The sequence below is a fragment of the Vigna umbellata genome, chromosome 2 (genome assembly GCF_029865625.1).
Source record: "Vigna umbellata cultivar VRB3 chromosome 2, Vumbellata_1.0, whole genome shotgun sequence".
In the NCBI taxonomy this organism is placed as follows: domain Eukaryota; kingdom Viridiplantae; phylum Streptophyta; class Magnoliopsida; order Fabales; family Fabaceae; genus Vigna; species Vigna umbellata.
In genome coordinates, this window is record NC_142166.1 from 20,822,514 (window position 1) to 20,894,602 (window position 72,089).

Genomic DNA, 72,089 nt, shown 5'->3' on the forward strand with positions numbered 1-72,089 from the left:
GTACATCGGAGTATGATTGTGATAAAGATGTATCATTTTTCACTTATTCGACATTTTAAATTTTCTGTCTAAACATTCTCTATAAATCTGTCCCGATTTGAATCAATAGTTTATTAGGGGAGGGTAGTGCTTCTTGAAAAAAATTGCAATTTACATAAATAAAAAAGGAGACACGTCTCCTATATTTTAGGTTGAGAACATTTTAATTCTTAGATGTTGATAGCAACAACCAAACCTTTTCCCACTGGCAGGAATTGGTTATATAGACCAAACAATGTCAGATCAATATTTTACCATTTTTTCCTATGAACATAAAATATTTGAGCTAAGTATTTGGTAACTGAAATTGTTGTATAAACTAATCTTAAAATTAATAGATTCTATTGCAGTTCCAATTCCAACTACAAGCTTTTAATTTGATGCTCTATGAATTGTTCAGTGAAAATAATTGGTATGTGAACTGGTGGTGATCAGTTTGGAAGTAAAATGAGTGATTGATAACAAGCGATGGAAATTTTTCATGCTTCATATTTTGAAAAACCATTCTTAATTCCAGTTTCATGGATTTCTTTTTCCCCTTCTTATATTGATGAATGGATTGTCTAATTTGTTTGCTTTTTTATTCCTTCAGTTTGTGAATTTCACAAAAATCATGTCCGAGAATATTGAAGCATCAAAGAAGGAAGCAGCATTTGCACTAGCTGCCCTTATGGAAATTCCATTTCAGTACCGGGCAGCCCAAAATATACAACTTACTGAGTAAGCCATGAACTCAAAGTATAATAATTCTATGTTATAGTCTAGGATCTCTGACTTTTAATTTCGTCTGATCCAGTGGAGAATCAGTTCTTCGTCAGCATAGAAGGCCTCTCCCTCCACCTAATGAAGTAATAGATCATGATAATGCACGCATGGCTATTCCTCACATGGCAAATTTGGAATCAGTTGAACCATCGGCTCCAGCTGGTATTGAACCAGTATGTTCCTTGCTCTTCCGTCATTAACTTTGTATTGCATAGATTAATGTTGAGAATACTATAAGCTTACGAGATTAATTAATTTTCCTTTTTTCAAGGTATGCCCCATTTGTCTTAACAACCCGAAGGACATGGCTTTTGGATGTGGTCACACAGTAAGTCTTTTTAATAAACCTATTTTGTTTAATGCCAATTTCAACGTGCCCTAGAGTTTTTTTTATCTGTATGTAAAGTGGCGAATTAAATTTATTTGCCCTCTATTTATGATGTAGACTTGCAAGGAGTGTGGTTCAACATTATCTTCATGCCCGATGTGCCGGAAGCAAATTACAACTCGCCTGAGATTGTACACTTGAGTCAAGAAGCTTATACCGTATGTATATTACCCCATGGATGATACATTAAAATATGATAACCCTTCCTTTCTTACTATTTGAAGTCAAGATTGAGATGTACAGAGATTTTGGGTATAAAATTCCTTAACAAAATTCTCATTAAATGTATGAAACAAAAAAAAATGGATCAAAAGTTAAGTTTCAAATTTTGAAACTCTTTCCTTCTAGTTTGAAATCATGTAAATGTTGTAAATTTTCACCATATGTAGTTTATTGAAACTTTCTCCAGTTATTGGAGTACATGTTGACAAATACATATTACATTTATTTATTTAGAACTGAAATCACATGTATTTTAGAAGGTTTGAAAACAATTTAGAAATCTTTTCGTATTAGTGCTAGATGCTGGTTGCATAGGTTAGACAATCTACATAGTGTTGAATACTTAAGGATTTTCAAAAAGTGTTTAGAAACCCAGTAAAAAGATATCAGAGAAAACTTGTTTTTATACTAGCTCATTCTGATTGAGTTATATCTAGTTCTCCTTTAAGTACTATTAGAAGGTTCTATTATTTTTAAAAAGATAAAAACAGAGTATTATTTTTGGTTTACTATGAGTATAACCATTCATGGTATAAATTAGTCCAATTGACTATTATGTCTAACTTTCTCTAAGTTAAATAATCAAGTGCTTTAAATCATTTTTTATTATCAAAAACTAAAAGCGTTTTTTAAAATAGGTACAAATGGATAAGCTCTCTTAGAGAGGATTTAAAACATACAAAGTTAATCTAAATCCTTGTTATAAAAAGCTTTCTTTTTCAAAGAGTTAAACGGCATAAGAGGATGATAGCGTAAGAGTATATGTAAATTAGTTGTTATGATTCTTGTATTCTTCTTAGGCGTACAAATTGTCCCACCCTTCGTAGAAATAGTTGTTGTAGCATTTGTAGTCAATAACAAATGCAATGGTTGTGATGGTCACTATAACTTCCTTTCTAAGCACCTTGGAGGTCAGACAGTCATTGTTGTGCAACTCGACATTTGTCTATAATTTCCTTATAAGTTTTGAAAGGACTAGAGTATCTTACTCAAAGTACTCGGTTAGGCCGCACAGTGGATGTCGATGGGGTGAGAACATTAAAGCCATAACTGTGAAGCTCTTTCAGGTCAACCTAATGTTCCAAGAAAAGCTTTATTGGCTTATCTAGGGTATCATTGATCACATGTCTCCTCTTAGCCTAAGAGTAGACTTCTTTGAGAAAGATGGTGACTTGTTCTTCGAAAGACATGGTTGTAGAGAGGTTTAGGGTTTCTTGTTTGCCGAGATAGAGGTTTCGGTTTGGAAGATGAGAAGTTTTTGCGCGGAGGAAGTTACTAAGAGCAAGTGAAGTTTGCACAAGAAGTAACAATTATTTGTAGGAAAAAGTAATCTGTCTTGGGAAAAGAGAACGAGTAGGTGAAGCAAAAACATCAATTCTCATTTAACGCTTACCATATTGTTTTTGGCTCAATGCTAATTAGACGTAATGTAATGCATGACGACATATCCTTTAGACGATAAGTATTTAGACGATACATCTTAGCATGACGTCTCTAGACGATATGTCTTAGATGCTTAATCCTAAAGGCTATACGATATATGTGATAAATATGTTGATTTAAATCATTCATTTATGAGTTCATACCCAAAAGCGTCCTTAGACGTATCAGTCTTTCTTTCACAAGGGGTTATGTAAATATATTAGCAAATTGATGATTTATGTTTATATATTGTAAATCAATAGAATGATGTTTGATTTCATATAAAATGATGTTTGATTTCAATATGTTTAACAAAAGAATGCAAAATAGGATTTTTTTTTTATAAACAATAACATCATTATCACAGAATATAGAGATTTTACTCTCGTAGATGTCGTAGTCTTCCAGCTGATTCTAAGGAAATCTTGATGCGGTAGTTTAGTATTATGAGTGGTGCAAATACTCAAGGAAATTTAGGTGTGGTAGTTTAGTACCGAGAGTGGTGGGAATACTCAAAGAAAATCTAGGTGTGATAGTCTATTACCAAGAATGATGCGAATACTCAAACCAGGAGTGGTGAGAATATTTAATTTTAATCGTGTGAAGATTATAGTGGAACTCTCTCAGGACGAGACTAGACGTAGCTTAGTTGGAATGAACCAATATAAAATAATTGTGCATTTATCTCTTCTCTTACTTAAATGTTTCTTTTATAAAAACCTGCAGTTGTGTTTTCATCTTTAAACACACGAAATCTCCAAGCTAAACAATTACTCTTCAGCTAAGGAAGCTCTTACAAAACTCTACAGTGCGCATTCTAAGTAGCACGACAAAAGTAACTATTTTTTACTAGTTATAAGCTTTTATAAGATACTTGACCACGTGCTATATCAGAACGGTTGTGAAAAAAAAAATTTCCATTATCACTATTCAATCCCCCTTCCCCCTCTCTTCTAGTGTTTTTCAAGTACTTCAATTGGTATCAAAGCTAACTTCGCGGGGTTAGTTCTTAACAGGACTAAAGGAAACGATCCTGGAGATGAAAAACGAAGGATACACCATCAATCATCCTCCCCTATTCAAGGGTGAAAAGTTCCACTACTAGAAGCAAAGAATGATAGCATTCTTTGAATAATTTCACATTGACATGTTGGATGATCGGTGTCGCACCCGAGTCAAATTTAATGTGCAATAAGAATGCATTATAGACTAGGAAGTGACTCCTAGGTCGTCTCTCAAGGACCAAATGTGGTTCGAGAATTAGGTTAAACACGTCTCTCTTTAGAACATAAATGTAAGAGACAAGATACACATCATATTTACAAAAACAAAACAAGAAGAGGAACCAACTAGCCAATTCATAAGAATCCCCAAGAAGACCACACTTGCTTCCAAAACACTTCCAAAGCTCCAAAATTCCCTAAGGTTAAGGTAAACATGGTTTTTAACTTAGGGCTAGTGTATGAGCTTCAAAACAAAGAAATGAGGAAAGTATAGGCTCAAAAGGGTTATCAAAGGATCAAAACAAGGTAGGCTTATTTGGCTAGAGAGGCTCAAGAACAAAACTGCCTTTATCACATCCAAACATGCATATAAATGAAGAATTATCAAAAAATTCAAGCCAAGGATGTGTGCAAGCAATCAAGAGACATATCACACAAGAAAGAACATAAAGTGGCTCAAATCTCGCACAGGGTAATTCTCACAATCAAATCAACCTCTCAAACATCATAATCATCTTTCTAAGCAAAGAAAAACAAGGATTTCAAGCCAAGTATCAATCACGTGAAGGAAAGGACAAATCTACAACTTAAACAAAATCCAGAAAGGAAGAGAAACATGCAAAAATGTACACATACACAACAAAAACAACCTAGAAAAGAAAAATTTTAACAACGAAAACAAAAACAAACAAAGAAAAATTAGAATCTCCCCCAATAGACTACACTTAAACTACACAATGTCCTCAGTGTGTCATAGACAATAAGATCAGAAATCAGAACAGTGAACAAATCATGGACAAGTGTGATGAACAAATATTTGATCCTTAGCAACGATGCCAAAAACTTGTTAAACCCTCGGCAAGTGTAACCGAATCGTATCAAGTAATCAACCTGGTAAGACCAAGTATCGTTCTCCCAAAGGACTCACAGCCTAAACAATTGTGTGGTTTGTTTATTAGCTAAGACTTGTAAAATCGATTGATTAAGATTTAGATGCAAATACTCAAAAGTATATATGTATGCATGAATTGATCAATGGTAAGAAGAAACAAAACGTGAATTGAAATATATGGATGATTATGTTGTTGAGGTTTATCAATTTTATCCTTATCTACTCTCATGTATTCAAGAATTCATCTTTCTTCATTAATTATTAATGCCACTTTCTAAATTACCTTAAACCCGATGTGTCGGCGAAGAAAACCTAATCATAATCACTAGTTTACAATGTCTTGTCTCCCTAGAAATTAATCATGCATTATAGTGAACAGAAGCTTAAAAGCAACCAACCATCATACTCCTATGTCTAGGTTTATACTACTATTGGGAGAGATTCCCCAGATCTAGATTTTCTCGTATGTGTCCATATCAACAAAATCAATGATCATGACATCGAATGAGTTAAACAATGCATGCTTTGAGCAAAGAGGAAAAATCCTAACAATTAATGAAAGAAAGCATGTATCTTAAAGAAGATTTTGAAGAACAAATTCCATACATGAGAGTTTCAAAAGGATTACATTGATTCCCCAACAACAATAAAGGTTTAGTTCACCATATTCATGGTGAAACTAGATGAAATACAATGAAAGAGTGAAAAGATAGAACCCTAGAAAGTGAGAAAGGAGCCTTAGCATCCAAAATCCTCGTCCAAGGGGTGAAAGAGTGTGTTTCTGCTTCGTCCCAGCCAAAGATACTTGACCTAGGTTAACTAAACCTTATAAAATATTCTAAAATTTACAGAAAAGTGAGCCCAAGCCCATCAGAATGCCGCTCAGCGATAAGTGCGTGATTTCTATTATGCCCCTCAGCTGCAGTTTTGCCCCTCAACGGTGACTGCGGGTCTTCAAAGTGCCGCTCAGCGGTAAATGACGTTGAGTGGTACTTGTAACTTCTTCCTTTTTTGCACTTTTTCTTCCTTTTTTGAATCCAACTCTTAGCTCCTTCACTTCTTTCACTCAATTCATCTCAAAAACTTGCAAAAACAAGGAAATCAAGCATAAAACTTGTCCAACTCTCTTATTTCCAAAAACATAAGCAAAAGCATGATTCCAAGCTAGTTTCTAAGTCATAAAGGTTGTTTTTTATATCAATTTTAAATATAAAAATAACAGTTTTTCAACTGTTATCACAACCCCAAACTTAGAACTTTGTTTGTCCTCAAGCAAACAAGATGTAACTCAATCTTCTACCAATCCATACAATGGTTCACCATATTCAAAATTCCTTCTTCCAAGACAAGTAAATACTCAAATTAGTTCTTCACAAAGACTTCAATCAAGATGTGCACATGTTGTAGTGTTCACACAATTGCATAATATCCAACAAATGCTATTTTCATGAATGATCAATCAACTAAGCATAGATGTTCTTATGTGTTCATGGAATATTTTCTCACTAGATAAAGTGTTTCACTCAAACACAAAAGTGTATAAGAGGTATTCACTCATCCACTCTACTATCACAATGTCACATGAATTAACTTTCCTTTCATTTAACCACAATAAAAAATACTCACAAGCAAGCATCGTCACAAGGACTTTTCTATGGATTATAATGTGGCTGGCTAACAAGAAAATTGGTTTTTCTGAGTCACAAAACCCTTGAGTTAAGAGAATCATCTAAACACAATCATTCTAAATTATTCCCAACTTTCTTTTTCATTAAGCTTTTCTTTTCCTTTTTCTTTTTCTTTTCACATGCTTAACTTTTAGCTCAATGCTTTTTATTTTTCCTTTCTAAACTTCCCAACAACCCCAAACTTGAACATTTATCAATACCGCAAAATGTCTTCAACTTAACTCAAGGTAAAGCTTTTCAAGGAGGGTTTTCTATCTTGTTCAAGGTTACGGGTTCAAAGGATAGAACATACAATGTTCTCTTTTAGTTGGGTTAAATTCATGCATTTGGCTAACAAAAAGGATTACCAACAAATGGCCTTGATCATATGATGCAAACAAGCAAATAATTCAATCATAGAAAACCTAGGCAAAGTCATTCATGCTTTCAGAGTAATAGCATTCAATCACAACAACTCTGGAGTTCAAAACCTCACATATAAGCTCATTCACATTCCACATACACATCCTGCTTAGCATCATAATCACAATCACAACATCATGCATTTGTTCACAAAGCTTGTGAACCACTTGTATATCAACATATAATGTGCACATTCTCAACATCAATCAAGATCAAAGCATCATCAAGCATTACTTATCGCACAAAAGTCACAAGATAACCATCATAACATATAAAGATTCAAATTGAGTACATCAACCATATTCTACTTAACAAAAGCAAATAAGTTCAACAATACAAAACAAAAGATAGAAAAGATCCTGCTCTAGTGCTGATAACATCCATCAGTAAATGCTATCTCAGCTCCTCATCAGCCTGTGCTGTCATCTGTATCTTCCTCCTCTTCATCATCTTCAACATCCTCAAATGCGTCATCATCATCATCATCATCTTCATCTTCCTCCATAGCTGAAGCTTGAGCTGCTCCAGCTTTACTACCCTGTGCATTCTCCTTTGGTCATGCCACCACATTATGAACTCGTCCATAGTCCACCTGTGTACTTGGGGTGTTGCATACATCCCAATGATCATCTCAGTAGTGGCCACCTGCCCTCTGTGGATGGACTACATCTGGGCATCTATAAGAGACATATACATGTCCCTCATCTGAAATGGCTCTGCCTCATGAGTCTCTGTAGATGCTTGACTCTGCGCTGGTCCTCTCCTTCTATGAGAACGGCGTGGTGGAACTGGCTGAGCTGCCTCCTCACCTCCAAAGTACTGCCTATAATAGGCCTTATCAATGTCTTTCCTCGGCCTCTCAAATGGTGGAGCAAAGATGTTCACTCCAGCTATCTCACACAGGTGCGTAATCAAGGAGGGATGCCCTAAAGGTGCCTTGTTGTTCATAGTGTCGGCACACACCTGTATCTCATTGGCTATCACCTGGCCAATGTTAATGCTCATATTTCTGAGCATACGATAGAGAAGAAGTGCCCTGTTGACAGTGATGTCTGAAACATGGGAGCACGACTGAATGTTGGCATGAGAGAATAACATCCAATACTTTGCCAGAGGAGTTAAATCAGTCCTCCTAATGTTCACCACTGCACCATTTTTGTTCCTCTGGAAGTGTCCTGCAGGTACACATAAAACACTCTCCACATCATCAAAATCAGTTCCTTCCTCCATATAGAGAGCGAACTGACACTGCTCACCAGCCCATTCAGTACCTAAAAATATGCTAATCGAGTCAGGATCATACCGAATGGCGTGGCCTTTAACATAGCTTAGGTAATCATCAGCAGGATGATCACCCAACCTCCTGGCATTGGTGTAAAATTCTTTCACCACTACTATGTTAGTTGGTGTAGGGTATGTGGCTAATGTCCTCCAATTTCTGCTCATCAGTTGCTCACCAAACTGTGGAGCAAAGTTAGGAATCAGTCCAACTTTCCTTTCCATCAGGAGTCTCCTATCTTGGACAATCTTAAAATACTTCTTATGCTTGTGAGAAAGGAACCTGCTAGAATGGATGTGTTATGGTTCCTTATCCTTTCTCTTGGAAGTTATAGTCTTGAATCTTTTGCTTGAAGAAGAGGCCATCCCTACATCAAACACAAATCACAAAACCACAAAACATGTTGTTAACCATTAGTAAACCATAAACATCGTCCCAAAACCATGCCAAACCACTGCTTAGGGCAAACAGAACCCCTCAGCGCAACCTGCAAGCAAACCAGCAAGCAAAAGAGCCTTAAAAGCACCTCTGCAAGAATTCGTGCTCAGCGGAAATTTCCATGAGCGGCGATTCTTCAGATTTTTCAAAACTCAATTTTAACCCTTCCTAACTCCACCCACATGCAATCTTTCTAGTTCCAGACCCAAATCAAACATTTTAATCGGTTCAAACAACAATTAACTCATCAAATTATGCATAAAAATCAAAATCCCTAAAGAATCATGCTTAAACTACAATGTTCAAATCAATTCATGCATTCAAGAACCCTAGAATTAAAATTGCTTGAACTTACTTGGGTGGAGATGCTAGATAAATGGAAAATGCTTTAGGAATTTGAAGAAAACAGTCCCCCAATTGCAGTGCTCTCACTAAACCCCAAACTTGGATGGAACCCTAGTGAGAAAGTGAGTGAAATTGAGGTTTTTGTAAAGGGGAAAGAGGAAAAATGGAGAGAACACTTAGAAAATTTCTTGAGAGTGTGTGAGAAGAGTGAGATCTGAAAATAGAACCAAAACCGCACCCTAGGGTATAAAAATACCTAAACGGGCCTAATCCCACTAAGGGCAAATAGTCCAACCCAAGTCTGCAGTGATACTGCTCAGCGGAAATTTTCGCTGAGCGGCACTTGCGTGACTTGCTTTCCTTCTTCCTAGCTTGCCCTAGGTGCCTTATACTCATGCCCCTCACTCACTCCATGTAATTAATTTCTCACTTCACTCAAACATTCAATCCTATCAGGCAACTAAAGCAGAATCAAAACAAATAACAAAGATATAATGAATCAACTGGGTTGCCTCCCAGGTAGCGCTTGTTTAACGTCACGAGCCTGACCCAAAATTCACCAACACCCATCAGTAGGTGCAAATCTTTCTTACCAACACCCATCAGTAGGTGTAACCAACCTATTTAATAAACCTGGTATCCTTCAGTAGATGCTTAACCACCTAGCATCCATCAATAAATGTTATACCCAAAAATTTTAACATAAAAATAATATCCAGAGTTTATAAAATTACATCATCAAAATCAACAATAAAATAAGAATTAATGTTTTGAAACCACTGGGGTGCCTCCTAGAAAGCGCTCTTTTAACGTCATTAGCTTGACCCAATAAAGTTCAAGTTTCATCTTCCATGTTGGTGTTCATCTTTTTATCATCACACCAACTCATCAACTGCTTTCGATCCACCTCTTTGACTCTTCTCGAATGTGGAGATTCTATCTCTATCACTCCATTCTCTTCATAGTCTTTCACAACCCACAACTTGTTCTTGAATCTTACATGTTTACCAAGTTTGGGTTGTGCTTGCATCAAGTCATCATGAATCGTCCTTCCTTTGCCATCTTTTTCTTCTTCCCTAACCTGAAACAAGAAACAATTTTTACCTTTAAAGTCCGGCTTTGCATCTTTAGGACTAGTCATGGGTACATCTTGACATGTAGCTTTATGACTAGCCTCTTTCTTTGTCATCTGCTGCTCTTCTTTGAAGACATCAACAACCACCCTTTCTTCTTAGTCTTGAAGTACCACTATTCCTTCATCTACGTCAATGATGACCTTAGCCATTTTCATAAACGGTCTTTCAAGAATAATGGGTCTCCTTTCATCCTCCATCTTTATCACCACAAAGTCCACCAAGAATTGTAGTTTGCCTACACAAACCATAACATCTTCTGCTATACCATAAGGATTCATTGAAGATCCATCCGCTATTAGCAAAGTCATGTTTGTTGGCTTGATGTCAAATTCATCAATTTGCTCAAGTAAAGATAAAGGCATTAGATTGACACTTGACCCTAAATCAAGTAGGGCTTTCCTTACCTTTTTCCTCCCTATGACGCAAGGAATGGTGAAACTTCCTGTATCTTTCACTTTTGAAGGGAATGATCTCTTCTTAGCAACTTTGCACTCATTAATCTCCTCCTCTATATATCTTTTTCTTTTGGAGATTTGATTCATATGATTTACCTGAGCTGAAAATTGTTGCCATGCTTCATTCACAAGTAGATCAACATCCATTTGATTAAAGATATCTGTACAAAGCCCTTTCTTGTCTCTTTTTCTTTATTCTCTCATAATCTGTTGGAAAAGGAAGAATATTTTCAATTTTTTTTCTTTTCTTTCTTCTTTTCTTTTCCCCTTTTCTCTTTTATCTCATCCTTTCCTTTTCTCTCTAATCTCTCTCTCTCTTTTCTTCTCCTATCTCTAACTCAACTTTTTCAACATTCACACTCACTAAAACTTTACACTCTTCCTTAGGGTTAACTTCAGTATTAGCCCCAAAACCCTTATCAGGCATATCTTCCAACTTCTTAGATATTTGGCTAACTTGTATCTCCAAGTTTCTAATAGCCGCTTCAATACTCTTTTGAGTGGAAATAGTTACCTGCATAAATTGTTGAAGAGTTTCTTCCAACTTTGTATGTCTTTCATTGAGTGTAGACACTTGTTGCCATAATGTTGGTTGTTGTTGTGGCCTATTAAATTGTCCTGATTTCCCAGCTTGTCCAGATTGTCCTTGACCTTGACCCATGCTTGGGTGAGGTTTTCACCCTTGGTTGAAATTACCTTGGCGGTATGGAAATTGATTAGCCATGAAATTTACATCTTCTAGGGCCTCCACTGGAAAAGCGCATTGACTATTGATATGGTCACCACCACATAGTTCACACATCTGTTGTTGAATTTGTGCAACAGTCTTTAATTTCTTTGGCAATTGAGCAAGTGTCTTTGTTAAATTCTCCAACTGTTGAGTTATGATCTTATTCTGAGCGAGCAAGGCATCATTTGATTGCAATTGTAGAACCCCCTTTTTGTTGAATAGGAGTTCCTCTTTCACTATGCAACTCATTGTCATTAGTAGCCATATTCTCTATCAACTCGGTTGCTTGCTCTAGAGTCTTCCATTTAATATTACCTCTTGTTGAGGCATCTAGCATCAACTTGGTTTGTGAACCAAGACCTCCAAGGAAAAGTAAGACAACTGCTGCTTCATCAAAGCCATGTGTGGGAGCTTTTCTCAACAAACTTTTATAACGATTCCATGCTTGACCTAATGTCTCTTCCATGCCTTGTCTGAAAGAAGATATATCTTGCTTCCCTTTATTGACTTTAGACTGTGGGAAGTATTTGTTTAAAAACTTTGCAACCACAACTTCCCACTCTCTAAAGCTTCCTTCTAGAAAAGAGTTTAACCATAACTTAGCATTGCCTCCCAATGAGAAAGGAAACAAGCTAAGCTTGACTGCTTCATCCAACACCCCATTTATCTTCACGGTGTTACAAATTTCATTAAAGGTAGTGAGATGCTCATATGGACTTTCATGTGATAGCCCATTGAATTCATTATTCTTTACCAGTTGTATCAAAGCTGGTTTCACCTCCATGTTTGCAGCATTGAGCCTTGGGCTTGTTATACTGTTAAAATGTTGAGGGCCAACCATAGTGGTGTAATCTACAAGAGTTCGTCTACCATTATTCTCCTCAGCCATATTTTCAATGCTTTGGTTAGACCTTTGTGGTGAAGGTTGTAAGAGTGTTTTTGGAGGAGGGAATAGTTCTCTAGATGTACAGATTCTTCTCCTCCGCCTACTCTCGTCCAAGCCTTCAAGAAGAGGTTCTGAATTTTTCTTGCTTATAGTGCGAATTGCTTCCTGCATACACAAGAAAACAAAACCTTAGACAAAATTGTTAGCACAAAAAGACAGAGAAGAAAAATAAAAAAAAATAGAAAGATAAAACAAATAGAATTAGAAATACAAAAGGATAAAAACAAAAATAAAAAAGATAAACTTAAAGATACAAAAATAAAAAGATAAATCAAAAATATACAAATCAAGTCAAAGTTAATCAAAAACTCACACAAATAGACTAGTTAAACTACGAATCCCCGGTAACGGCGTCAAAAACTTGATGAACAAATTTTTGATCCTCTGCAACGACGCCAAAAACTTGTTAAACCCTCGGCAGGTGTAGCCGAATCGTATCAAGTAATAAACCTGGTAAGTCCAAGTATCGTTCTCTCAAAGGACTCACGACCTAGACAGTTGTGTGGTTTGTTTATTAGCTAAGACTTGTAAAACCGATTGATTAAGATTTAGATGCAAATACTCAAAAGTAAATATGTATGCATGAATTTATCAATGTAAGAAGAAACAAAACACGTGAACTGAAATATATGGATGATTATGTTGTTGGGATTTATCAATTTCATCCTTATTTACTCTCATGTATTCATGAATTCATCTTTCTTCATTAATTGTTAATGTCACTTTCTAAATTACCTTCAACCCGATGTCTCGGCAAAGAAAGCCTAATCATAATCATTAGTTTACAATGTCTTGTCTCCCTAGAAATTAATCATGGATTATAGTGAACAAAAGCTTAAAGGCAACCAACCATCATACTCCTATGTCGAGGTTTATACTACTATTGGGAGAGATTCCCCAGACCTAGATTTCCCCGTATGTATCCATATCAATAAAATCAATGATCATGACATCGAATGAGTTAAACAATGCATGCTTTGAGCAAAGAGGAAAAAACCCTAACAATTAATGAAAGAAAGCATGTATCTTTAAAAGATCTTGAAGAACAAATTCAATACATGAGAGTTTCAAAGGATTACATTGATTCCCCAACAACAATAAAGGTTTAGTTCTCCATCGACATGGAAAACTAGATGAACAATGGAATGAAATAATGAAAGAGATAGAAAAACCCGAGAAGGAGAAGAGGAGAGCCGTCACCATCCCCAAATCTACCCCCAAGGAGTGAAAAGTGTGTTTTTTTGCTTAAGCCATCAAAAGATACTTGACCTAGGTTAACTAAAACCTTATATAATATTCTAAAATTTACAGAAAAGTGAGCCCAAGCCCATCAGAATGTCGCTCAGCGGTAAGTGCGTGACTTCGATTCTGCCCCTCAACTACAGTTTTGCCCCTCAACGGTGACTATGGGTCTTCAAAGTGCCGCTCAGCGGTAAATGGCGCTAAGCGGTACTTGCGGCTTCTTCCTTTTTTGCACTTTTTCTTCCTTTTCTAAATCCAACTCTTAGCTCCTTCACTTCTTTCACTCAATTCATCTCAAAAACCTGTAAAAACAAGGAAATCAAGCATAAAACTTATCCAACTCTCTTATTCCCAAAACTTCAACAAAAACATGATTCCAAGCTAGTTTCTAAGTCATAAAGGTTGTCTTTAAGGTCAAATTTAAGTATAAAAATAACAGTTTTTCAATTGTTATCAGCCACATAAAGCCTGACTATCCAGACTTGAAGAATAGGCAGAAAGCAACCACCAAGTACCCTCAAGATAAGAAAAGTAAGCAAAGGAAAGCCTATATAGCCTAGGAAAATAGTTATGGTAATTCTTCAAGTGATGATGATTGCAGTGTTGAAGAGGAGTCAAATTTATGTTTCATGAAAGGCTCTGCACACTCTGATGATTATAGTGATAGTGATTTCGAGAATGAACCGATCAAAGTCAAGTACAACTTGCTACTGGATGCATTTCAAGAAATACATACAAAGGCCATGTGACTCCAATACAAGGTGAATCGATTATCTTCTAAGAGGAAAGATTATGAATCTAGAATTGATAACCTTGTAAAGGATAGTGAAAAGTTAGAAAATGAATTAGAAGCTGCATTACAATCTGCTAAAGCAAATGTTAAAACTGAAATACAGATTGTGGAAAAGAAATTTGATAATTGTCCAATACACTTAGAAAAGATAGATTACTTGACAAGCACACTAGCTAAATTTACTCAAGGAAAAGAAAATCTAAATATTGTGTTAAGATCATCTGGCAGAGAAATTAATAAGCAAGGCATTGGCTACAAAGCAAAGAGTAATAGGATTAATTCTAAGAAGTTTATTGATCTGAGTAAACCTATCTCAAATGCTTGTTTCTACTACAATACTATTGGCCATAATGTCAAAAATTGCTACTACAGAAAGGTTGGGGTTCCTAAAGGAAAATATAAGTGGATTCCTAAGGAACAACCCCCTACAACTAACCAAAAAGGACCCAAGTTAATCTGGGTACCTACTACAAAAGCATTAAATTGTTTTGCAGGTAAATAAGTTGAAGCTGAAGCAGAAACAATGCTCAAGGATGAACTACAATTGAACAAATCACAAGTTCTTGATTATCTAAATGTGGTAACTAGAACAAATTATTTCTCATACACTCATGCATCATAAGTGTTAATATGAATGATTGTTATATGCATGATTGATGAGTGTATATGTGATTGATTTGTTTGTATGAAAATCTGATTGCATGACTTTTAATCGATTGTGCTATGTATAGAGTCGATTATGTTCTGTGTATCTGTTTCTCTATTTTTTTGGTAATACACTGTCATACACATAAGTCGACTATGATTTTAATAAAATCGATTATTTCTCTGTTATGGGCTTTCATGTTCTAAAAAGTTGAATGGGCTAATACTAAAATTTTGCTTCGCGCCCTTACAAATATTTGATTGGAAAATAGCTTGTGTATTGTTGTGTCTCATTGTTTGCTATAAGCAAAACCCTAAAAACCTGTGTAAGACTTTTTCTATTGAATCCTTTGAACATGGCATCATTCTCTCATTAAAACGCGTCAGAAGGGTCCCTCCATCTAAAAGAAATGTAAGTCCTTCAAGATGGATCTTTGACAGTTCTACTAGAGAAAGATTTATGAGATGGAAAAGAGTCGAAGAAGTTGTTCCGCACAAATCACTCGAGTTATCTCTGTTCAGAAGTGAAGGATTTATATTTCCAAAAAAACTCGCTCATCAAGGTTTATCTACTTTTGTTCAGATGAAGGGTGACTACTATCTGGAATTAGTTGGTGTGTTCTATAACAATCTGAAAGTTTTCAACGGTGATATCCATTCACATGTAAAAGATGGACTACAAAGAGACAAATGTATAAGGATTGCATGAGGTATCCTGGAAGATACAAGAAAGAAAAAGGATTTCTACACAGGGGATTGGATAAGGAAGTAAAAATGATTACATACATCATTGATTGGATACTGTTACCGGGAAGATTTCACTATGACAAGTTATCATCTGAAGATCTGTATTTGTTGAATGCAATACAGTTCAGAATACCAACAAACTGGGTAGTAGTATTCAAGAAACATATTGTTGATACAGGTGTAAATGACTGGATAAACCTACCCTATAGGGTGTTCATTAGTAAAATTTTGGCACTCAGCCAAGTAGTTCTTATTGGTGAGACTAAGGTCATATGTAACATAACAAATGAAATTGGAAAGGCAATACTAACATGTATTGGTTTGAAGAAAATGTCCTTAGGATGGGTATTCAGTGACGAACAAACTCAAATCAAGGACAAAGATGAAGTGTCTGATTCTGATATTGAACCGGTTTCCTTCTCTCCCAAATCTGAGTTTGAGAGCTTTATGGTAAACAAATTTAAGAAAACTTCTAAGAGGGTTAGCAAGATGAAGAAATCTATTATGCGTATGGAGAAGAAAATGGAAGAAATTATCAAGAATTATGTGGATAGCTCTACATCAACAGAGGAGTCAACGGATGAGGATGATATATCCAGTGAAGAGGATTCCATGGACATGTCTAACTTAGAATAGGGTGTTGATGTCTTTTTATGGAGTCTTTGTTTTATCTTAATAGGTGTCTGTGATTTTCTTATTTTTTTTTTGCTTGTAATGATTGGCATTAAATGTCATAGCTCTTTTGGGTCATATCTGATTGTAATAGTTGTTTGATCATGAATAACATCAGATTTCAATTTAAATCAACCTGTGTTTGGATTATCATATCTGTGGTTGAGTGTGTGAAACCGATTAACGAAATCGATTAACCCATGTGTACGTATGCAATTTGACAGATTTTACTGAAACATTCACATCATTGCATATTCATACATTAATTGTGATTGATTACTATACTGCATTGTTACTAAATTGCTTGATCTAGTTGAACCTGAAAGGTTATGCAGGAACAATACTTGTTGACTGAGCTTGAATGGAAAATCTACAATACTCTACAGCAAAGAAATCAATTATGATAAAACTCTAATCGATTGGTCTTCGTAACTGGGTTTGAAGATTCCAAACTTTTGATATCTGATATCTTATAACCTTGACTTACTGACTGTTATATGTTTATGCATCTTATATCTCTGTGTTTATCCGCTGTGAATATGTTTTGAGATATTAAATGTTTTAAAATGTTTTGGTGATTCAAAATGTATCAATTATGCTCTGACATTACTGCTATAATCTTGCTCTGATGCATTACTTGAATATGTTCTTACATGCAATGATACAAACTCTGATATTACTGCATTGTGCATTTGTGATTTAAAGTTGAAACATGCATAATGACAGGGGGAGCATTGCATATTGCTAAGTTGTTCACATGTTTCCATTAAGGGGAAGAAAATATTAAGTTCATGTGAATATCAATTATAGGGGGAGCATCAAATTAATTCTTTTATCTTAACTGATGCATTTCTATTTGGTTGATTATCTGTGTTTCAATTACGATATACTTTGTATGTCTTTTTTTGATAATGCCCAAAGGGGGAGAATTTGATGTAATTGGAGAATCGTAATTGTGGATAATCTTTGATTGTGATTGTACAACATGGTTTTATTAATCATGGTTGTGCATCATCAAAAAAGGGGGAAATTGTTGAGATTGTTGATAGGGGGAGCATTAGTTTAGTTGAACCCACAATCTCAATGATAATTGTGTTTTTGATGATGACAACACATAATTAATAATAACACATGTGTGTACTGTGTTATACATGTTATATGCTTATGTTGACTTTGTTATATCTGTAAAAGCATATATGTGAACTTTATTGTGTTGATTATAGCATACCATTGTGATTGGTATGTGATTTTATTTGTGTATGCATAGCATGTTTTCGGAAATGAAAATACCACAAGCACTATTGTTGAACTTTAAAGTGTGACAAAACAACAGTTTTAAGTCGATTACATTATTGTTTAAATCAATTAAAACTCGTGGGTTTGCACAAATTTTTTTCAAGTGTGCTGTGATGAATTTTGTGAAGAAAAGTTTTTAAAAATGAGCTAAGTGTTTCTACTTAATCAATTGCATGCAACTTGTATTTGACTAAGTTTGCTGTTGATTTGAAAACTGTTTAAATGCTTGACATAACTGTCACAACGGTCATATTTTTAAATATGTTGACCAAACATTTATGACAAATCAATTATATTAATTATGCATTCAATTAATGCATTTGACTGCTATTATTCTATTACAACTGTCAAATGTATTCGACTACATTAATAGCTGAATCGATTAAAACGCGTCTGTTTTGTGACATACTATATATTGACGCATGATTTGATTTTCTGAAAGAAGAAACAAGAAGAGAATTGTGTTTTTACATTTTCATATCTTTCAGTGTACTATGTGTGATATTACAAAAAAGTGAGAAAAGCTACAAGAACCAAGAACGACCGTGGTGATCGAAGTCTTGAAGGTTTCTTGTGTAGTAAGATTGATATGCTTTGGAAACATCTGATCTTTCTGCACTCAAAGGTGTTTTGTACGTGATCAGGAAAGCATTGGCAAACGCTTAGAATTGCTGGAGTTCCATGTGGTGTATACAGGAAGAAGAACTGTGTTCTTGACTTTGAGAATGTCTCAAAAGGTTTGACAGCAGAAGAGGGTGTTATTGTTGCGTGTCTTGTTGTTGTACGACCTATATTTAGATTATTGGGTTAAAGAAGTGTTTTACATTTTAACGTGAGGTCGCTGTAAAAGCCTAGATCTTTATAGTGCACTGGCTTCCAACTCAGGTTGATTGGAAGGACACTAGATGTAGGCTTGGCCGAACCAGTATAAAAAGCAGCGTTTGATTTCTCTGATCCCTATCTCTACATATAATCAATTAATCTGTCATTGCACTCAATTAAGCTTAATGTTGCATTACATACAAACTTACTTGCATTTCAAGAAAAGTTCAAAGACATCCTTCTTTGCGAAAAAGATTTTGAAAGCAAACGTTTTTACGCATCATCAATTCACCCCTCCCCCTCCCGCTCTTGGTATGAGAAGTTAAGCACTTCTTTTTTAACATAATGTAATGCCAATATAATGAAAAGGCAGGAGCAAAGGCAAGAGACAAAAGCTCATTAAATTCATGAAAAAGAATATGAATTTTATCCATATAATCAGTCATAAGTTTTTTATGCCAAAGAACAACATGATTGAAGCATGATAAACACCATAAATACGTTGAGTATCATTGCTGTATTAGAGAATTGGTATATGTTATAATATTTTATATATTAGCTAGTATTATTCGAAGCCAGAAATCTGCATATTAACATCAATATGATTTTCTATCTCATTTGTGGAATATATAATAATAAGTTCATCATTTGTATTGTAGATGGAAATGAATCGAGAAATATTCATAATGTACTTCATATTGGAAATTGGAAACCATTGTCCGAGTTAAAATTTTGCGGTAAGATTGATGTATTTCAACTATTATGATCGAAAAATATGTCAGATATGTAAAACAAAATAAAACCTTATTTGAAGTACTCATGATTTACATTCACCATAGCTACAGCAATACAAAACAAAATCGCGCTTATTGACAGCAACAATATCGATCAGTTCATAACAATTGACAGTGGTCGTGGAACTTCTTCGTAGTTAGTAATCATTATTAAAAATAACAAATTTAGTTAATTGTTTTAATTGCATTTGTTATGTGCAATCAGTTACGACTTTAACAATGTCATTGTAGATGGAACTGAACATATACACCTTCAAAATGAAATCTTATATTGGAAATACGACAACGTTATCTAAATTAAGAATTGGTGGGCACTTTTTGGTTATTTAATTTTTACTGTTATGAAAGTTATTTTTTTCAGAAGGGACCATTTAATTTCTTCACAATTAAAAATGATTGCGAAAGTGCCAGAAGAAAAAGGAAATTCATTTAGTCAAAATCTGGCCAATATTACCATGTGAGGTAAAAGTTTAGTTTCTACAATACCAGGAGAAAATACTCTTATTAGTAATGGCCACATTATTTAGTTTTTGATATATTATTTACTTTTTCAATAGGTCAAAGTTCTAAAGTTGTCACAACATGAAATTAAAAACAACAAAATCAAATGAAAGTGGACAACTGTAAAAAAATTTGCTTATTAGATTCTAAAATTTAAAAATAAATACATGAATTTGAATAAAAATGTAGACAATATTAAAATACCACAAGAACTTCTCTCATTCAACACATTCACCATTACATTCTTTGATGAAGTTTGTTTATCCTTATTTCTTGCATGATGAATATTAGTTTTTTTATGATGGGATTAACTTTTTCTTACAACAAAGTCTATAAAAAGTTAATGACTTCATTCTATCATTTATTTATGATAAAGAAGATTACTCATTTTAGATTAAATAAAAATGTAACCATTTATGGTAAAAATGATCAACTGTAAATGTACTTTACGAAAAAATATTTGAAAATGTTTAAAAGGTATACAGATCAACTTTAATCATAATTCATTCAGTTCACATTTATGTATATATTAGATATCAATTGTGAAATTATAACATTTAACTACAGATTTATGAAGTTCAGGATAAATCTCATTATCTTTAAGTCATTTTAGTGAAGATCATCAAATGCTCTAACATTATTGTAACATATAATTTAATTACTTTTAATTGTAGTAATGAAAATTAATCCCGTTTGCACGGTAAAAACACTACAACATATACAAAATAAAACTCACTGACTTATCAGAGCACGCATCAGTTACTGTTTGTACAGCCCACTCAAATGATCGTTTTAGAACGGCCACCACACCACCATACCACCATCTTTCTAGCTAAAACATCCATAATCTCTTCTCATTGGCATCTCCTCATAATATATAGTAAACACTAATTTCAATATTCCTAGAATTAAAAATATTAAAAATATGAATATCAAAATAGCCCAGCAATTACTGCATAATCAGGTTGATGTCATCCGATATCTAAGCTTATCATCATTTCAGTATTCATTTGTGGGCTTACTCTCACAATAATGTCAGGATTGTGGGGAACACCAACAGGTTTTGTCGATTGACCTTCGGGACCCACAAGGTCAAATTCTGTACATGAAACAAATTTCTGCAAGAAATTAGACTCTTTGCTACATGTCCTTCCAGTAATACAAACACAATCCGAGAGCCTAGCATATCATCTCCAGAGGTTTAATGACTCTTACTTTAGTATTAAAATGGTTAACAAATAAAAAAGAATGACAGTTTATTTTCTATATAATACAATTTTATAACCAAGATTTTGTAGAACTAACTTCAATCTCAACATACCAAAAAAGTCACGTTGTTGCATTCAGAAAAAATTAAAAAACTAGATTGAACTATTTTACTCCTACGTATCAATAAATATGTACAGATTGATCCCTGAACTTTTTTACTTCTACGTATCAAATTGATCTTTTAAAAAATACTAGTTTTTGCAAATAGTAAATCAAACACGAATTATTTACTAAATAAATTTTATCACAGCAATGAACGTCATTCAAGAACTTAAAAATGATCATTATAATAAAATTCGTTATAATAAAGATTTACTTTTGTTAATTGTAATTATCATCACAAAAAAAATTATAATGCATACTTTTGATAAATTCTATTACTAAGAAGTTTCATTCTTTCATATTTCATCCAAAAATAGGTAACAACCGTACATTTAATTAATGAATATGTATTATTGGCATTTAAATGAAAACAATTACTACACAGAGATACTCATGCCTCTTATAGTTTTAAAATAGAAATATACTTCTTTATTTTTTAATAAAATAATTTACAGTTTTTTTTTTCATTTTTAAATACACACTCATTTTGTCCATGTTCTAAGTAAATGACATTTATGTCCTTATATATGCTAATAAGATGAAACTTTTCTCCCTTGTTTATTTTGTTTAAAACAACATATTGATTAAAATTTAATAAAGTAACGTTTTATTAAAAAAATAAATGGTTTAATTATCATATATTTAAAATATCATAAAAATTATATTGTCAGTAAGTTTTTAAAATACCTTATAAAAATGTAAGTTATATTTAGAAAAAATATTTTAATAGAAAATTAATAGATATAAAAAATACAAGATTAATAGAAAATTAATAGATATAAACTAATGTTATTTTATTCATAATAAGATGATGAATTCTTTTCAACATTAGATTGACACAATTTGTTTTTTTCTAACAACCTAATGGATACTAAACTTATGTAAATATTGCAATTGTCACTAGTTTTTGCAAATAGTAAATCAACCACGGATAATTTACTAAATGAAATGTTATCACGGCAATGAAAGTCATTCAAGAACTTAAAAAGGATAAATTCTCTATAACTAAATAATTGAATTTGTTATATATATATATATATATATATATATATATATATATATAACCTTTAATTTTTAATTTTTATAACTTTTTATTTTGTTGAAAGGGGAGCAAACATTGGTAACAATGTGTTTTTTATGATGTCCATTATGCATTTATTCCGAAAGGTTCATATTAATCTATTACCGCATTTACATAATCTGTTAATATACTGAAATGAATTTTAAATTGACATATAAGAGAAAAGACATGGCTAAAAGTGGATAGATGTTGGTCCCTGTTGATTCTACTGTGATATTTACACTTGAGGTGTACTCTGATCCTTGTGTTTACTGTAAATCTGATTCCTACTGTGTGTGCTTGTTGTGTAGGCAAGTGATAAGGGTGATTGTGTGTAGCAATCACTTGTTTAGACTCTTTTTTTGATTGTTAGAGTTTTGGTTTATTTAGGTGAACTTGTAAAAATCTGAAAACTCTACATCGTTACTGTGAAAATCCTTATAAACTCGAATTGTTTGGAAAAAGACTAGAGATAGCTCAATTGAGTCAAACAAATATAAATTCTTGTGTGCTTCTTGTCTCTGTATCTTTACCTAATCGATTATTCAAACACTTACTCAGCTGGATCATAAATAAATTTGAAAAACAAAAGAAACCAGGTAATAGCTGGTACCTATGTTATATCCTCTATGCATAACATACCTTTTGCATTCAATGCTCATTACTTACTTGCATTTAATACACCAACAAGCATTTATGCACCTAATCCATATTATTCAACAAACACTCACACACTCATTGCTTGCATCCTCACACACGAAATCCAAATTTCTCCTCTCAAACCACTATCAATGACGTCTTCATCTTCCAAGTCCAAGAGGTTCAAAAGCATGGCCAGAAAAACCAGGCCAACAAACATTGATGGTTGGATAATGTTGGGAAACTAAGTGAGTCTAAGTCTCACACTGAGTAGAAAAAAGAAAGTGGAGCACCATATAAAGGTGAAGACCCTTTAACATATTGTCTTAAGGATTTGGGTAAAGAGTGGTATCAATCCCTTATGTGGTTAAGCTCAAATCTCGTTGATGTTTGTCTCTCTAGTGAAACTCTTCCTCGATAAAAACCCAACAATGGTATTAGAGTTAAGGTTCGTCTTAGTGATCAGCTCAGCAAATACAATGGTCCTTGTATCGAAAGTCTTCCTGAAAAAGGTTTCAGGTAAGCGTGTTCCGTTAAGATGGGTACGAAAAGGGGTACCCATGGTTGGAAATACTTTCACTAGAGGGAGAGTGAACTAATGTGGGAGGGACTCACCCTTGAGAAGGAGATTGATGGGAATCCAAGTGTGAGTCTAAGTCTCACATTGGGTAGAGATGAGAAAGTGAAGCACCATATAAAGGTGAAGACCCATTCACACATTGCCTTAAGGTTTTGGATAGAAAATGGTGTCAATCCCTTATGTGGTTGGTTTCAGATCTCATTAGTGTCTCTCCTGTGAAACTCTTCGATAAAATCCAACAAATAACTTATGAGGAAGCTCAAACAAACTTTATCTGCTACTAGCACATTTGGAACATTGTAACCCACAAGTATCTAGACATTCAATATTTCTGTACTGAAGGGTTCCTGTTTCAAAACTGGTTATCACAAATGACAGATACGTGGTATCCTAATATTGTGAAACTATTCTATGCAAATATGAAGGTTGCGGATGGTATTATCTCTTCACGGGTAAAAGGGGTTGATGTAACTCTTGATGAAGAAATATGGACTTCTATTGTTGTCTAGATGAAGAAATATGGACTTCTATTGTTGTCTTTAGACTTGGTGGGGTAAAGTCTCATCACGACTTCCTTGGACTAAACAAGTTGGCCTTGTACCAAGCCTGCCTTCAATATCCTGATGAACCTAAGGACTACACCCTGTTCCAATCAGGGGGGATGAAACAAGATAATCGTTTGTATGTTTTTGTTCTTACGTGGGTTATTCTTCCCCGGGGGAGCAATCACACATAGCTAAACTCATAGGACATTTACCTTATCCATGCCCTAAAGGGCCAGATTCAGACTGATTAGGCCACTGTCAGTAGTGACAATATGATCAAAGCCACCAAACTCCCTATGGCAAGTCTACCATATGCTACATTCCTTTCCAAGGTGTTTAAGTTCTTCAAAGTTGACATTGAAGATGAGGTCTCAAGGGGTATCACCCACACAAACAAAATTGTATAAACTACCCTTCACCACATGGGCCACTGAGGAAGAATGATGATGGGTGGGAATTCAAAGATGAACCTCAAACATGTCTAGGAGAAGATGTTGATCGTGTCAATGTGGATCTGTCGAATGGTGCCCCAACTGTTCATCCCAATAATCACTTTGAGAAGTGTGTACTGAAGCAGCTCAAGACCCTGGTGTCCAACCATTCTACATACTTATCCAGATTTGATGATATAGGCAAGGAGATTGCTGCTATCCAACAACAGCTCCAGGAACAGAACATGGAAAATGAACAATCTGAGAAAAAGGATGAGGATAATGAAGATGTAGATACTGACTGATTTCATCCTGCACTAAGCACTTCACTATATAACCCTTAACAAAAAACTCTACACTGGATACTTCTTACATCTGGCCATGTGTTTGGTTGTTTAGAACTTATGCTCTCTATCTTTCATTAACCTTTTGTCTAAACACTTTAAACTGTCATGCTTGCTCTGCTTGGTAAACTTCTGTTCTACTTGCTATTTGTCAACCATGTTTAAATATACTATGCTTGTTATGTTCAATTGTGTTCTTTATCCTGTGAGATGATCTTTTCTTTTTGTTAATGCCCAAAAGGGAAGAAAGTTAAGTTAATAAATGCAGGCGTATAGGATGGCCATCAAAAAAGGGAACGATTGTTGAAAGGAGAAGCAAACATAACAATGTGTTTTTTATGATGTCCTTTTTGCATTTCTGAAAGGTTCATATTAATCGATTACCACATTTACTAATATACTGAAATGAATTTTAAATTGAGTAGATAAATATGTGTTTTTTCCTTCATCTCTAAAGTGAAAAATGTAATAAAACAAGAAGTCAATTGTTAAAAGAAAGAAAGGCAATCAACATTCTTGGAGAGCACACTACGGGGCTTAGAAATCAACCAAAAAGCTTCCAAGAAGAGAAAAGACATAGCTAAACGTGGAAAGTTGTTGGTCCATGTTGGTTCTACTGTGATATTCACACTTGAGGTGTACTCTAGTCCTTGTGTTTACTGTAAATCTGATTCCTACTCTGTGTTTGTTGTGTAGGCAAGTGATTATGTGTATCACTTGTTTAGACTCAATTTTTTATTGTTAAAGAGTTTAGGTTTATTTAGGTGAACTTGTAAATCTGAAAACTTTACTTCACACTGAAAATCCTTTCAAATTTAGGTTGTTTGGAAGAAGACTAGATGTAAACTCACTTGAATCAAACTAGTATAAATTCTTGTGTGATTCTTATCTCTTTTTCTTTGCTTAATTTTTATATCTTCGAAAGATTGCAAAGGTTTATTGAAATAGCTATCATACACCATAATTTTTGAAAAGAAATGTCAAAAACTTTTTAAACCAATTCACCCCTTTTGATTGAGATCTATTGGCACTAACAAAAAATAACATATTTAAGTTTAAATAAATATGCTATTTTCAAATAAAATAAGAGAAATAAGTGTTGCTTTATTTTAAAAAAATAATGAAGTATAATTTATTAAAGCCAAATGAATGTCATTTAACATTGAAGTAAATGCAATCTTATCTATTAAAAATATTGTTTTGGTATAAATGTTGATGATAAGAATTTTTTAAATACAATTTTTCTATTAAAAAGAAATTTAGTATTAAAATTTAATTTGAGATTTTTAAAATATGAAATTTCGTTCAGTTTTTTTAATTATAAATACTAAACTTTTGAGATCATGATAAATACAACTTTTCATTATGATGTTACTTTTTACCTTTAAAAAAAATAAAGATATTACAAGGTATATATAAAAATTTTCATTCTCTTCTAAAAGTAGAGCCATAATGTCAATAATTTTTTTCTTCATACTAATACTTAATTTCTATATTATTATTGACAATACATGGAACTATTGTTATTGCTCATCTTAAAATATTAAGAATTAGAATTCAATGTAAATAATTTCTATCAAAAAATAAATGGAATGAAATCGTCGTTTTATGTTTAAAAAGTAAAATATTATGATAATCATAGAATTTTGTTGAATACTCTTGGGCCCGATTCCCACCTAATAATCTCTAAATAATCCCTAGACACGAGCACGTGCATATACATACCCAAAACTGCAGAATCTGAGGAGAAAGTTCAAATGTTACACAAAATACAATTTAGTTTTGATGACTAAATGTTAGAGTGATTTCAATTGCAATAGTTGGATTTGGATTAATGAATGGATGAAATTCATTGTCTAAAAGAGTGTGAAGACAAAAGACTGGGGATGGAAGAAAATTGAAAAAAAAAAACTGACCTTGACCAAACTTAAAAGCTCCACCGGTCCAATTGTGATTGTGCTTCAGACATTTCTTTCTGTGCCTTCTTTCGTCGATAAAAGATTGGACAATCCCGACTACACCAAATTAGTACACGATATGTCAATGGTAACAGTCTAACAATGAGAAACCAAACCACAAACGAAATTACTAGTTCTTTTACAAAAACCATAAAAGATAGATGGAAAAACACGAGTAAGAAACCAAGAAATCACAATAATTTGACACTTTTTATGCCTGGGCATTGAACAAGCCGGAGACTAGGGGGGTAAAAAACACCCTAACTCCAGGATGTTGATTAATTAATACGGTGATGCGGTGCCTCTTAAAACCAAAAATTTGAGAACCCTAGCCATCCAAGCAATTTCACTAAATGGACATACCTTGTGCAGAGAATATCTTGATGAAGTGAACCTTGGCACTCCTGACACTGTGTCCACAACTTCCCAAAATGCATCTCCAGCTCAGACACTACAACCACAATACCAATTGTTGTGACTTTTGTCCTTTAAAAAATAACTGTAACCATCCTGTACACAAAACCAAAACCATTTCAAATTGTAGAGATGCAACGGATGCCCTACCTCGAGATACCGTTTTACAATATAGCTCAGCTTCCCTTCCTTTGCAATGTGAACAGACGGTGTGATGATCCTTCCTGAACCAAATGCAACAAAACTTTATTACACCTTCAGTATATTGGCATACCCTCGTGCATTATTATATAATACATACAAATAATTTTCAACATTAGATGTCTTAAAAGACAAGGCACAAGTATTATCAGGTATTTTAATAGCGGAAATACAACTTGAAGCCTATAGGTGTAAACTGCAGAGGTTTTCATCTCCATCCCACGACAACAGTTAGTCCCTTATTCTTATGATTCGTACAACATCTGAACAATCTTGCTTTCCGGTCAACACTACGGGAAACCAAATCAAAATTTCAGTTTCTAACGTAGACCAATACCACCTACGCAAAATGTCATTTCACAGGTAGTATCTACAGAAACATTATCGAGATATAGGGAATAAGTTACTGTGCTCATTAACATAATGTGCTATTTTTTGGAAGGGTCTTGTGTTCATTTCCATAAAGCACGTATATCTTCATAAAGTTGGTAACATGAACGGGTTCATAACAATTCCATAATATATTGCTGGACTATATAATACATTTAAAATCTATAGAAAATCTCTCAAATATACAGCTTAAATATTGAAAATGTTAGTATGTACATAAATGTTAATTCTTTGTAGTTCCTATGTTTTTTCTTTACAAAAATATAATGAAGCAAACACAAAAAAGGGGGAATATATGAAATTAAAATCAACCAGGAAAAATCTTAGAACTTTAAGACAACACAACGAAAAGATGGGTGAGATAGATACCCTAATACAGCTTTACAGCCAATGCAGGTAAGCTCTTTCTTAGCAAATTTCCATAAGCCACTATTTGACGGAGTAGAAATAGAAATAGATCTTGTATGACTTCCATGGAGAAGTTCTCTGCTAGCATTCTTCAGAATTGGCTCAAAAATTCTGAGGATCGGCTGCAATACAATGAAACTAATAAGAACAGCAATTTGTAGAAATCCAAAACATCTAAGGAAGTGATAAACTAACCTTGCTAATTTGATTCTCAAGATAGTATTGAGCATCTATTGGTATGTTGTTCTCTAGAACATAAATAGGGTCCTCTGATTTCTCATATGCCTGATTTTCTTAAACATGTTAGTCTAGAGAAAATCTAAACAAATGTTTAAAAAACTAAGAAAATGAGAGGGGAACATGTGGTATTACCTTCGCACCTTTTGCACCTTTGATAATTACATAAGGTACTCTGTCTCCAACATTTGGAGCAGTGGCAGCATCTCGCTGTCAATTATAAAATCAAATAAAATACACTTATGACCCACAAAACTGACATGACAAGCTCAATAAGCCTAAAAACAAACCTAAACCCAGTAACAATACTGTATAGTTCCACCAATAAGTTAACAAACATTGAAACTTCAATGTACAGGACCCAAGAGGTAACCATAGAATCCAACATCCAAATTAAAAATAATTCATGGTAATTGTTGTAAATAGTTGTTTATTAAGATAAGAATATCTCCAGCATACGAACTTGATTAGGAGATAATATGCTTAAAGTATTCTTATTTATATTAGCATTTTTTTTTTAATTTTAAAGAGATTGTTTGTTACAAATAGAATTAAGAGTGTATTTGGTGTGATTGTTATGAATAAATTATTTCTTATTTCCCTTCATAGTTCAAGTGCACTTAAAGATTTCATGTTTTGGCACATATAGTGCAAATGATCATGTACTATAACACTGGCTTCTTTTTTCTTTGCCACAAGAATCTAATTTTTCAAAAAACAAACGAGTGAAGACAGAACCATCAATATATTTGATTATATCTAGCCAACCTTGCGCATCCTTTCAGCAAGTTCAACATGAGCTGCCTTTACTTCATAATCATCTCCTGTCTTTGTTAAACCCTGTTAAAGCAAGCATGTTAGCTCCAAGTTCAAAGGAATTATTTTGGTAATGCACTCCCATCAAATATCTGAATGCTCCACTAAAAGCAAACAGCAAAGAAACACCATTGTATGGTCTGTAGATTCAAAAGACCTCCCACCTTTGTAATAACCAACAGTGATAAATCCATACGATTCCTGAGTAGATCTGAAATTGCGTTCTTGACATACTGGACAGCCCCTGGAATGTCCCTGTCAATCAGTATTTTGTGAAGACAATCATTCACCAGGTTTTTGACCAACAAACAATTGTCTCTTCGAACTGTTTCAATACCTGTTCAATGCAAATTTAGTTTAATAGGCACTTCAGCAAATCAAGAGGACGGGAAAGAATAATGTTTACCTTTAGTGTCCATTTTGTCGAACTTGTCTGGTTTTGTCCAAAACAAACCAGCATATCTCTTCTTGCTAATCAAGAGATATGGATAATAAACCTTCTCAAATTCTAGCTTGATGGGCTTCACAATCAAAACAACAACAAATAAGTAAGGACAAATCAATATAGCAAATAAAATAATAAGTTTTATAGAATTAATACTAGAGATACTGAATCAGAAGCTTAAACAATCTGCAGACGAAAACCTCTAGACTAGCTGCAAATTTTATGAAGTTGTAATTAACGTGAATATAAATTCAGAAATAACATTATAATTGCTGAATCTAGACTATTTGAGAAACCATATAAATTTTTGTTCCATATTTGAAGAATCGGGAATTATTGGAATAATCAAATTGAGCATATGTTGTTTTGTAGTACATTTAGGGGCTCATTTTTAAGGGAATCTTGTGCAAATAAAAAACAAAGTGATGTTAGAATCAATTGTTACTTCGTTGTTTGGAGAAAATAAAAACATTTTTCCTTATTATGAAAATAAGTGATGCATGAAAATCAATTATCTATCAAGAAAAACACAACAGTTTTGAAGTCTAGAAATCCATCACTTTCGCAGGCTATCATAAAAGAATAAAATAAAATGCAAAAATAAACTGTTACTTTTGTGAAAGTTCCACTTATATATTCGGCAGCTTCTCGCCCCAAGTTCATGGCCTGTTCTACTGCAGAAACACCAAATTGTACCATGACTGAATCCGTGTCTCCATATATTACCTAGTAGCAAGAATAACATTACTTTGCAAGATATTTTCCATTAAGGTGGTAAAGCACGTTAAAAAAAGATATGACTACATTAAATTTAAGAAAACGAATGCATAACTGGAAGAGTAAAATTTATTGGCAAGGATCGAAAGTTTATATTGTTGGTTCAATGTTAAATTCCCCAGACTAAAATGCAATAACAAGGACTGTTAAAATATAAGAGAAAGTGGCATAGGATGAATCCCTAATGTGTGTTGCGCACATAGTGTTATGCATTTATAAATAGAAAAATACAAAGAGATGAACCTAAGCTCGCTACATTTAAAACTAACACATAGTATTATAACTAACAATATCTAATAATATCTTAACCATATCTAAAAAGGATCAATAAAAACACCCAAGATAGCTTCAACTTCTAACCCATGAAACACCATTGAGAATGACAGGTATCAAAACAATACATTTTCTAAATATTATACCTCAGCATTGTGTTCATAGCCATTAAGTGTCGTGAATTTATCTTCCACAAGTTTTTTTGTGTGCTCAATCATTTGTCGACCTTTACAGGCATCCAATGAAACATAATCAGAACTCAATGAAGATGTTATTTAAATTCAACAAAAAGATAATTTAAAAGCACACCAAACAAACTAAGAGATGAAAGCAATACCATAGCTTGTTACACTCGATGATATCTCTAAACATGGTAACTGACCAATGGTAGCCCCAGTAAACCCATAGACGGAATTTGCACTAATCTGACCAAAAGGAAACAGAAATGGAGTTTAAAATGTTACCAATACCAAGAATTATTAATTAGCAGTTATTAGTACAAACTATGCAGTAGAGAGAAATGAACAAATGTCTAAAGAAAAAAGGACAAGGAAAAAAGACACAAAACATTAAGAGTGGCTTACTTTCAGGGCCAGCTGCCTACCATCTAGCACTGCCCTCTCCAGGGGATCCTTTGCCTCCTGAAGTAGATATTTGACAAAAATCATGTACAGGAAGAGATGATATACAGAATTCAATTAGTGGATTTGCATTAACCAAAACACTACAGCTGACAGCAAAAACAATCTAAACCCATAGTCAACTTTCACATGTACAGAAAGGATACCTTTAAATCTGCTTTTGCCCTTTTACGGGCTGTTAATAGCTCTTCAAGTATTTCAGGCAGTATTCCCTAAATTTATTCATAACATCAGTGCCTCAACTTCGTATAAGCATTATTAACCTCTAAAATGAAATCAGCAGAGAGCCTTAAAGAAAAAGGCAACGTATTAATTTTTTTCAAACAGCATACCTTCTGCAGATTTGATTTAACAAATGTTTCACCAGATGGAGTTCTGTTCAAGGACTCTGAAGGGATGTTGAGCTTGCGAGCATCTTCAGAAGTCACCTTAAAGAACAGTTAAAATGAAGAAGAAAAAAACTACCAATTGTTACTCTATACAAACTGAACAAATCCAGTGAAATATCCATAATTTTTTCTAATGAAACAAAACTCAGATGCTTTAGCAAAACTAACAAAACAATCAAATATTTACCAGAGTGCAATAACATAAATTATAGGCCATCATAATAGATGGATACAGGGATGCAAAATCTAACGTAGCGATTGGTTTTTCATAAAATCCAGCTCTTGCCTCCAACACCTGCAAGTTGTAAAGTTAAAAAATCATGCACCAAAAGGCAACAGCTTGACGATACTCGAAATTTGAGCATGCTTTCAATATTTTCTTGCGTTAACAGAACAATAGGGAAAAATAACAAGTATCCATGAACAACTGCAAATCTAGAATGTATTAAATCTTTGTTTATAGGCATTCTAACAATAAAAATTCCAATTCATAGCTAAGAACCAAATTGATTTGAGGAAACGTTTAGAGTTTTTCTGTTTTCACAAATAATTAAAGAAATATCATTTTGTTTACTTTTTTTCAAATCTTATACCAGAAATAGTGAATCCTTAAAAACAGGATATAAAAACAGAAAAAACATTTTCTCAAACCAAAACAGTTATAACATTCATTAGTTACAACAGTTACAACATTCATTAGTTGGACAGAATAGACGAATAGGTGTGGGCATTCAGTTTGTATCTATTGAGGACCGAGCTTTAGATTTGATGTGGCAAATATGGGAAACCCTTGTGAAGGGGATACCCTAGGAGATATTTATCATGGTTCAAAATTTATTTTTCAATCAAGAAATTGAATCAGAATAAAATCTCACTGTATAATCGTTCATTATTCAGATTGGATAAAGTAATTTTCTTACCTACTTCCCCTAAACCAAAAAGGCAATGATATATAGCAGAATTGTCTTTCTTTGTTCCAACTGTAAAGTGAAAATACAATATCCACATTTCTACCTAACCAAAAAACTTAAACTTTTACAAAGGTGATTTGTCTATTCCGTATAAGGTAATATATTTTGTTTGGATACATGATAGGTATCTTTAATACTATTTTAGGTAAGGTCTTGAGTTTGTAGAACCTTAACGAGTTACCACAGACTCATATTTGACAACCTTGATGCAATGCAATCTTAAAGTAAAAAGATAATGATGCTATGAGCCTTTAAATTTCCAATTCATTCATCAGTCAATTCGGTATATAATCTAATTTGAAGTGACAATATAAATAAAATTCTCAGAAAACACAAGGCATCAAATAGTTATATGAATGGGTAGCTAATACAATGTATTTCATTTCATATTAGTAGATGCATACAAACAAACATCCATGTAGGGATGGCAAAAATACCCGTACCCGCAAGTATATGCAGATAAAATCCACAAGTAATTAATACCTACAGGTAGCAAGTAGCGGATATTTAAATACCAGTTTACAGACGGGTCTGGTGCAGATTTTTATACTACTCATACCTACACGTATCCATTACCCGCAAAAAGTTAAAATTAAAATTTAAAATTTAATTTATATTTTATTAAGTTAAATTTAATTAAAATTAAATTTTACTTTATATTTAATTTAATTTATATTACATTTTATATTTTTTTTGTAATTTTATTTCAAAAAATTATAAAATATAATTTTTTAAATATCTGCAGGTTTTAAAATACAAGCAGATATTTTTTAAACAAGTATGAAACGGGCACCGGACGGATAGCAAGTAGGCATTATCTGTGCCAACCTGACCTGTTGCCATATGTATGTATAGACATGAAATTGGAAAGAATCTATGAGTAAGACCCATAGATTGCATAGACAGTTAAAATAATGAATATGAAAAAGAAACGAATGAACTTACAGTGGCACCTTCAAATGTTCCTTGTTCAGACCCAACCTGCTTGACATTAGGAATGACCAGATTCTTCTGTCTTGCTTTCCTAAGAAGTTGAGAAAGTACCTGGAAAGGAAGAAAAGAAAACAAATAATTATTGATACAAATTTAACGAGTCAATCATTTTAGTGATTCTAAGCATTGTTAATTAAAAAGGAATTTTGATGCTTACCTTAATGCTTTGGCCTCTGGAAAGTAGAAAAGAAATTGGAACACCTGTTACTCGAGCCATCTCCACATAGTTGTAAATGAACATCAGTTTATCCAAAAGCCGCTGAGGAAGATATGCATCCTGCACATTGACGAGCAGAGTATGAATTTTGAATGGTCGATTTCTCACATTTAGAATACCCATAATGGATTCACCATATCTATTACACAACACTTTAATAGGTTAAAGAACCACAAACAATTCACCCAAAAAAAAAAACCACGCACAATAAAACTTTTCAAAGCTAAATTAGTAAGCATAATAGGATAAAAATATTATTGAAAATTTTACAGTATATTACTGCCATTGTAATATGCCAGATTTCAAATAACATCTGTCATCAGTTGGTTAGAATTAGTTACAGATAGCTTAAGTAACAACTTGGCCAATAAAATTAAGTGGTAAAAAACCTTATTTGCTACACATCAAAAGGATAGATGAAACAGAGCCTTCTTTACAAGTTTCCCAACAGAAAGCCCAGGGCCACCAAATAACATGGAAAATCCTTTCCATTCCATAAAACTAAAAAAAATGCAAACTAAAACTGTGGCTCGAGCAGTCAGATCATAATTTTCATCATCAACTGAGTTACAAAGTAATTATCGCCAACTTCTATGTTTATATCTGTAAAGTTTACTGAACAGTGAGAACTAGATAGGAAAAAAAAAAAAAGAAAAACTAGACAATAATCATTTAAATAAAAAGTGCCAATAAAGCATCCTACCACAGGAACAAGAAAACAAACCTTCAAACAATACACAGCAAGGCGCCTCCTAGTTTCTGCAGTTCCATTCTGAAGATCAGATATAATAGAATGATGGACATCCTCTTTCTGCACTATATGAACATGCAGTTACTAAGCTAATAAATTGACAAGCACTATAACATATTAACATCAAAGAACAAAGACGAGATTCCAGCTAAAAGAAGCTGTTTAGATAATGATAGGCATATAAATAGGTCAAAATGCAGAAAAAGAGCACAGACACAAATGCAAACATACAAACAGCAAATAAAAGAACTAATTGAAATGTATCTGTAAATTTTTGAACTCAATTGCAATCCAATTGAAATGACCAATGCTCATATCAAATCATGAGTTTATGCATGTAAATGGGCAACAACATCTTTGGTTATACATAGACAGGTACTGTGTTTACATATAAATATAAAGATGTATGGATTGTATTTTTCAAACACGATCCAAATCCTATACGGAAAAAAGAAACAATAAAAGGGGGACCCAGTGAACAGGGCTGCCACCTAATGGAACCAAGGAGGGTAGATGTATGCAACCTTATACCCCAAGAAGAGAGGCATTCCAGATTTGAACTTATCATCTCCAGGTCAGAAGGCAATAGCTTTACCATTGTGCCAATACACAATAAAGGGGGGAAATAATTGTTGAAATGTCAAAAAAATGACTTTACCTGCTCAGAAAGGAAGTGTGCTGAGACAGAATTTAGTGAATAAGAACTTAATTTGTAGTCTCTTTGCATAACCTGCAAATGAAAACATAACAAATAAACCTGTTGAGAAATAAACTCGGTGTCCATCACAAGGCAATTAAAACAAAACAATATTGACATAACCTGGAGTAAGTCAAACTGAACTCTCCCTTCTACTGTAACTTCTTTACTTTCCCTGGTCCCATACTGCCTACAAAACCATCAAGTATCAATAAGGTAGATAGTCAAATGACTTAGAATCAGAAAATAAAAGGAGAAACTAATTCCAAAACTCACTAAGATCATAAAATGCAAGATTTGATTTAGAAATCAAGTTTCTATATTCATTAAAGTTGATGAAACTTGTTGGAAGTCCCACATCAACTAGAGATAAAACCAATTTAAAGCATATAAATGGGTGCAAACCTCACCTTACAAACCAGTTTTGCAGAATTGCGTTGAGCTTAAAGTTCACTTCTTAACAAAACTAACAAACCCTATCAACCCACCAGAATATGACTATTATCAAATAATGACAGGAAACATGTTAATGACAGAAGACTAAATCTCTTTACCTTGATGAAAAAGTTGTATCCTTTACCCGAACTCTACTGTTCCTAATACGGCCAAGAATTGGAAATTCTGCTATCTTCAGGTTTGCAGCTCTCTAAAAACCAAGAAAATAACAAATAAATTAAAAAAGTAAGCACAACAACATGCACGAAACCTTTATTTTAAATGAAAAAAACCGTGCAGTTATCAATTCTAAAAGCGTACTGATTAAAAGTCAAGTCAGCACCTCAATGAGATATGGCAGGTCAAATTTGCAGATATTATATCCAATAATAATATCAGGGTCCACTTCCCGAAGAAAATCCTGCAAGAAAAAAGAACGCCTCCATCAGAATATAAGAGTGTAATAGAGAAAAAGATATCAAATTGATTCATGATATACAAGTTTAAGGAACAAGATATTTAATAGCATTGACAGTTGATGAAGTTATAAGAACTACAAAACATCATCCTATGAAACAAAACATGCAAGATATCAATTATTTAATTAGCATATCCCAAAAACAGTTTAGTCAGGGAGAGTAGTGAACTAAAAAAGCGGGGGGGGGGGGGGGGGGGGGGGATGAGTTCTGAAATTCTTTTGCTTGATAAGTATATTACCCTCCAAGCAAGTAGGACTTCTCTTTCCGTATCAAATGACATCACATCAACACCAACAATAGGAGAACATGATTTAAGGGTCATCACATTGCGAATAAGTGGCTGGTCTTCTCCTTGTAAAGTAACCAAATTAGCAATCTGAAAGAAATGACAATTTTCAGATCAAAAGCAATAACACAGTGCACTAATTTGCAGGTGATAAAAGAGAAGGCAAGGGACCTGGATAACAGGATCATGGCTAGGCTCGGGAAAGTGACCTTTACGACCAGCACACTCAATGTCAAAACTCAATATGCGAAATGGAGCCATCTTTGAATACTCCCCTTCTGGAGCATGACTAATCAAATCAGAATACCTATAATATTGTTAAGGGGAGAACAGAAAAAATCTAAAGATTTTGGTATTCTCATAACCCTTAAACCCAGTTATTAACACATGAAAGAGGATACAGGCAATCAAACTCCAACTGGCAATAAGACAAGCTTTTCACTATCTTTTTATATTTTCCTGCCAGAATTTCAATCCAATTTCCACCAACTATGTTGCAATCAATCATGAACCGTAGAGCAAAAAGTACATTGCTTTCATAAGTCAAGAAGCTCTTCATTCCCAGACCATCAAGCTGAATACCCCTATCAAGAATACCTAAAAGTTTTGAAATATTGTTAAGAAACATTGATCCACAAGTGAAGTAATGTCGACAAAAACAACTGTCAAAAAAATGTTGACACACTAGTGTCAAAATGCATGAAGCTAAGATTTAATATTTAGCCCAAAGTGTGTCATACGGCCATCAGAACCAGTAATGCAGCTTAAACATAAATATATTGGAAAATAAAATGTCCATTAAAAATATAGAAGTTTACCACGGCAGCTGGCAACCATTGTTGGGAGTGCAACTACTATTTTGAGAAAGGGCTGAGAATCAGATTGCTGATAGTACATAATACTTCTCCTCTGCACCATTTCAATGCGGCGAACGAATTTTCCTACATTACTATTTCTATTGGCTTCTCTCATCCTTCCCTGAAATTTGCAATTAAAGCAATTTGCAAGTTAAATAAATGAACCCTATTCCCTTTCTAGATTGAAAACCAGAAAAAAAAAATGTATTTTCAGGTACCTCAAGTGCTTGGTGAAAATGAGAGATATCATCTGGACCCATTCCAGGAGGGCAAGAGATGTAGAAATATGGTTCAAAGCCGTGAACATTGCAGCAAACACTGTGTCCTAACAAACAAACAAAATACAAGTTAATTATATAATTTCTACAAGGCATTGCATGGCTGGCTTCCCATAATCATAAGTACAATGATAGGTCGTATATAATTTTTATTTTTAAAACAACTTTTTCAAACAAACACTTGACTAGTTCTCTCAAAAACATACTATTTCTAGGCACATAAAGTCATTGTTTGATGATTGTAATAATTGGAAAATCCAGACATGAATTATGCAAGGTAACTGATCATGCAAGAAAGCAAAATCCAAACATGATGTTGGGCTATACAAAATAAGCACAAGTTTGTCGAAATCCTCAACTTTCCCTTTTCTGAAACATTCATTACTTCATATCTAGAATCAAACAAACTATTTGTGCACTAGGTTGATAAATCTTAATTTGGCAACCAAAAGATCTAACAAACTCAAATAAGTTTGGTTTCCTAAGCATACATATAGTTTGTTCAAGCTTTCAGCTATGGAACCAGACTAAAATTGTGTATCTATGCATATATTGCCCAACATTAATATATTCATAGATTAGATTTCTACTTATCATGAAACTTTTTACATTAATGGGTTATTTATATCTATTGATTATGCTTTTAATAAGACTTAAAGGCAATTTGTTGATAAGTGGATCGTGTAAAAAAAGTGAAGTCAATTTAGTGTTTATATAAGAAAAACTGGTTGACCTAAAACTGACTTGGCAGAACTGAAACAAAACAATTGAGAGGATTTGCTTTAATCCATTTCTCCACTTACAAGAACGTACTGGTTCAGTGCCAATAATTTTTCCCTAAAAACTGGACCACCCGAAACTCCAAACACTTCTAATATAAACCACCCTTGACTTAGTGATAGAAAACCAACAGAAACGCTCAAACGCATCATCAACTACTATTTTTCTCTTTTTGTTGTTTCAAATTTCTAAAACTGGCGACAGTTCGTTGGGTGGGTCATTCAGGTTTTCTTTCTTCCCTACAAGCTCGCGCAACACTATAAACAAACAAATCAGTAATGTTTATCTCCGATTGTCTAAGAAACCAAATTTTGCGACATAAAGACAGCATAAACACGAGCATACCTTCTTTCGTAACACCAAAAATTCTGATAATAGCAGCAGGTCCAGACAAGTTCGGCAGCAACTCCCTGTGACTCTCCCCGATCACATAATCAATCTCCAACTGCTGAAAAACTAAAAGCCAGAAACAGAAACTCAGAGCACAAACCAATAAAACTCCGCCAATGATAGGGGGAAAACAAAACCCTAGACGAGGGGAAAACAATTTACGGAAAATACGCACCGACGCCTCGAGATTGTGCGACGTAATCATCGGAGAGAGGAGGACGCGTCCACTTGGATAGCCGCGCGGCGAGGGCCTGGCGCTGCTCGATGTCGCGGAGAATGAGGGACTCTTCATCTTCTGAAACAAGGGTTTGGTCGATGAACACGTCTTCGTCCATGAAGTCCTCTTCCTGAGTCATTAAGACTTGCTTTGGCGGCGGAGGTTGTGGCGCCACCGCCGACGCCGCGCGCTTTCGTGAAGCGTTGCTCATTGGAACCGGAAGAGAGAGCCGGTAGAGAAGTGGGAGAATGTGGTGTGAAAGGCTAACGAGTTCCCGCCAGTTTTTGTTAAGAGTTGTTTGTGAGATTTTCCCGCTTGCGAGACACGTGATCTATACTGTGTGTGAATGAGATTATTACAATTACATGAGTTGAGATGGGATATTCTTCTCTTTTCACTTAGGTAACAGAACATTTGGCATTTTGATATGATTGTTGGAGCTTTTAAATACACGTTATATTATTATATGAAATATAAAAATTATTAAACTGCAAAGTTTCTTTTTCTGATAGAAATTTTGTCTTTACTTTAATTTACAAAATTTATCCCGTCAAAAATTTAAAACACATTAAATATGAATAAGAATATGTAATACTAGAGAAAATATCTACGCAAATAATTATTATTTTTTATGATAATAAAAAATAATAAAATTAGTATTATCATTATAAAAATAAATTTTAAATAATTTTATTGTAGATAATATATATTTACATAATTTTTTATTATAATAGTTAATTTAGTTTAAAAAATAGTTAAACTTAAAAAATTGTTAAATTAAAAAATAATAATTAAATTTAAAAATAAATGTTACTTAAAAGATAAAATTGGTTAAAATATTATTTATATTTAAAAAATACTAAAATGGTATAATATCATAAATTGATTATCCATTTATATAATTTCCATTTGTTACAAAACGGTGATATAACGCAATCAAAAAAGAAATAATATATCATTTATAAATAATTTCATTCACATATAATATTATATCTATTCATAGAATCACTGTATTTTTCCTAATTGTTCTTTTTTTCTCTTTTTATATATATATATATATATATATATATATATATATATATATATATATATATTATAAACTAAATAGTTGGGATAATTTTGTATGTCTTCATATCTTGTGTTGTTTATTAACACTCCTTATAGGATATATTAATAATAATAATAATAATCTTGAAGTGTGAATCTTATGAAACTGCTTTTTTTTTTTTTTAAAACAATACATCACGTAAACAAATCATACATACATCATAAGTTCATACATTATAACAAACAAAATCTTAATTATTTCCTTAAAATAACAAAATCAAACGAACATAAATAAGAAAACATTATAAAAATCCGAACAAGTTTTATTTCCCGTCTCTGTCGAAGAGCTATTCCAATCCAGCTTTATCTGCAATACCATCTACTCCAGAACAAGTACGATCATTGTAGGTGGAACCACATCCACAACATGCAAGGGTGAGTAACCAAAAATATTATATAATATCACACTATAAACACATTACTCATAAACGGTTGCAATTCCATGACCCAATATAAATCGACATACATGACATTGCAGACCAGCCTCTCATAAACTAATGTTGTTTCCTTGTAATTCGTCGTCATAACCTGTTCTCAATAACAGGCGACTCGAATCGGCTTCGATCGCGATTTCAGACCTATCTCCCCGACTCCTCAAAGACTAACGAGTAAAAACATCGATGTTACGCGTAACGATGCACTATACTCAACACGAGCCGAAGTCATTGGGCGAGACATTCACCTCCTCGCGCAGAAGAAGGTGACACTCGAATTTCAGTCTCACGCGAGACTCGCATTTATTATAATATTAAAATGCTCATAAGACTGACGAAACTACAAGTAAATAACATAGTCTATGTACAAGACATCAAACAAAATAAACGTGCTCAATCACGAATTCATACATACTCTCGATAACATGTATAAATAAACCAACAATAGACCAAGAAAATAACCAACAATTCTCAATAATTGTTTAAAATAACACCAAAGAGATTAACCAACAATTTTTGTACCCCTTTTTCATATAACAACACTCCTTATTAAAATAAAGGTTTAATTGCTTGCATTGTCCACAGTTTGACTGCAACGTGTCAAGTTAGTCCATCTTTTTAAAAAAGTTTCAATTACGTCCAAACTTGGTTTAAAAGTGTCAATTTTGTCCAAACGTATGTAAAATTTGCTTCAATCAAGTCCCTTCCGTTAAATCCCATAAACGGACGTTAATTTTTTTTTTCTCTCTCCTCTGCTTCTCTGCTCTACTGCTCTGCTGCTATGCTCTGCTGCTCCTTTAGTAAAATGTTTTTCACTTATATTTAATATTTACATAAATTAAATCATGATCATGATGTAACTAAATGATTTTATCTAAATTATTATTCCACTTTTTTTTACCAATATGCTACATATGATTTATTAATAGAGAATTGTGCCTGTTAATTGAAAGAAAAAATTAAAGTTATACAGTATCTATTAATTAAAATATGTGTGTATTTTAAAGTAAAATAATTTTATTAATCTCAAATATAAATATCTATCTTATATTTTATTATCTTAAAACTATTTTAGTAAATAAATTAATTAATAAATTATTTTAAATATATATGATTTATCCTATTATCTTATATATATTTTTAATATACTTTTAATGACGATAAATTATATATATATAATTAACACAAAACGTATAATTCTTTTTTAAAGAAAATGAAAATATGTAGAAACAGTTCAACCAATATTATACCAAAATAAATAATTTTGTAAATACCTTTTTAGTTAAAGAACAGAAAAATGAATTATTTGATTTTTAGATAATATTTTACTACGAATTATAATATTTTAATTATATTTATTGTTATTATTTTAATATAATATTTTACTACGAAAAACAATTATCGAATGAAGCAGAAAATGGGTGTGAAAAGAATACTTTTTGTTTAGATTTAGTTTTCATGTTTTTGTAAGATAAACTAAAACCAAGTATAAATATATGAGAAATGAGAGTTTCATCCACAATCATTACTCTGTGCAGAAGTTCTGTATAACTTAGTCCACGTATACTGTTTTTTTCATTTAATATATATGCATAATATTTTCAAATTTTCTAATAATTGCTTAATGTATTATTTTATATTTTATATTATCATTATATTATTTTATAATGTCCAGAGTAGCAGAGCAGAGAAGCAGAGGAGCAGAGGAGAGAGAACTAAAAAATTAACGTCCGTTTTGGTGAATTTAACGGAAGGGACTTGATTGAAGCAAATTTTACATACGTTTGGACGAAATTGACACTTTTAAACCAAGTTTGTACGTAATTAAATTTTTTTTAAAAAGATGGACTACTTTGACACGTTGCAGCCAAACTAGGGACAATGCAAGCAATTAAACCTAAAATATACAATAATTCTAAAAATGTCCACATATCTGAAAGTCAAACCAAAACATATATAGTCCATTCTATACTATATGCACACCCTAATTTACTACAAACCCATATAAAACAAAAATCCACCCATCTTTTATAATTGGACCCCACCTTATATTAAAACTCTTTCCATTTTACTACCTTACGTAAACTACTTCTCACACCATCCAACTTTTCTTTTCTTTTTCTTTATAATAACATTTCATCTTCCAACCTCACGGTCCCACCTTTTTGTCCTTTTCTACATATAATATTATTCATTATTTCATACTACAATAGGTCCATTCCTTCCCATTTCACGTTAATGCCTAATAGCTTAATACCAACACTCTTTTTCCAACAAATAAATGGCTTTCTCTTTCCATCATTTATTATAATAGGTCCCATAAGAGAAAACTTACAGAGGCATGCACCACAATACACACTTCCCTATAACCAAAGAGTTCTCTCACTTCTCAATTTATTCTTTTTGACATCAAAAGCTAAGGCATCAGTAAAAGTATTTTCTCACTTCTTTCTCACAACTCATCCATCCATCACATGAATTTCAATACAATTTTCACTCAGATTCCTATCACCTACTGCATGCAAACTGATTACAAGTACAAAATCTAATATCTTTCTCCCTTAACCTATCTATATCACAAGCCTATCCAACTACCCCTAAATCATGTGAAATAACGTCCCAGGCCACCATTAAATTCGTTTTATTTTGTTCTTCTTCATTTTATTTTTCAAGACTTCATGTACAACCCCACTTCTTCTATGCCCTTTTCCATTTCCACTAAAACCCAACTCTTTGTTTTTCTTCCCATCTTTTACGTAAGACCATACAACTAAACAACCCCTATTTATTTTTTTTTCATTAGGTTCCCTCTTCCTTTGCACACAATTACAAGATCCACCCACTATCATTCTCTTCCTCTAACTGGAAGAGAAAACTCTAGTCACCCACCCATCACACTTTTGGTTAAAAAGTGTGGGAATGTGTTCCTCAACAACCCCTCTCCCATTTATTGCAAAGTAAAGAGTTCAAGGAAAATATATACAACCATGGATTAAGCATAACCAAAGGAATAATCATACACTTAGCAACCCCATGAAACCAAAGCATGCATACCTTAAAACAATTATAAGTTTCCAAAATAAACATAGATAAACTACCCTTCATGCCACACAACACGTAAAGTCTCATGCATCCATATAAACTTAGATACAACTATAAACCCATTCCACACAAATAATATATTCCCAGGTTCCCCCTTACCTCTAGTTCCAGTGAGTTTCCACAACCCCTTGAGGTTCTAAGCAAAGACCAAAGATGGCTTCCTTTCCTTGCTTAGCAACAGTGCTTCCCACAATTCAAAACTACACTCCCAACCTATGATTTAGCATACTATGTGTATATTTCTCCACTCTCTCACATAGACTAGAGTTTATATAAGAAAAATGGTAGGGTTCTTATCTAAGTCACAACTCACGTTTTTAATATGCCCCTACTAAACTTAACCATAGGTTTCTTTTACTTAACTCTACAACCTCTCCAAAACCATGCACAACAAAACAAAACAAACCATGGAAAACCTTGCAACACCTTTTGTCAACTACTGTCACGTTCACAACCTCAAATCATGCAAAAAGAGGAAACACAAACGTTAAATACATCCAAAACGAAGTACCAAACTATGTTTTCTTTCTTATCATAACATGCAATGAAAAGCAGGATAAAAACTTTAGAAAACATTCAATTCATGTCTTCAACACTTTCACGTGCACCACCCAACAATGTCTTCTCATCATTATTTTATTTTTATCACTATGAGACCCACACTTCTCCACCAATAAAACTAAAAGAACTAGAAAACATTACTTAACTATCTTTCAAGAAATTTTTTTTTTTGAAATAAAATTAGTATTCATTAATTTATTTTTCTTTAGTAACACAAAATATAGTAAAATAAAAGTATATTTTTATTTTACACAGATCTTACCGTTTATGTTTAACAACATAAGGAAATTGGTCAAGAAATTTTACCATTTGGAAATTCATTCCCTTTATCTTTTCATGGATGACTTATTGAGTAGCTCCACGTGGTTCATTTATGGAGTAAGTCCTTCCTTCAATTTCGTTATTGTGTCCTTCTTGAAAAAAATCTGACCATAAATTCTATAAAATTCTACACACAAAATAGAAATATAAATAAGAAACACAAATCTAAAATAATGTACAACAAAAATTCTACTAACATGACATTTGGATCCTAAAGAAGTTAATCTCTTATTATCAAATGTAAGACCCGAGAAAATATATAACATATAAATAATAATTGAATATGTTTTATTAGAATCTACATGAGTTCAAAGATGTGGTGTAGCTCAATCCGTGAGAACCTTTTGATGAATTAAGTGGTCACGTGTGCAAGTCTTGAGTAGAACATAAAGTTTTATGTTATTTATTTATTTTGTTTATATAAGCAACACATGTTATTGGATGGTTATTAAATTTGTAATGCCCTATGTTTTCATTGTGATGTGTTGGCTTGTTGATAGAGATGTGTGTTTAGGATTGAATGAATGTGAGTTTAGAGGTTTGATGTGAACCTTTGTTTGATTTTATAAATACTTTTGCCTAAGGATAAGAATGTCTTTTCCCTTTTTGTAACTGAGGTGCATAAACTATAAATAGAGGTGTAGGAAGCAAAGGTCTGGACTTAAATTAAATAAGTTAAAAAAATGAAAGATTTAAATGAAGCAATTATATTTTAAAACTGATTTTAAGAAAACATTATCTATCTACTTACCTTATAATTGATTTTAATTAAATTAGAAATAAAGAGAGAGAGTTTAAAAGGAGAGGACCGAAGAGGAGAGAAAGAGTTATTTTTAGATAAAATAGCATAAGCATAAGATTTGAAATTATTAATCTAGATAAAGCTTTATAATTTGGATAAGGTATATTTTGTTTGAGTGTATGATGAATATATGCTTGATTTCTCTTTATAAGTATAAGAAATAATCTTAGTTTTATTTATTTATTTATTTATTTATATATTTATATAGTTATTAATTTAATTAGGAGTGTGTTGAATGATGTTTGGATGTTGAGTTTTGTTTGGGGTGATCACGAGAGTTAGCAAATAACTCTGTAACTATGAAAGAATTGGGGCCAGAACCAATTAATATTGGTGCGTCGGTGAATTTTATTTTGGGTTTGAATTGAAACATGCATTGTATAAAAAATTAACATTATATATTTTTTGAAAGTTTAATTTTGTTGATATTTGTTTATATTTATAGAAACACTTTTAAATCGTATCAAATTTAGAAAAAAAAAGTGTAAATAGGAAATGAACAAAAAATATGTAATTCTGTAAAATGTTAATTGTTATAGAGAATTCTATAAATCAAGTTATTATATGCATGAAAAGATTGGTGAACTCGTGAGTAACAAAAATTCCACACTTAACGGCCAAAACCACTTTAAAGACAATTCGTTATACAAAACCATACTTTCAAGTCTTCAACGCTTGTTACTTGATTCTTATCTATAATTTAATTTTTTTTTCTTTCAAATAGAAAAACTTCACTTTAATTCTTTATAGTATCTTTATTAGATTAAAATAAAATTTTCCTTTATTTTTTTCATCAATATTTTTTTTTACTAAAGTGAAATTTTTCGCATTTTACTATATATCATTAAATTTACTAAATTAATTAGTATGTTAAACTAACAAAATATAATATATAGAGTTGAGTTAGATCTATATTTCACTATTATGATACAAAAACTATATCATTGCAAGATTACTTGGGTCTATTATATTTATGCATTCGATTCGACACTATCTTAAGAACATGTATCATAATAATTTATAATATGGTATAAGTGTGAGGTTTAATGTCTCGTGTACATAACTTATTATAAATAAATAGTCAATAAATTAATAAATTAATAAGTAAAGGCAAACCAATAATTGGGTAAATAAGGAGCAAATTTCTAATGATGACTGACGATGTTTATAAGCATGTAAGTTTCTTTGTCCTACATCTATCAAATTGAATCTCCATAACACTGCACCAATCTCTCTCAAAGAGAAAAGGGTTCACACTTATTCATCTCATTGAATCTCTAGAATACTAAAGGCTAATTTCTCATGGAGAAAGGTATAGATACCCTCTCTTTTAATATAGATGAGAATTATGTAATTTTAAGATCCCATTTTGGTTGCATTCAAACACTACAAAAATAATTAATTTTAGGAGAGGTTATTTTCCGGCGGTTCTAAAAACCCCAAAAACTTTCCGGCGGTTTATGTCTAAACCGCAGGTAGCGTTTTTTATTATTTTTTTAAACTTTCCACCCAACTCATATCCCCTCCCCCGCTCCTCAGTCGTTCATCTAATCTAAAAATGTCTAAACCCTAAACTCCCTCCCCCGCGCCTTCGTCAAAATTTCTCCCAAATCCTTCCCCGCACCACAATCTTCTCATGCTTGTTTCGTGTTCGTCTTCTCCTACTTGGTTTCGTGTTCATCTTCTCCTGCTTGGTTGAGCGTCGAGGTGGAGGCGTCGAGGCGTCGAGGCATTTGCGGGTTGAGCGAGGTCGAGGTGCTCTGGCGCGCTCCCGCACTGACCAATCTTAGGTCGAGGTCGAGGTAAGACTGTGTTCGATCTTGACTCTTCGGTTTTGGCTCTCTCGTTCGTTGATCGATCTACTGATCCTTGTTTATCTGATTAGTGATAAATATGCAGAGATTTGAGAGGATAATGCGTGGGACGCAGGGCGCACTTATAGTTGATCACTACGGTCAAACTAGTTTCTTGGAGCTTTTTCTCTTTCTATAAGAATCAAACTTTTTGCAAAAGAATATTAAAATGTTAGAATCACAAAAGTTCTTACAGAAATAAAATTCATGTCAATTTATAGATAAACTCGCATCAGACGCAATATAATCGACTTCGCTACTAATGCAGTCGAATACACCAATTCAGTTATAACAATTAGTAACAGTCAAAGCAATTAATTGAATTCACAATTAATGCAGTCGAATAACATTTAATGCTTGGTCAACACATTTAAAAATATAGCCGTTGTGACAGTTATATAAAACATTAACAGATTTCAAAACAGTAATAGACTTGATCGAATACATATCGCATGCAATCCATTATGTAACAATGTTAAGCAAAGTTTTGAAAACTTTTCTCTTTGAAAAATCTCACAGCACATTTTGAAAAAGGTTTGTGCCAAGACACGATTTTTAATCTATTCAACCCATAATGTAATCGACTTAAAACTGTTGTTTTGCCACACAATTAAAATTCAACAGTAGTGCTTGTGGTTTTTCTCATCTAGAAACATGTGTCATGCATTCATGTTTAAAATCACATATATAGCATTCATGCATTCATGTTTAAAATCACATATATAACAACAGCAACATAATCATGTTCTTATATACGCATATAACATGTAAGCATAGAACATGTAACACAAAATACACATGTGTTATTTATTATGCGTTGTCATCATCAAAAACTCAGATATTACTGAGATTGTGGGTTCAGCTAAACCAATGCTCCCCCTATCAACAATCTCAACAAATATGTTGACCAAACATTAAATGATAGTCGATTGCATTAATTGTACATTCAATTATTTGTTTGACTGCTGCTAATTCTATTATAACTGATTGTTATATTCGATTATGTTAGCAGCTCAATCGATTAAAATGAGTCTGATATGTGTTATACTATAAATTGACACAGATTTGAATTCTGTAAGAACTTTTGGTGATTTTAACATTTTTCATATCATTTACAAAAAGTGTGATCGTACAAAAAGAGAGGAAAAGATCCAAGAAACAAGATTAACTATGGTGATCAACAACTTGTGAAAAAAACTGTTGTGTTTCAAAGACTGACCAAATCTGCACACTTGGGTGTAACTGTGTGATCAGATTCTACAATCTTTTAAAGATTCGTTTGAGTTCCCTGTTGTGACTACAGGAAGAAGAACATGTGTGTTTTTGACTTTGAGGGTGCCTCAAAGGGGTTAGACGACAGAAGATGAGATTCTTGCTGCTGGTCTTGTTGTTGACTGCCAATATTAGATTAGAGGGTTAGAGAGGTTGATAGAAGCGACCTCCACCTTCAAGAATGGAGTGGCTTCTCGGACCAGAAGTGGCAGCGAAATGGAGATTGGTATGAAGGTGTTCTGTGCACGCAAGGTGTTTGTGATAATGTGTGACCGTGTTTGGATGAGTGTGGAGGTAGAATTCTAACTCAGATGGCTTTCTAAAAGGGAAAGGAGCTAGAGGAAGAGCAAGCTAAAGAGGCTCTAAGTTTGAACTCGAGAGAATGGCTGGATTTCTGCAGCATTTCATTAACATCTCAAGTTCGATTTTACAAGAGATCAAGCTCTCTTTTATAGATGAAGAAGAGCTATGATCTGTGCAGAGAAAGCTACACAAAGTTCATTTAAAACATGCTGGATACATATCAAAACGTGTATGAACTAAATGACATGTGCAAGAGAAGTTGGCCGTGTGTTCCATGTGGAAAATGTGGAGAATGTGCACACATGAAGAATGCTACACGGCTGGACCTATGTCACATGGAAAATGTTGAAAACATGCTCCAAAAAGAAGAAGCTCCATGGCTTGGCTGCAACATGCACTTCTACTTGCTTCCTTTTCTCTCCTTTGCTTGGTAAGCTTCCTAGTATCCTTCCAACTTTTATTGTCCTACAAAACAATGGAATTAGTTAAAGAAGAACATGCTAAGACTTAGAAAGAAAAGAGTAAGTCCTTATTCAACTTCCCTTTCTTGGTCTTAGATTGAAGTTGATACTTCTTTGATGGAAAGTCCCTAAACGGGTTGCCATCAGAGGTGTTTTATATTTTTGACGTGAGGCTCTATAAAAATCGTGTTGTAAAAACCTTGATCTTTATAGTGCATTGACCTCCCCTAGTTGGAAGGACACTGGATGTAGGCTTGGCCGAACCAGTATAAAAACTCAGTGTTTGAATTTTCTGATCCCTACTCTCTTTTATTCAATCGATTACTTTCTGTACTTATTCGATTAAGTTTTCGCTGCATTGAAAATCTTTAACCTTGCAATTCAAGAAAAGTTTAAAGGCATCAATTTTGTGAAAAATATTTTGAAAGTTTTTGTTTTTTACACTTCACCAATTCACCCCTTCTCTTGGTGTGAGAAATTGAGCCATTCTATTTTAAAAATCTGCACCAGAGCTGGTTTTCATAAAATATTTGAAAAACTAATCGATTACTATTTCCGTTTAATCGATTGATCCTGACAAATGGCTTTCAATTTTCAAACTTTTGGTGAAGGTGCATCCACAAATAGACCACCACTATTTGCTGGAGAAAACTATGCCTTTTGGAAAATAAGGATGCAAATTTTTCTTGAATCCATGGATAAAGGAGTTAGGGTTGCAACTCTAGACAGTCCACATGAGCCCACTCAAATTGTGAATTGAAAAACTATTTTGAAAAACTTTTCTGAGTGGACTCAAGATGAGAACCGTAGAGCGTAGTATCATGTTAAGGTTAGGAATGAAATTGCTTATGCATTAACTATGGATGAGTTTTTTAGAATTTCCCAATGCAAGACTGCCAAAGAAATGTGGGAAGTTCTTGAAGTGACACATGAGGGTACTAACAAGGTAAAACGTGCTAGAAAGAACTCTCTTGTCCAGGAATATGAGTTGTTTAGGATGAAGGCCGGGGAGACCATTTATGATGTGCAAAAAAGGTTTACACGCATTGTCAACCATCTAATGGCTCTCGAGAAATCTTTTGAGAAAGAAGAGATTGACATCAAAATTTTGAAGAGTTTAAATAGAAGCTGGCAGCCAAAGGTAATTGCTATTTCAAAATCTAGAGATTTAACTATCATGAATATGGCAATCTTTTTTGGCAAGCTTAGGGAGCATGAATTATAACGCGAAAGGTTGAGAAAGGAAAATGCTATTATAGAAAGGTTTACTACAACAACATTGGTCACAATGTTAGAAAATGCTATTATAGAAAGGTTAGAGTCCCTAAAGGAAAATGCAAATGAATTCCTAAGGAACTACCTCCTGCAACTGACAAGACAAGACCCAAGTTCAAATGAGTACCAGTGTCAAAGTAGTTTAATTGTTTTGCAGGAAAGTAGCTGCAGTTGAAGCAGTATAGAACTCAAGAATGAACTACAAAGTAGGATTCATAAGCTCTTGAGATTCAAAAAGTGGTAACTATTGAAATTCTCTTCATGCATCTTAAATATTTGGATGAATGACTGTTATATGCATGTTTGTTGTGTGCCTGTTTGATTGACTGAATTGTGTGAAAATAAAGTTGCACGAATTTTAATCGATTGTGTTATGAACTGAGTCGATTATACTCTATGAATGTGGTTCTCTGTTTTTAGTAACACTCTATCATACACAAGTCGACTATGTCTTTAATGAAATCGATTAATAATCTATGTTATGGGCTTTCTTATTTTAAAAATTTGAATGGGCCTAAGTACAAGTTTTTGGTTTGTTCGCACCCTCACACATATCAAACTTGTAAAAATGTGTTAGCATTTAGTGTGTTATGTCTGTGTAATCCTCATAACCCTAGAACTGAAGAAGAGTGACCAAGAGCTCATTATCACATGCGGTCTTCATCTCATCACTCAGGAGGAAGTAGAGGAAAAGTAGTAGCAGTTGAAAGAAATGCAAGTCCTTCTAGTTGGATCAGTGACAGTACTGCCAGAGAAAGGTTCATGGGTTGGAAAAATGTCAAGGATATTGCTCCACTCAAATCAATCGAGGTGTCCCTCTTCAGAAGTGAAGGGTTCATATTTCCAGAAAAACTTGCTCATCAAGGTCTATCCACCTTTGTTCAGATGAAGGGTGACTATTATCCAAATCTAGTTAATGTGTTTTATAATAACCTCAAGGTTGTCAACGGTGATATCCGCTCACATGTAAAAGGGGTAGACATAGTGATAAATAATGATACTTGGCTACAGATTGCTGGACTAAAGGTTGAAGGATGCTTGTCACACTTACTTGACTCGCTGCATAACAGGTTGACCACAAAAAGGAAAATGTTCAAGGATTGCATGAGGTATCCTAGAAAATACAAGAAAAAAAAAGGATTTCTGCATAGGTGGTTAGACAAAGAAGAGAAGATAATTGCATACATCATTGATTGGCTTTTGGTACTTGGAAGGTTTCATTATGATAAGTTGACATCAGAAGATCTGTATTTGCTAAATGCAATAGTGTTAAGAATACAAACCAACTGGGTAGCTGTATTCAAGAAGCATATTATTGATACCAAAATAAATAACTTGTGTAATCTACCTTGTGGTGTGTTTATCAGCAAAATCCTGTCACTCAGCCAAATTGATTTTACTGGTGAAATCAAGATCACATGTAAAAGAACCAATGAAATTGGAAAAGCAATGCTAACAATCATTGGTTTGAAGAAAACTATCTTGGGATGGATATTCAGTGATGTACAAACTCCAACCAAAGACAAAGATGAAGCATCTGAGTTCGACAGTGAACAAATCTTTGTATCTCCTATGTCTGAATTTGAAAAATTTTTGGTGAATAAGATTGACAAAACCTTCAAGAGAGTTGTCAAGTTGAAGAAATCTCTTATGCGAATGAATGAGAAAATTGATGAAATTATTAAGAATTATGTGGAAAGCTCCTGATGGAGGACCATCCAAGCTCAACATAGGACCTTTAACAAGAGCCATGTCTAAGAGAATCCAAGAGGAAGAGGGAGCACTAACTACTTTGCTCTTATGGAGTATTAATTACTAAACTCTTCCTCCTCTTTAAATAACTTTACATTGTTTTGTAGGTCATTAAATAAAGCTTGGCAAAACACTTGGAGGAGTAACCAAGCAAGGAAAAGCAAAGGAGATAAAATTGAAGATGTTGCTGTTACGCTCAGATGCATGAACACTGCAGACAGCAACTCCATCTTCCTCTGCAGTTCTGCTTAGCTGGCAAACTTAGCTTGCTTCCCAAGCTTCTTTTCATTGCATCACGTGCCTTTAGAATAGCTTGCATCACACGTCTTAGAAGTTCTCCTTCATCTATAAATAGGGGGCTTCATCCTTTGTAAATTCAACTTTGAATTGATAATGATATGCTGTTGAGATTTCTCCAGACATTCTTTCAGAGTTCAAACACTTTGTGCCTATTCTGCACATTCTCCTCTAGCTTCCTTCCCTCTTGGAAGGCTTTCGGAGCTTGAGATTCCTTGATCTACTCATACACCTTCATTGAAACATTCATCAAACACTTACCGTGCCTCATCGTCATCCAACTAACCGCTGCCTTCTCTGGTTTTGGAAGTGTTCGTGATTGAATTGCAAGGATGCTTCCATCATTTGGCATCAAGAGCCAGTCGTTTCAGTCACGCTTCAAGAGCTAAGTGTCTCGTATCCATTCCTCTGTTTTTTTTTTCCGTCTTGTGCTGTTCATATATGTCACAGTTCCATTTTGTTTTCTGGTTTGATTCTTTGTTTGAGTGAATGTTTGATTCTATTCACTGTTCGTTAGTGTTTGTTCTTCATTTTAATCGGTGCAATTCTTTTAATTGAATCCAATTCATCTAAATTCATCATTTCCGTTTTGTATCACGGTCATGTGCAGAAAATCACTACAGTTTTAATTCCGTCAAGTAATTGCTACTGTTTTCAGCTTCGTTTTTTTTTTTTTTTTTTTTTTTTTCGTTTTCTTTGAGTCGTGTGCATCTACTAAGCTCTATGTTGATCCTATAAAGCAATGACATCAAATCAGCTTGATCATTTGAGTTAACAGCAGTGCACACTGTTTTTGGTTCCAAATTCTGCAGAAAAAAGTCAAGTTCTGGGTTTATATTTTGTAATCTGTTTTGATTCAGATTTAGTGATTGTTAAGCTTTGTACGAGTTTTTGTGATGTTCTTAAGCATTGCTAGAAGTATAACAACACACAATCCTCACAGAATCACAAAAAGAGTAGTTGAGTTGTTTAAAACTCTGTTTCGGTAATGTCACAATATTTTCAAGTTTTGCACCGTACTTGATATCATTGCTTGTGTCTTAGGTCATTTTAATCTTCTAGCTCATCTTTTCTAAGCTAGATCTAGTGCATCGGACCATTCTTCTATCTTGTTTGATCCAGCCAGCCTTGATTCTATGTAATTTTTTCAATTCTAATGCAGATTTCTAGTTTTTTTGCTGCATAATTAGCAACTCTGACTATGATTTCGAGCATGTGTATGTTTCTGTGCATTGCAACTGTTTGAACACATTCATTTGATCATTTAAAACCTGTTTGCACTGTCCAATTGCTCTTTTCATAGCCAAGGTATCATTTCAAATCTTGAACCATCATTTTACTTGAAATATGCAAGTGCACAACTCATATTGAGATCTTGTCTGTTTTAGATCAGTTTCATTGAGTTTCGAGTCATTTTTGGTGAATTGAAATTGGTTGGTTACTGTTCATATGGTAAATTTTGAGCCAACTTAGTATTGACTTGCTGCATCACCAAATTTTCCTCATTTTTAAGTAGTGCACTTGTCATCTTTTACAGCAGTCAATTTCTTTGCTGATTGAGTGCTTGGACACACCTATTATGATGCTATAAAGCTGCTTGAAGTGTCATTGAGCAGTTGACTTCACTGCCATTCAAATTCCATACTGTTGTTTCTTATTTTTCAGCCACTTTTACTGCTGTTGTCATATTTTTAGCCACCATCTTAGATTCAAATTGTAAACTGGTTTGGCAAAAGCTGGGGATCTTGTCCCAAACACAATTAAATCCATACACAGGTGTAAACCAATCTGAAAAAGGCAATTAAATCCCTGCAATCCAGTTTACACATCAAAAAACCAGAAAACACAAGTTCTACAGTTCTTTGTGGCATTTTGACAAACAGTTTGGAAATTACATCAAACAGTTTTACAGCACAGATTTTTCCTCACTGTTTTGAGTCTTTTCTTGCTTTTATAATCTGTTCTAGACCCTATCCTAGGTTCCTTTTGAGTGCTACCTTTTGTTCTAGCCGTATATCACTTGCATTCATCATTTTTGGCTTCCAAACTATGTTTAAAAACTGGTTTTTGGTTAACTAATTTCTAGTGCAGCAGATTTTCCATCACCTCACGGTTTCAGTGTTTGACAGTGGAGTGTGACTTCATTTTGAGGTGATCCAAGTTCCAACAAGCTTCCTCCAAGAGGGTAGCATACTAGGAAGTGGAGAGTTTGTAGAATTGGCTACAAAGGTTGTTCTCCAAGCTCCATTCTTGTGCAGTTTTCAGCAGCATTTCCCCACCCTTCACACCAAAAATTTCACATACTTTTGGAGCTAAACTACATTCAGATTTGGTAGCCTCCCTTGTATACATAGAATAGCTCTTTTTTCTCCATTTTTTCAGCTTTGTATCACGGAACCTTTGAAGTTTAATTGCTTTACATTTTTCAAACTTAAAGTAACTTGGAAAAATGCTATCCAAGCAATTCCAAGTCTACTAAGCAACATTGTAATAGTTAGTTCCCACTTATTAGAGTGAAAGTGTGTCAAGGGGCTCCAAGTGTCACTTGCACTTTCACATAGGGCCGGTTATCATTGTCTTCCATTTCCATTCATTTATTTTCTTGCTTGATTGTCTTTTATGTTTTAAGTCTCCGTGATACTTAGGAGCGCGTTTCACATAGTTAAACCTTCGTTTGGTTTCTAGGAGCATACCATCTTTGCATTTCAAAAAGGTTTTGAATGACTTCTATCTAGAAACTTGGGTGAGAAGCGTCAGGAGACACTCTGGCTAAGGAAGGACAAGGTTTCTAAGCTTGTCCATTGTGACTCACCTCTCCTTCCTGGGAGCTATTCGGTTTCATCACCTTTAGAATCTCTATCGAAGTCATTTACCAAAAACACCTCAAATTCTCTTTTCCAAAGTTTTGATTCATACTTGTGCAAGGTTTTCAAATCATTGTGAAAATAATTTCTCTACTTCACAAGCATGAGTCACTCTAGTGTTCAAGGTAATGTCACTCAAGATCAAGAGAACATAGAGTTGCGAGAAGAGCTCAATAGAACCAAGACTGAGTTGAATGAGCTAAGGCAAATAGTCGCCACTCTTACTATCAATCAAAGCAGGCACACACAGGGAAATCACTCTCATAGGCAAAATTATGATCAAGATGATCATTCCCACCATAGTGATCACCATACTTACCAACCTTATGATCACTATCAACACCCTCCTAGGCGACATCACAACCATAGAGAACATCATGTAGAACCTAAGCTTGACCTTCCTCCTTTCTATGGGAGAGATAATGTTGAAGAATACTTTGAGTGGGAGATGAAGGTTGAACAAATTTTTGAATGCTACAACATAGATGATAGGAGGAGAGTGACCCTAGCCACCTTAACCTTTCAAGGTGCAGCCCTTTATTGGTGGACATCCATCATAAGGGACCAAAGGATGAATGGCGACTACAAAATCCAATATTGGAATGAGTTGAAAGCAGCCTTACACAGGCGACATGTCCCAGCCTATTATGCTAGAGAAGTCATGGACAAGCTCCATAGACTTCAACAAAGAAACATGAGTGTTGAAGAATATAGGCAAAAATTAGAGTTACTCATGTTGAGAGCGGGAATCAAAGAGGAGGAGAGATTCACCATAGCTAGATTCCAGAGTGGATTAAACTATGAGATTAGAGATAAGGTAGAACTCTTACCTTACTTAGATCTAAATGATTTTGTCCAGCTATGTGTGAGAGTGGAAGAACAAAACAGGAGAAAAGCTTCCGCAAAAAGAACCTACCCTACCACATCATCATATAGGAGAGATCTTAGGAGGGAGGGTAGCTTTCCAAGATATGAGGAAACCAAGGAGAGAGAGCAAGAAAGGACACAAGATAAGTTCAAAAGCAAAGATAGAGAGCTAAAAAGGGAAAAAGAAAGCTATAAAGGAAAAGAACAAAGAATTCCAAGAGAGCCACCCAGAGATACCAGGGGTAGGGAGACTAGATGTTTCAAATGTGGGGCCAGATGACACTATTCAACTGAGTGTCACTTTAAAAAGTCAACCTATATCCTTGAACATAAAAGTAATAGTGAGGAGTCATCCTCTAGTGTGTCTGAGTTGTCCTCATCTGAAGAGGAACATGAAGCTCCACCTTGCGATGGAGATCTTCTCATAGTTAGGAGACTCCTTGAGGCAAAGCATGTTGACTTAGAACAAACTCAACGAGAAAACCTATTCCACACTCGCTGCAAAGTTCTTGATAAAACATGTTCTATGATTGTGGATAGTGGTTCTTGTTGTAATTGTTGTAGCACTAGAATGGTTGAAAAGCTAGGCTTAACTCCTACTCCTCATCCTAAACCTTACAAACTTCAATGGATAAAAGAGGATGAAGGAATAGTTGTTACGGAACAAGTAAGTGTTCCCATTTCCATAGGCAAGTATGAAGACCAAATCATTTGTGATATTGTTCCAATGGAAGCGGGTCACATTTTACTTGGACGGCCTTGGCAATTTGACAAACAGGCTTTGCATGATGGAGTCACCAACAAGATCACCATTCAACATAAAGGCAAAAAGATTATCTTGAGTCCTCTTACACCATCACAAGTGCGAGAGGATCAGATAATACTTAAGAAGAAGTTGGATGGTGAGAAGAAACTTTACTCTAATAAAGTTTCCAAAGAGACGAAGTTGAGTTTGGTTGAAAGTGCCTCAACCAATGAAGTTGTCCCACCACACACTTCCAAAAATCTTTTCCTTGGACAACCTCACTTTCTTCTCTATTGTAAGGAGGCACTTCTTTCCATAAATCATCCACTTGATTCTCATCCAAAGGGGTTACAAAAGCTTTTGAAAGAGTTTAATGATTTATTTCCTAAAGAGGTTCCAAGTGGTTTACCACCTCTTCGGGGAATTGAACATCAAATTGATTTAATTCCAGGAGCCAGTCTTCCTAATAGGCCAGCCTATAGGACTAACCCCACAGAAACCAAAGAGATAGAGAAGCAGGTTAATGATTTATTGGGAAAAGGGTGGATACAGAAAAGCCTTAGCCCTTGTGCGATGCCAGTGTTGTTAGTACCTAAGAAAGATGGATCTTGGAGAATGTGTACAGATTGCAGGGCTATTAACAACATTACAGTCAAGTATCGGCACCCTATTCCTAGATTGGACGATATGCTAGATGAATTACATGGAGCAAACATGTTCACCAAGATTGATCTTAAAAGTGGGTATCATCAAATCAGAATTAAAGAAGGAGATGAATGGAAAACCGCTTTTAAGACCAAATTTGGCCTTTATGAATGGTTAGTCATGCCTTTTGGCTTAACCAATGCTCCTAGTACCTTCATGCGATTAATGAATCATGTCCTTCAGGAATACATAGGCAGTTTTGTTGTAGTCTACTTTGATGATATTTTAATTTATAGCAAAGGTCTTAAAGAACATCTTCATCATGTGAGGAAAGTATTGATTTTGCTTAGACAACACCATTTATTTGCCAACTTTGACAAATGTACCTTTTGTCAAGAGAGTGTTATTTTTCTAGGCTTCAAAGTTGGGAAAGAAGGAGTACATGTTGATCCTAGCAAAATCAAAGCTATCCAAGAATGGCCTATCCTCAAAACAGTGGGAGAAGTAAGAAGTTTTCTAGGTCTAGCAGGTTTCTATAGACGTTTTGTACAAAATTTTTCTACTCTTGCTGCTCCCCTTAATGAACTTTTGAAGAAGGATGTGCCATTCAAATGGGATGAGAAACAAAGTCTAGCTTTTGAGACCTTAAAGCATAAGTAACACATGCACCCATTCTACATTTACCTAATTTTTCCAAAGCTTTTCAAGTAGAATGTGATGCTTCTGGGGTAGGAATAGGCGCTGTTCTTATACAAGAAGGTCACCCAATAGCTTATTTTAGTGAAAAACTTAGGGGACCTACTTTGAATTATCCTACCTATGACAAAGAACTTTATGCCCTCATTCGAGCATTGAAAACTTGGGAGCATTACTTAGTGTCTCAAGAGTTTATAATAAACACTGACCATGAATCTCTCAAGTATCTTAAAGGGCAAGGGAAGTTGAACAAGCGACATGCAAAGTGGATTGAGTACCTTGAGCAGTTTCAATACGTCATCAAACATAAAAAGGGGAGTACTAATGTTGTTGCGGATGCTTTATCTAGACGACATGCATTGTTAGTTACTCTAGGATCCCAAATACTAGGTTTTGATGACATTAAACAACTTTATGAATCTGATCCTACCTTTGCATCTACTTATGCATCTTGTCTTAAGAAGCCATTCGATGGATTTTATATTTCTGAGGGGTATCTTTTTAATAAAGGAAAACTATGCATACCCCAAGGATCTATTCGAAAGCTTCTTATCAAAGAAAGTCATGGTGGAGGACTCATGGGCCATCATGGAGTTGATAAAACTCTTCATACTTTGAAAAGCAAATTTTATTGGCCACACATGAGAATAGATGTCCAAAAGCATTGTTCTAGTTGCATAGTTTGTTTACAAGCTAAGTCTAAAGTAATGCCTCATGGACTCTATCTTCCTCTTCCCATAGCTAGTACCCCTTGGGAAGACATTAGTATGGATTTTGTCTTAGGTCTACCCAGAACTCAAAAGGGCTTTGATTCTATCTTTGTGGTGGTTGATCGATTTAGTAAAATGGCTCATTTTATACCTTGCCACAAAGTAGATGATGCTAGCTATATAGCAAAACTCTTCTTTAAAGAAGTTGTTAAATTGCATGGTTTACCCAAAACTATAGTTTCTGATAGAGATGTTAAGTTTCTTAGCTACTTTTGGAAAACACTTTGGGCTAAGCTAGGAACTAAACTACTATTTTCTACTACATGTCACCCACAAACTGATGGGCAAACAGAAGTAGTAAATAGGTCTCTATCTACTCTATTACGGGTAATGTTGAAGGGCAATATTAAAAATTGGGATGATCATCTACCTCATATAGAGTTTGCTTATAATAGAGTAGTTCACAAAACTACTAAACTTTCTCCTTTTGAGGTTGTTTATGGTTTTAACCCTCTCACACCTCTTGATCTACTTCCTCTTCCAGAAACATCTTCTTTTCTTCATAAAGAAGGTCTTTCTAAAGCGGAGTTCATCAAAAAGTTGCATGAAAAGGTTAAAACACATATTGAAAAACAAACTCAAAAGTATTCTGAATACAACAACAAAGGGAGAAAACAAGTACTCTTAAAAGAAGGAGACTTAGTTTGGCTTCACTTGAGAAAGGATAGATTTCCTTCTCAACGCAAATCCAAATTAAGCCCTAGAGGTGATGGTCCTTTCAAAGTGATCAAGAAGATAAATGATAATGCATATCAGTTAGATCTTCCTGAAAGTTATGGCGTCAGTCCTACTTTTAACATTTGTGATCTAATTCCTTTCATAGGAGATGCCCAACAGGGTTCCCAAGATCTGGGGACAGATCTTTTTCAAGAGGGAGGGACTGATGGAGGACCATCCAAGCTCAACATAGGACCTTTAACAAGAGCCATGTCTAAGAGAATCCAAGAGGAAGAGGGAGCACTAACTACTTTGCTCTTATGGAGTATTAATTACTAAACTCTTCCTCCTCTTTAAATAACTTTACATTGTTTTGTAGGTCATTAAATAAAGCTTGGCAAAACACTTGGAGGAGTAACCAAGCAAGGAAAAGCAAAGGAGATAAAATTGAAGATGTTGCTGTTACGCTCAGATGCATGAACACTGCAGACAGCAACTCCATCTTCCTCTGCAGTTCTGCTTAGCTGGCAAACTTAGCTTGCTTCCCAAGCTTCTTTTCATTGCATCACGTGCCTTTAGAATAGCTTGCATCACACGTCTTAGAAGTTCTCCTTCATCTATAAATAGGGGGCTTCATCCTTTGTAAATTCAACTTTGAATTGATAATGATATGCTGTTGAGATTTCTCCAGACATTCTTTCAGAGTTCAAACACTTTGTGCCTATTCTGCACATTCTCCTCTAGCTTCCTTCCCTCTTGGAAGGCTTTCGGAGCTTGAGATTCCATGATCTACTCATACACCTTCATTGAAACATTCATCAAACACTTACCGTGCCTCATCGTCATCCAACTAACCGCTGCCTTCTCTGGTTTTGGAAGTGTTCGTGATTGAATTGCAAGGATGCTTCCATCAGCTCCACATCATCAGAGAAATCAACTGATGAGAATGATGAGTCTAGTGAAGAGGATCCTATGGAAATATTTGTATCAGAATAGGGTTATAGGACTACATGTTTTAGAGTCCTATGATTACAGTTTAGAGTCTTTGGTTTTCTATTTTTCTTTTGTATTATTGGCTTTATATACCATCTTTATTTTGTTTCAATCTGATTGTAATCCATGATTAAAATTTCAATGAAATTAGAGTTTATGTTTAACTCAATCTGTGTATGAAAAATTATATCTATGATAGAGTAAAACTGATAGCATTTAAATCGATTACACTATGATTGTATGCAAATGTGTTACATTTTACTGTTACATTCATATCTTTGCATACTCATACATCATCTGTGATAATTCCGGTAATGTATTGATTCTAAAATGCTTGATCTGGAAAGACCATGAAAGGTTTTGCAGGAACATTGCTTGCTGACTGTGTGAATATGGAAAATCAACAAAGTGTTACAACAAGAAGTTGATTATGACTGTGATCAAATCGATTAAGCGTCGAAATTGGTTTGAAGATTCCAAACTTTGGGATATCTATTATCTTTAAACCTTGCTTTATATTCTGTGAATGTTTATTTTGCTTATATCTCTATAATTGGAACAACCGGTACCGATTTTGCGCAGCGGAATAAAAAATTATAGAAAGCGTGTTCGGTCAAATTAAAAAAAATGTTCTTTTAATTTTCTCTCAAACATTTTATTAAACAGTTGATGAGCAGTAAATATAAAGAGTGCAGGGAGTAGAAAAATCACACAAAATATTTTTATCCTTGTTCGAATCAAAAGATTCTACGTCCAGTCGTTAATCACTATGAAGAGTGATTAACTTTTTCAATAAAAACAGTTTTACAGTTACAATATAGTGATTGAAAATAACAGTAAGAAAATAACCTTCCTTCGAGGAACGAACCAGAAGAAAACAACTCTGCCAACTTGAAGAGAACTGCTCCGACCTTTGACACACAAAGCGCGAGCTTCTCCTGTTCACAAGACTTGACAATAACAATCAACTAGCACTTGAGAACTTCCTCAGATAGCACTGTATTCTCAGTTACGCAAAGTTATTTTGTAAAGTATTTAGCAAAGGTCTATATAGCCTGCTGGTCCGAAACTGAAAAGACACATTACAACTGTCAATGATAATCGATTATTGTAAGTGATAATCGATTATCTGCGAGACTTGGAATAGTTTGAGTATTGACATTTCAAACCAGTCGGTTTCAGTTCTTCAACTCCTTCTACTGTTCGGTTTGAGCCCTGATTGCCTTCTGTCGTTCGGCTTGTCTCCTTACAGCTTTTTAGCGTTTGATGCTAATTGCTAGGTCTCGGTCATGCTCTTCACCGCTCGGCTCAATACTTGTAAACTTGCGGACTCTTAACATTTTCTTCTACAATGTTAGTTGGATACAATTTCGTTCGGCTTGTGTTAGACACCATTCGGTCTTCAACTGCTATGCGCCATTCAGCCTTTTAACAGTGTTCAACCTTCAATTGTGTTCAACATCGTTCGATCCTTAACTTGTGTTTGGTCAATGTTAGTGATCGTTCGATTTTTAGCTGAGTTTCACCCATGTTCAACTCCGTTCGGTCTGAATTGTGTTCGGCCAGTGAACTGCTATACACCGTGCAACCTTCAACTATTTTATGTCGTTTGGTCTATTAGTTGTGTTCGACCATGAACAATGTTCTGCCTTTAGCTGTGTTTGCCCTTCATCTGATTGTAGCCGTTCGCTCTGCATCTACGTTCGGCTGTTGACTAATAGTGACCGTTCGATCTTCCTCTGCTTATCTGCCATTCGGTCTGAATCTTACTATTGTTCTTTTTCTTTGCTGATCATTATGCAGATATGCTTTTAAACTTTATGCAGCAAGAGTCTTCATATTCTTCACTTTGTAGCATCATCAAAATTATTAACTTCAAAACACTAATGCAGCCCATAAAAAGAGTTCTAGCCAATTCTTCTAATGACCTATTTTTCCTTTCAACAACCCCATTCTGTTGAGGAGTTCTAGGAGCACAAAAATTAGGAGTAATTCCATACTTGTCACAAAATTTTTCAATGGATTCATTTTGAAACTCACCACCGTGATCACTTCTCAAAGTTTTGATTTTCAAATCCTTTTCATTTTGAACACATTTTGCAAAAGTTTTGAATGCTTTAAAAGCTTCAATTTTCAAAGTTAAAAAGAGGGTCCAAGTAAATCTAGTATAGTCATCAACAATTACAAGTGCATAATAGTTCCCACCAAAACTATTAATTCTAGATGGACCAAACAAGTCCATATGCAAAAGTTCTAAAGGTTTTAATGTAGAGATCATGCTTTTGGATGAAAAAGAAGATTTTGTTTGTTTTCCTTTTTGACATGCAGAACATAATTTATCTTTTTCAAACTTTAACTTAGGCAATCTAATTACAAGATCTTTTGAAATCAATTTATTTAGACGTTGCATATGAATGTGTGCAACTCTTTTATGCCATAACCAAGGATTTTCCTCTTTGGCGACTAAACATGTTATACTATGACTAGATGCACTTTCATTATCAATCAAATAAATATTATTATGCCTAACACTTTGCACAACAACATCTAAAGAATTCGTAAAAGAAACAATACATTTATCACTTTCAAATGTTACCTTGAGACCTTTGTCGCATAACTGACTTATGCTTAGGAGGTTGTGTTTGAGACCTTCAACATATAATACGTCTTTTATGGTCAACGTATTTCCTCCTCCAATGTCTCCTATTCCAATAATTCTTCCTTAGTTGTTATCCCCATATGTCATAGATCCTTGCTTCTTCTTCTCAAAGGAGATGAACCTTTTCTTGTCATCAGTCATGTGTCTTGAACAACCAATATCAAGATACCACAATGACTTCTTTGACTTTGTAGGTTCTTATAAAACAAGTTAAGCAAGAATTTAGGTCCCCAATCTCATTATGGGTCCTTGGGGTTAGTTCATGCAAGCAAGGATCGTTTTACAGTGTTTAATGTTGCATTTGTTTAAACAAATGCAACATTAAACACTTTGGATGTATGACCATGCTTCATGTAATAAAAACAACAACCATCATGCACCTTATTTTTCACGAAAGTCCCTTTTTCAATCCAAACTCCACGAGTTCTCTTAACTTTAGATTTCTTATGATGATGTGTGTTCTTGTCTTTAACGTTACTTTTTCTAAAATTATTTTGAACATGTGAGATAGCCGTAGTTGCATTTGCAAGTAAGTTTTCAAGTATGTCAATATCAAACATATGACTTTTAAAGGATAAACATTCAACAAGATTCTTATTTTCATTAAAATCAGATACTTTTGTTTCTAAGTTGCAAATTTTATTTTTCAAAATTACTTCTTCATCTAAAGCTTTCTCATATTTAATTTGCAAATCCTTAAACTCATTTTTCAAATTTTTTTGAGCAGAATCTAGTTTCTTAGATTCATTTAACAATTCAAGAAAGGCCTTTTGTAAATCAAATTAATCACTTGACTCAAAACTAGAATCACTTACTTGACTTCTATCATCTTCTAAGTCAACCATTAAGAAAAGATTTAATTCTTCATCTAACTCACTTGAGTTTGAAGTACTACACGCATTTTCTTCCCAAGCGATGTAAGCCTTCTTCTTCTTGGGAAATTTCCTTTCTTTCTTTTGTTCACTTTTCTTGTTCTTAGGACAGTCAGTCTTCACGTGTCCTCTTTCTCCACATCCATAGCACTTCACGCTTCATGGAGAACCTTGATTCTCTTTTCTTTCTCCACGGTATTTGTCCTTTCCTTTTGCTCTCTTGAACTTGGAAAACTTCTTTATCATGAGGCTCAGGTTTTCCTCATCATCAAAGTCATCATCCTTGGTTCTTCTTGAACTTTTTCCCTTAGATATTTCAGATTTGAAGGCAAGAGTCTTCTTCCTTCCTTGATCCTCTTCCGCAGTCAATCTATTCAATTCAAGCTAGTGCTCACGAAGCTTTCCAAAGAGAATTGCCATCGACATTTAGGGGAGATTTTGTGATTCTGAGATAGCTATCACCTTTGGTTGCCAAGACTTGTCTAATGATTTCAGAATTTTTACATTTAATTCATCAGTATCAAATGTCTTACCCAACCTAGTAAAGTGATTCACAATATGAGTGAAGTGCTTTTGGACATCAGAAATAGTTTCTCCAGGTTGCATTATGAACATCTCGTACTCTTGGATGAGTGTGTTCTTCCTTGCGCGTTTCACGTCATCAGTACCCTCATGTGTGACTTTGAGGACTTCCCACATCTGCTGTGCTGTCTTACAAACTGAAATTCTATAGAACTCATCAAGTACAACAGCAGATGAAATAATTTTGCGAGCCTTAATATCAAATTAGGATCTTCTATGTTCCTCAACAGTCCAGTTAAAATATGGTTTTTCTACTTGTGCACCATCAACAATACTTTTTGGAATATAAGGACAATTTAGTACAGCTTCCCATATGCCTCTGTCAACAGACCCCATAAAGATTTCGGTTCTGACAATCTAGAAGGCATAGTTATCACCAGTAAAAAGTGGTGATCTGTTGATGGAAGCACCCTCGACATATACTTGATTTTTATGACTGGCCATTTTCGAAAAATTTGAAAGAATATCAAAGCAAGCTCTAATACCAATTGTTGGAACAACCGGTACCGATTTTGCGCAGCGGAATAAAAAATTACAGAAAGCGTGTTCGTTCAAATTAAAAAAAATTGTTCTTTTAGTTTTCTCTCAAACGTTTAATCAAACAGTTGATGAGCAGTAAATATAAAGAGTGTAGGGAATAGAAAAATCTCACAAAAGATTTTTATCCTGGTTTGAATCAAAAGATTCTACATCCAGTCGTTAATCACTGTGAAGAGTGATTAACCTTTTCACTAAAAACAGTTTTACAGTTACAATATAGTGGTTGAAAATAACAGTAACAAAAACACCATCCTTCGACGAACGAACCAGAAGAAAACAACTCTGCCAACTTGAAGAGAACCGCTCCGACCTTTAACACACAAAGCGCGAGCTTCTCCTGTTCACAAGACTTGACAATAGCAATGAACTAGCACTTGAGAAATTCCTGAGATAGCATTGTATTCTCAGTTACGCAAAGTTATTTTGTAAAGTATTTGGCAAAGGTCTATATAGCCTACTGGTCTGAAACTGAAAAGACACACAACTGCCAATGATAATCGATTATTGTAAGTGATAATCGATTATCTGCGAGACTTGGAATAGTTTGAGTATTGACATTTCAAAACAGTTGGCTTCAATTCTTCAACTCCTTCTACGGTTCGGTTTCAGCCCTAATTGCCTTCTGTCGTTCGGGTTGTCTCCTTACAGCTTTTCAGCGTTCGGTGCTAACTGCTAGGTCTCGATCATGCTCTTCACCGATTGGCTCAATACTTGTAAACTTTCCAACTCTTAACATTTTCTTCTACAGTGTTAGTTGAACACAATTTCATTCAGCTTGTGTTAGACTCCGTTCGGTCTTCAACTGCTATGCGCCATTCAGCCTTTTAGTAGTGTTCAGCCTTCAACTATGTTCAACATCGTTCGGTCCTTAACTTGTGTTCGGCCAGTGTTAGTGATCGTTTAGTTTTCAGCTGAGTTCCGCCCATGTTCAACTCCGTTCGGTCTGAACTGTGTTCAGCCAATGAACTGCTATACACCGTCCAACCTTCAACTATTTTATGTCATTCGGTCTGTTAGTTGTGTTCGACCATGAATAGTGTTATGCCTTTAGCTGTGTTTGGCCTTCATCTGATTGTAGCCGTTCGGTCTGCATCTGTGTTCGGCCATTGACTGATAGTGACCGTTCGATCTTCGTCTGCTTATCTGCCGTTTGGTATGAATCTTACTCTTGTTCTTTTTCTTTGCTGATCATTATGCAGATATGCTTTTAAACTTTATGCAGCAAGAGTCTTCATATTCTTCACTTTGTAGCATCATCAAAATTATTAACTTCAAAACACCAATGCTCCTCATTTGTTGTATCAATGTTCTGAGATGATTAGAGAATAAACTGTGTTTGATGATTGAAATTGTATCAATTATGCTTTGTTATTATTGTTATACATTTGCTTTGATAGAATGCTGGAATATGCTTTTACATGCTCTGATATATACTTTGATTACTGCATTGTGCATATGTGTTTTGAGATTGAAAAATGCATAACGACAGTGGGAGCATTGCATGTTATTGAACTCTTTTACATGTATTCATTTAAGGGGGAAAATATCCTAAATCATGTAAATAATACTGTCAGGGGGAGCATCATAAAATGTTTCTATCTGATGCATCTCTATTGTGCTTGATTATCTGTGTATCAATTACAGTGAGCTTACCTTTTTTGCTAATGCCCAAAGGGGTAGAATTATGATATTTCTGTAATTGGTTTTGGTTGATAATCTGTATTTGATTTGTGCAACATGGTTGATTATTAATCATGGTTGTGCATCATCAAAAAAAGAGGGAGATTGTTGATAGGGAGAGCACATGTTTAGCTTAACACACAATCTCAGTAATATCTGAGTTTTTGATGATGACAACACATAATTAATAACACATGTATATTCTGTGTTACATGTTCTATGTTTACATGTCATATGCTTTTCTTTAATGTGTTAAATATGTTAAAGCATATATGAGAACATGTTTAAGCTATGTTTGTGTTGTTCATTGCATATCACTGTGTGAAATATGTGATTTTATGTGCATGCATGACATGCTTTCGGGAAAAGAAAAATCACAAGCACTATGGTTGAAATTTAAATGTGTGGCAAAACAACAGTTTTAATTTGATTACATTATGGGATGCATCGATTAAAACTTGTGTGTTTGCACAAACTCTTTTGAAGTATGCTGTGAGTTTTTTCAAAGAGAAAAGTTTTCAAAAGTGTGCAAAAAGATTTCACTTAATCGAATGCATGCATTATGAATTCGAATAAGTTAGTTGATGTTTTGAAAATCTATTAAATGCTGGTAACAACTAACGTAATAGTCATATTTTTAAATATGTTGACCAAATATTAAATGATAGTCGATTACATTAATTGTATATTCAATTATTTGTTTGACTGTTGCTAATTCAATTAAATGATTGTTATATTCGATTACGTTTGCAGCTCAATCGATTAAAATGCGTCTGATATGTGTTATACGATAAATTGACGCAAATTTGAATTCTGTAAGAACTTTTGGTGATTCTAACATTTTTCATATCATTTATAGAAAGTGTGATCTTATAGAAAGAGAGGAAAATCTCCAAGAAACAAGATTGATTGTGGTGATCAACAACTTGTGATTTCTTGAAGAACAAGATTGTTGTGTTTTAAAGACTGATCAAATATGCACTCTTGGGTGTAACTAGGTGATCAGATTCTGCAATCTTTTGAAGATTGGTTTGAGTTCCCTATTGTGACTACAGGAAGAAGAACGTGTGTGTTCTTGACTTGGGTGCCTCAAAGGGGTTAGACGGTAGAAGAGGGGATTCTTGTTGCTGGTCTTGTTATTGACTGCCTATATTAGATTAGAGGGTTAGAGAGGTGTTTTATATTTTTGACGTGAGGTCTCTTTAAAAACCTTGTTGTAAAAACCTTGATCTTTACAATGCATTGGCTTTATGTGGTTGGAAGGACACTGGATGTAGGCTTGGTCGAACCAATATAAAAACTCAGTGTTTGAATTTTCTAATCCCTACTCTCTTTTATTCAATCGATTACTTTCTGTACTTATTCGATTAAGTTTCCGCTGCATTGAAAATCGTTTACCTTGCAATTCAAGAAAAGTTTAAAGGCATCAATTTTGGGAAAAAGATTTTGAAAGCTTTTATTTTTTACACTTCACCAATTCACCCCCCTCCCTCTTGGTGTGAAAATTTGAGCGAGTCTATTTTAACAGTTCCAAGTGAACTGTCGTTGTATCATCATTCATCAAGCCTAAGGGATGTTCTAACTAAACCCCCTAAAGCTTACTGATTGGAATCAAGTGTTCCCTAAGAACTTATAAAAGTGAAAAAAGTATGAACATTATCATTTAATTCCTACTTCAAAGTTCAAGAAAGTTAGAAAGATATTAACAACATGTTACATGACCAAACGTCGTATTTAAACCGCATAAAAAGATGTTAAAGTACAAATAAAGCATTAAGCCTTGAAGGCAACATAGCAATGATTCCATTAAAAGTGTGTATGGGGTATACAAAAGAGGCTGATCGGGAAACAAGGCGGGCTAATATCAAAAGCCTTGTTTCTCGAACGACCTGTTTACAATTTAAGTATTAAAAAATCAAAATAAAATACCCCAATGCCTAGGAAGGTCCTTCAATTCTCCCCATCCTTCCCTCCCTGTCTAGCATCTTCAACAATAACCTCTATACGTTGAGGTTCTTCTGGAACAACCAATAGTGCTTCATCGGCCTCAGTAGAAGGATAGGGAATGTCCACGAGCTGCCCATCGACAACCACATTCATGATGTCATAACCTCCATAATTGGTTAGACGTAAAAAAAGTGAGCACACTCCGTGATTCCCTTGTGGAAGCCATTAATGTGCTCATTATACACTTAGCCTTCAAAATATTCATTTTCCTTAATTAACTTGGCCCTCTCTGCTAGAAGATCATTCCTTTCGCCCAACAGATCCTTATATTGCCCACCGCCCGTTGAAGCTCAAGCTTCAAGTCATTATTAGCCTGTTGCAGTTGCAATTGGAGTTACGGGCTTTAGTTAGAGCGGTCGAGGCCTTTTTCTGGTTCTCTTCGTCGGCCTTCTATGCCTCCTCCAAACGACGATCAAGTTCTTCGTTTGCCTTAAGAGCCCACTCTAGATCTAGCTAAACGACTTGTAACTCTTTGGCCGAAGCGGTGTCTGATAACGGTTAAATTTACCGTTATCTGTGATTTAATTTTGATATTAAATAAACCTTTTTTGGACTTAGAAGCTTGCTTGAACTCATGTTTTTTGTTTAGTTTTGTGAATAACTGAGTATAGGGTATACTTAATGATTTTATCACTAAATGCCCTTGATTTTGTAGGTGATTGGAATGATTTAAAAGAAGAGCAAAAGTATCAAGGAGTTGGAATTCAAGAGGGACAGTCAAAGCATAAAAAAAGGAGCATAGGAGGTCACGCAGGGCGCTTGGGCGCCCCATTCTAGGCGCTTAAGCGCCAACTTTGTACCCAGGGTGCCTGAGCGCCAGTTTTCTCCCGCACAACGCCTGGACGCCCGCTAAGCGCCAGCGAAGTGGGCTTGGACCTGTTTTCGATTATATTTTAGTTCTATTTACTACAACAAAAGTTAATATTACCAACGATCAAATTCCGTCGCTAAGAGATATATTCCGTCGGTAATCAGAATTTAACGATGGATTACCGACAACCCGTATTTTGTCGGTAATACACGTGTCGGTAACAATTAGCGACAGAATCTGTCCTTCGGTAATTACCGAAGGATTTAGCCTTCGATAATTACCGAAAGATTTATTTTTTGATGGCTTAAGTACAGAAACACACGTTTCATCCCTTTGAGGGTAGATTTGGGGATGTGACAGCTCTCCTCTTCTCTTTCTAGGGTTTTTTTTTTATCTCTTTCATTCTTTCATTCCATTGTTCATCTAGTTTTTCCATGATAAAGGAGAACTAAACCTTATTTGTTGTTGGGAAAGATGTAACCTCTTAAACTCTCATGTATTTTGAATTGATTATGATTTACATATGCTTCTTTCATTAATTGTTAGGGTAATTCTTCTTCGCTCATTGCTTGTTATGTTTAACTCATTCATGGCATGATGTATGATTTGCATGAGTACCGGGAGGTATCTTACTATTCATGTTCTGGAGAATTACTCCCAAAAGTAGTATTGCTCAGGGATGCAGATATGAGTTTTGGTCGTCTTAAGCTCCTAATCGTAATGTATAATTAATTATTAGGGATGCAAGGGATTATGGTCTAGTAATTAAGGATAGGCTTTCTTCACCGAGAGATCGGGTTTTAAGTAATTTAGAGAGTAACGTTAATAATTGAATGAAGAAGACGAATTCATATATGCATGAGAGTAAACTAGGTTAAATCTAAACCCCAACAACATATTCATCTCATATTTTCAACTTCATCCATTCATTCAAGTGTTTAGCCTCAATTGATCAATTTGCATTCATATTTACTTTCTTCTTTTGCATTCAAACCCTAAAATTGTTCTTCTTAAGTCTTAATTAGTTAAGCAATTACACAACTGTTTAGTGCTGTGAGTCCTTTGGGATACGATACTTGGTCTTACCATTTTATATTACTTGATACGATTCGACACACTTGCCGACATCTTAATAGTGTCCTTAGGGGTACCCACCAAGCATGCCATGCAAATACTACCCCGAATGTTTAATTCATAAGCCATATTGGTAGCCTCCTCAATAGTCATCTTCTTGAAGAACACCTTCTCCGTGATGAATCAATATTTTCTATTATTCACTTAGCTTTCTATACTACATTTGAATAGGGAATTGTGCTTAATTGTCAATATTTCCTCAGTTTTGATATTTTGGCTTAATTTGACCAATAGTTCTTATTTTAATTAATTTAAATTATCTGAGGCTAATTATTTCCATTATTAATTGGAGGGAATTATTTGGAATATTACTTTGGGACATCAAGAGATATATCATGCCATTCTTCACTCGACACATCAGCATTTTTTATTTAATTAGACTATTAATTCGTTTTTAGGGCTTTTGGGTCAGATTTGGAACATTGGGCTCAATTTAGGGAAGAATTTGAAAAAGGCCCATTTGTGGCTGACCTAGTTATGTGTGTCAAAGGGGGGCAAACCCCTTCTCTCCCCCTCATTTTGGACATTCACGTTTTAGGGTTCTGGAAGAAGAGAAGGCTCCCTTAGGTTTTGGCTCTTAATTTTGTTTTTCCCTTTCTTTGTATTGAATTCAAATTCCATTTTAACTGCATTCTCCATTTTCATTTATGTCTCTTCACTTCCTTTCTTCATTTTGAATTTTGTTTTCCCCCAATTTTGTTTCCCACTTGTTGTTACGTTTTTAGGTTGTTATTGCGTTTTTTATTTCCAATTTCAGTGATACTTCGTTTTGTGTTTCCATTTTTGGATTGGGTTGCTTTTCTAGATTTGGTTGCGTTTTTCTGGATTGAGTTTGCATTTTTCTGGATTGGGTTTTTATTTTTGTAGGTTTTGTT

The 72,089-nt window shown here is 34.2% G+C and overlaps 2 protein-coding genes across 3 annotated transcripts in view; one reads left to right on the forward strand and one right to left on the reverse strand.

The window, feature by feature from the left end:
• The window catches only part of LOC124841979 (E3 ubiquitin-protein ligase RGLG3-like), a 4,908-nt gene extending 3,308 nt beyond the window's left edge, over window positions 1-1,600 (forward strand). For both annotated transcript variants that reach the window (XM_047318365.2, XM_088106405.1), the window contains 4 exons: window positions 632-759; window positions 836-977; window positions 1,076-1,132; window positions 1,250-1,600. In XM_047318365.2, coding sequence (XP_047174321.2) covers window positions 632-759; window positions 836-977; window positions 1,076-1,132; window positions 1,250-1,333 — 411 coding nt within the window. In that variant the 3' untranslated portion in view covers window positions 1,334-1,600. The remainder of the gene's footprint in view (window positions 1-631; window positions 760-835; window positions 978-1,075; window positions 1,133-1,249) is intronic.
• Window positions 1,601-20,535: 18,935 nt separating this feature from the next.
• Window positions 20,536-39,500, reverse strand: LOC124842956 (DNA polymerase delta subunit 1). The gene is made up of 31 exons (XM_088106406.1): window positions 39,111-39,500; window positions 38,891-39,001; window positions 37,706-37,812; window positions 37,449-37,608; window positions 37,032-37,227; window positions 36,802-36,937; window positions 36,583-36,720; window positions 36,209-36,286; window positions 35,985-36,076; window positions 35,554-35,620; window positions 35,392-35,463; window positions 34,707-34,793; window positions 33,923-34,042; window positions 33,718-33,816; window positions 31,989-32,096; window positions 31,745-31,840; window positions 31,559-31,624; window positions 31,356-31,412; window positions 31,109-31,196; window positions 30,918-30,997; window positions 30,334-30,447; window positions 29,683-29,797; window positions 29,441-29,613; window positions 29,229-29,300; window positions 28,596-28,670; window positions 28,419-28,508; window positions 28,185-28,345; window positions 27,375-27,448; window positions 27,174-27,261; window positions 26,769-26,867; window positions 20,536-20,981 (listed from the first exon to the last, which is right to left on the reverse strand). Exons 1-30 carry the CDS (start codon window positions 39,361-39,363, stop codon window positions 26,780-26,782), a joined length of 3,261 nt encoding a protein of 1,086 aa, XP_087962532.1. The 5' UTR covers window positions 39,364-39,500; the 3' UTR covers window positions 20,536-20,981; window positions 26,769-26,779.
• Window positions 39,501-72,089: the final 32,589 nt, after the last annotated feature.

Bases quoted from the DNA above. Each gene is read 5' to 3' on its own strand.
- LOC124842956 (XM_088106406.1), bottom strand. From the start codon at position 39,363: ATGAGCAACGCTTCACGAAAGCGCGCGGCGTCGGCGGTGGCGCCACAA. The intron at 34,794-35,391 runs GTAAAGTCATTT...CATATAGTGCAG, and splicing joins CACACTTCCTTTCTGAGCAG to AAAGAGGATGTCCATCATTC. The intron at 28,346-28,418 runs GTTAGTTTATCA...ATTGTATTGCAG, and splicing joins TTGAGAATCAAATTAGCAAG to CCGATCCTCAGAATTTTTGA.